The 72,089-nt window shown below is 36.7% G+C and overlaps 2 protein-coding genes and 1 long non-coding RNA gene across 3 annotated transcripts; all 3 read left to right on the plus strand.

Moving 5' to 3' along the window:
- Window positions 1-3,261: 3,261 nt before the first annotated feature.
- Window positions 3,262-12,917, plus strand: LOC140168517 (uncharacterized). The gene is made up of 3 exons (XR_011861218.1): window positions 3,262-3,470; window positions 9,944-10,005; window positions 11,707-12,917. It is a non-coding gene; the product is annotated as an uncharacterized lncRNA (long non-coding RNA).
- A 12,832-nt stretch (window positions 12,918-25,749) lies between these two features.
- On the plus strand, window positions 25,750-30,583 carry LOC140167761 (retinol dehydrogenase 12-like). Its single transcript, XM_072191052.1, has 4 exons — window positions 25,750-25,843; window positions 27,233-27,503; window positions 28,109-28,431; window positions 30,471-30,583. Exons 1-4 carry the CDS (start codon window positions 25,750-25,752, stop codon window positions 30,581-30,583), a joined length of 801 nt encoding a protein of 266 aa, XP_072047153.1.
- Window positions 30,584-48,976: 18,393 nt separating this feature from the next.
- LOC140168512 (retinol dehydrogenase 12-like) lies at window positions 48,977-59,523 on the plus strand. Its single transcript, XM_072191915.1, has 4 exons — window positions 48,977-49,288; window positions 54,711-54,953; window positions 56,742-57,150; window positions 58,742-59,523. The coding sequence occupies exons 1-4, from the start codon at window positions 49,159-49,161 to the stop codon at window positions 58,941-58,943; spliced, it is 984 nt and encodes a 327-aa protein (XP_072048016.1). The 5' UTR covers window positions 48,977-49,158; the 3' UTR covers window positions 58,944-59,523.
- The last annotated feature ends 12,566 nt before the right edge of the window (window positions 59,524-72,089 follow it).

The following is a 72,089-nucleotide window of genomic DNA, read 5'->3' on the forward strand; positions in this document are numbered from 1 at the left end:
AAAATGGAATTTTATGTAATTGATAAAAACATCGAACGTGTATACAAGAAATATGGTAGGTTCCTCTATAGTATTTTACTGACCATGGAAATGTACTGACACCGTGAGAGCACGTGTCAAAATCGATATCATGTATTGTCCATATAGACGCGCATTTATCATGTTTATGGTCGGATTAACAACAATTGAGCGCTATTAATACACATTAATGTATTTAGGCAAATAAAATTCCAAAATATGGTACGTTTTCTGCTTTTGCTTGTCACGTGGTATGCCTATATTGAAGTTGCGATTATATCTTCAAATAAGTTTCAAATGAATTCCATGAAGACAAGTGGTCGAGTGGTCTAAGGCGCTAGGCTCATAGAGTATTATAAGCGGCGCCGTGAGTTCGAACCCCGCCTCTGCCAAATTTTAAAAGAAGCAGAATTTAAATTTTACTTTTTTAAATTTCATATTGGGGAAATGTGACTGGGAGAATTTATGTATGGCGTGGAGTGGTGTGCGCGGTACCGATGCATTGAACCCTAGATGTCAAAGAAATGCTGATCACTCGCACATGTAAGACTAGTATCTTAGAAAAGAGCGGTATTGTATTCAATCTATGTTTGCTGACATACACAGGTCTATTTAAAAATTGTATTCATCTATTGCTATGGTAGTTAATCCGATTATGACGTCACTTCGAACACGAATTCGCCAGCGAAGTGGTTACGTAACTAAACTGGCCTCAAAAAGAAACGTATAATTTTTCACAAGGTCATATCTTAAAATCCTCTCCATAAAAATGAACAAAAATTGCACACAGGATTACTTCAATACTCTACTCTAAACTCATGTCAGTAACCAAGCAGTTGTCCAACTGACACAACAGCAAAATGCACTGACATGGAACAACTTCCTGGACCAAAATTCACAGCCCAATAGATTTCTTTTGTTAGGTTCCAATTATTCGCCTGTGAATGTGGTCCCGGAAGCTGTTCCGTGTCAGTGCATTTTACTGTTGTGTCAGTTTGACAACTGCTTGGTTACTGACATGTGTTTAGAGTAGAGTATTAAAGTTATCTTGTGTATAATTTTTGTTCATGTACAGGCGAATAATTGGAACCCAACAAAAGAAATCTGTTGGGCTGTTAATTTTGGTCCAGGAAGGTGTTCCATATCAGTGCATTTTGCTGTTGTGTTGGACAACTGCTTGGTTACTGACATGTGTTTAGAGTAGAGTATTGAAGTAATCCTGTGTGCAATTTTTGTTCATTTTTATATGGAGAGGATTTTAATATATGACATTATGAAAAGTTTCTATTTGAGGCCAGTTTACTTGGTAACTGGATCACACACCTTTTGGAATTGATAGTACATGTCATAGATTTTGTGTTGCGATCATTTCGATCGTGGTGCAGAACTCAAAAGTGTGCCCGGAAGCGTGATCCAGTTGGCATAGTGATAATCAGATTACACGTAACACTTCGCTGGCGAATATTGAGTCAGGGCATGAAGGTAGTAGAGAACATGGAGCTATTAAGAATGGAGAGGCAATAGATTATGTAACGCATTGTACACTTGTGCCGATTTGAAATCTGAGAAGCTATTCATCGAAAGGTACCTTTTGTTTGGGACAAAGGGCTTCCACCATTAAATCGGTAAGCTGCCCAGACAGTGTATTAACGCTTTACCTAGCAGACTACTGTCAATAAGTGATCAAACGAAAGTCGCGTGAAAGCGCTTACTATAACGAAAAGTACCTTTTGTTGTTATACCACTCAAGGGTGTAATTGAGTAGCCGTAAGCTCAAAAGGCACACATTAGCCGCTGATGCAGTTCGTTGTCACCCCACTGACTGTAGGTGCTTCATTTAAATAAATTGAATGCGCTTGCTTGCTGAATGATTACATATCAAGGCTGCCATGTCTGCATGTCTATTACTGTATAATGGTAATAGCTACGTATAGGCCTACATGTAACATATAATAAGTATACCGGTATTATAGGCCTATATTCAAGTTGTTTCACAAATTGACATTTTATTTTATTTTAAGAAGGAGAATGTCATAAACAGTGGCGTACTGAAGGGGGGGGGCATCTCTTTTGTGAGAGGTCTTGGGAGGGGATGAGGGAGGAAGAGGTGGAGGAGTGGAAATGAAGAATGAGAGGGGGCTGGAGGAAGAGAGAAAGAGGGACAAAAAGTATGAGGGGATGGAGAAGGGAAGGGAGATAAGAAGAGGGAGTGATACTTTAGCAAGGAAAGAATAAGTACAGAGAAAGGAAAAGAAAGGAATAACAAATAAATGTAGGCCTTATAATAATTATTATAGAAACTAAACACAGCCCCCCCCCTCCCACAAAGGCCTAACACTAACAGCACTATAGGCAGACATTCGATGATGTCAATGCCTTTATGCGTTACGTATTTAAAACGCCCAGTCAGATGTATTTTACACCTGCCAAGCACAAGTCACCCAATTTCGAAAATTGGACGTTGAATGTACACTCTCATGAATATTGATTGGCAACATTTTCCAATATGTCAGCGCTCAAATCGGACACAATAGAACAATAGACCATTCAGTGCGCTGGTAGAGAATGAGAAAGCTGGCACGCATTCTATTCAGTATCGAAGTTACGTAATGTTACTATGTCAACGGGATCACGCGCTAGAGTAATGAACCACGATCGAAATGATCACCACATAAAGTATATGGCACTCGAAGGCATACCAAAGTAGCGTGATCCGGTAACCAAGAGAATTACGTAACCACTTCGATGCTGAATTGTACAATCATAATTGCCGCGCCTTTGAAGTTTCCAGTCAACGTTTTGATTATGTAACACGATCATCACTTATCATCTTTTGTGTTGTGTACATGCATGGTCGCACACTTGTGTCGCTTAGGAATGTCCGATTTCATTGGGGAAAACGGCGTTGTGGAGCAAATTATCTCTTTATTTAAGATATGTAAAAACCTCAAAATTTATAACCTGCCCAAAAGTGTCTCCTTTTGACATGACGCGTCACATATTGTCAAAGGACGGGTAGACTATATTGTCAAGGGCAGTACGTGGTGTACCGTGTATTGGGGTCACTTGTCAGAGCGGGCAAAATCCTGGTGTGCGGTAGATTTACCCGGTCACAGGGTAGATTTTCTCAGGCAGAGGTGTAAAATAGGCTGATTTAGCATAATTTTTCAGGTTTTCCTTCCTGGTCAAAGCCATGGGGGGGGGGGTGCAGAGTGACCCCTGCAACAGATACGCTATTGGTCAAGGGGTGGGTTGGGATAGGGACAAGTTGTATATCAACCAATTTTTACATCACTTTTATGCAATTATGGTTCTTACAGGTACCCCGGTATGTCAATGATTTCTGCTAAGCAGTAGATGTGTTGGTTAGGCAAAATGTTACGCCCATAGTTGTTTTTGACGGGGAAGATCGAGCTACAAGCAAAGCAGCACACAAAGGAAGAAAGAAAAGGGTATGTATTAAAAAAAATCAATCTGAAAAGATATGTACCATGTACATGTATGTGAAATGCTAACATTCACATATTTTGGGTATAATCACGAATTTTAGGTTTGGCCACAAATTTTAAGATTTTTCCAAGACACCCATTTTTAAAGTATTCATTTTCCAAAAAAAACATAAGTTTTCACAAAATTGAAAGAACCCATGGTGATCTGTAATACAATCCATGCAGAAAAAAGTACCGGTATAGAAAATAGACCATAGCAGAATGGTAAACTGCATATCCGTCAATACATGCTTTTTCCATGGGAAATGAACTTTGCTGCTTGGATGATGTCACGATGAGGTTAGCATTTATTCCGTATTGAAAAGCGTGTACTGACGGATATGCAGTCGACCGCCCTCATCATGCGCATATTTTGGGGGGGCTTTGGGGGCGCCAGCCCCCCGGAGTCAAAGCAGGGGGTGGCCAAATCGAAGGGGCAGCGGAAGAAGATTCAGATTCAGATTCAGATTCAACTTTATTTAGCCACGGTGGGCCCACTTCAACCCTAGGTTGTTCTTCCTTGGGGCCGTGGATACAAACTACAGTACAAACAAATATTTAACAAAACATGTTTACAAGAGATATGTTATACAAAATATCAAATGAATTGTTAAAAGATACAAAAGATCATATAAACTTACAATGTATATAGGTTACCTTGTAAAACTGTTTACAAGTGACACTTCATAAAAATATCAAATGAATTGTTAAGCGATACAAAACATCATAAATAAACTTACATACAAGGGGGAAAAAATGAAAGAATTTATAAACTTATAAACAAAACTGAAAAGAATTAAAATGAAACATCTTTCAGCATATTTTTGAAAGTAAATAAATTAGGTGAATTTGTGACCCTATCATCAAGACTGTTCCATAAGATTGCACCTCTATATGATAAGCTACGTTTTTTGAAATCAGTTTTAGGCTGTGGGATGAAAACATTATTTTTACTTTGCCGAAAATTGTATTTATTATTAGAAAACGAGGAAACAGTTGAAAGGTAAGGTAAAATTTTATAAATCCAAATTGAGGTATTATACTGATGTCTATGAGAAAGTGGCTTCCAATTGAGCTGATCTAGGACAATAGCACTGGAGGTATCCCATGGAGCTCCACAAATAATGCGAGCAGCTCTGTTTTGGATAATTTGTAATCTCTTTGCTATAGACATACCACAATTTCCCCAAACAACATTACAATATTCAAGGTGAGGAAGTACAATTGCATTATAAACCATATTCAAAATATCTGTAGAAATAAAATTAGATTTACATTTCTTCAACATAAACATACCTTTAAGAGATTTCTTACGAACTTGATCAATTTGCTGATTCCATGTCAATGTGTCATCAATGATGACACCTAAATGTTTACATTCATTAACTTGTTTAATATTAGCACCATTTATAGTTACAGAAACATTGTGAATATCATCTTTAACAGATTGCAAACGTTGCCTAGATCCTATGAGCATGAATTCAGATTTATCAGTGTTAAGACTAAGTTTGTTGCTTTTCAGCCAATTACTTATTATATCAAGATCCTCATTTATACAATTCATGATTTCCTTAGTTGAGTTAGAAGCATAATAGATTACAGTATCATCAGCATACATATTAACCTTACAGTGTGTGACATAATTTGGCAAATCATTAATATAAATAAGAAAAGCAAGTGGGCCATCGATTGACCCTTGTGGCATTCCACATGTTATTTCACATGTATCAGATAGAGTACCATTAACAGTAGTACATTGAGAACGTCCTGTTAGATAACTTTCAAACCACTGAATACAATGTTTACCAATACCATATAATTTAAGTTTATCTAAGAAAATTTCATGGTTTACTGTATCAAAAGCCTTCTTTAGATCAAGTGAACAAAGACCAATTAGATTTCCCTTATCTATTTCATTATACCAATCTTCAGTAATGTTAATTAGGGCAGAACTGGTGGAGTGAGATGGACGGAAACCTGATTGATTAATGTTCATTAATTTGTTATCATTTAAGTAATTATATAACTGATCAAAAACAGCCCTTTCAGCAATTTTAGAAATAACAACAAGAATTGAAATTGGCCTATAGTTGCTAGGGTCACTAGGATCCCCAGCCTTAAAAACAGGAATTATTTTAGCTCTTTTCCAACAACTTGGGAATTTACATGTTGTGAAAGAGTGATTAATTAGATGAGTGATTATTGGTGTAATGACAGGAGCAGCTAATTTAAGTAGTTTAGATGGTATGTTGTCCAAGCCAGTGGCTTTGTCATCAGATAATTTTGTTAATTGATTGAATACATAATCATCATTCACATGAACTAAGTTAAAGGTAGGTTTCTTAATATTACTAGTTTTCTTATAATCACAAAAATCATTTTCATCAATATTATCAGCAAGTTTTGAACCTATTTCTGAAAAGAATTTATTTAATTCATCAGCTTTGTCTTTAGATTCAGTTACAGGACCATCTTTAGTATTAATGGAGGGAATTTTGGTATCTTTATTTTTAGATGGAACAACATGTCTAAGGTGTTCCCATGTCTTTTTAATGTTATTTTTATGTTTATTGAAACCTTGATTTAAGAATTCTTTCTTTTTAATCTTTATAATCTTATTAGTATTATTTCTAGCTTTCTTGTAATTTTCCCAACAAGAGTGATCATTACCTGATTTAATAGCTATAACCTTCAGTCTGTCTCGCTCGCGCATCATATCAAGAACCTCATTAGTCATCCATGGTGAAGTTTTCTTACGAATTCTACTCTTTTTAACGGTACATGTTTGTCAATAACATCTAAGAATATTTCCTCAAAAAGTTCAGCAGATACTTCAACATCACCAGTATTAATTACAGGATTCCAATCAGTTAGAGCTAAATCTTGCAAGAAGTCTTGCTCATTAAAATTCTTATAAGAACGAGATATTTTATAATTATGATCATGCTTATTACTACTGTCTATATTTACTTTACTACCAACACTATTTTTAATTTTACCAAGAATTGCATATGTAACTGAATGATCACTTATACCAGCATGTATAACACCTGACTTACAAACTTTGGAGGCATTAGAACAGTAAATTACATCAAGAAGTGTTTCACTAGTTTCAGTTATCCTGGTAGGTTCTGTTATAATTTGTTTGAGATTAAAACTTTCACTGATATAATTAAGTCTTTTAGTATAACAGTGGGGTGTGGTTGTCAAAAGATCGCAATTAAGGTCACCCATTAGGATATAATCCTTTCCTTCAGATTCAATAACTTGAAGAAGTTGCTGAAGATGATCAAATAAATCAATACATGAACCAGGCACTCTATACCATAATACAACAATAGTGGGTTTCCTTTTCAAAGGCATTAATTCAATAGTTAACAGCTCAAGTTTCTCAGAACTTAAATCATCTCTTACAACATGCGTACAATGCTTATTTACATAAAATGCTACACCACCTCTGTGATTAGTATTGCACTTTCTATCCTTCCTATAAACATAAAAGTTATCAACATTAATATAATTATCAGTAACATTATCAGACAGGAATGTTTCATTAAGTCCAAAAACATCAAAAGAGTTGGAACTTAAAATATGCTTCAACTCATCAAAGTGTTCAATCAAGCTACAGATATTGAGTTGTCCAATAATTAGACCAGTACTTAAATCACGAAGAACCTTGTATGCATCTTGGATATTAATGGTTGAAACAGGATTATGGGATACATTTTGAGAACTATTTGTTGTATTGTCAGCACTTATCTGTTTACCAAAGTCATGTGAGTCAACAGAAATAACAGTATCTACATGTACATCAATACTACCAGTATATTGGTTGGATACACTATCAATATCACTTGTATTGCTATCACTGTAATTATCAATATCATTATTTATTAAGTTATTAACATTAAGATTGTTTATATCATCATCATTTACATTATTTCTAACATCACTATTTACATTATAATTTAGTTTGTCATTGTTCACACTTTTCTTTACAACTAATAGTACATCACCATTTTGTATATCATCATTATTCATACCTTTGTTTACATCATCACCATTTTTTTTTTTTTTTTTTACATAATCATCGTTTATACTTATGTTTAGATTATCACCATTTTTTATTGAGTTGTTTACATTATCACTTACATTATCATTGTTTGTACCTTTGTTTACATCATCATTATTTATAAAGTTTTTTACATTATCATATACATCATCATTATTTACGAAGTTTTTTATATTATCACTATGAACATTATCGGGGTTTGCACCGTTGTTTAAATCACTACTGTTCATGTTACTGTTAGCGTCAGTATTTTCAACATTTTTCTTTGGTGAATGATGGCCTATGTTATGGGGAGGGGACTGATCCTCTCTGCAATTGTCATCATCATGATCCATATTAACTAAATCATCAGAAGCATTGTTGGAAGGTTTGGAAGAGATACTATTTGCACACTGTCCAACAAAGTTGGGCATAGAACTAATTGGATTATCACAAACAAGGGCCTCATTGTCATCATTGCAAATAAAATCACTTTCAGAGACAACACAATCATTACCACAAAGACATTCATGTAAGCAATTTTGATTTGAAGAGTCAATTTGAACATAAGAGTCATTAATGGAAGTTAGCGGAATTGTCCTGACTGTAGATATGTTAACCATGGAGGGAAGTGATTTCTTGCTGGACGTTGCTGGTATCTCTGTCTGGGAGCTTGTCGAAAAAGGGAAGGATGTGCGCACCGTAGAAAGTCTTGGAAATTCCTGGCTAAAAAACTGAGCCCCTTGTCATTTGGGTGAAGATTGTCCCTAGCTAGATCCCGAACTGCGTCATTATCAATATAAGTCCATCTGTTGGTATCACATATATTAGAAAGAATTTGGTTTACCTGTTGTACCTTGGAAGCGAGCGATGGATTGTCCCTGCGATTTATTACTGACGATAAGGCTACTTCGCATTGCCTCGGGGCATGAGCCTTTACCACCTCACAAAGCTTGTGAACCTTAGCATTGATTTCAGCTACAGTATTCTTTCCAAGATTATTTGTCCCGACATGAATAATAATGGAGTCTGCTTCTGCGATATGAGCTTTGTGTTTGACTACATCATCGCACACTTGCTCAACTTTGCGCCCTCCTTCACTTAAGTTCATGACCTGTGCTGATCTGGAAAGACGTTGTCCATTTATCCTTTTTGAAATAGAGTCTCCAAGGATGACTACCTGGGGTCTGGATCGTTTGGGTGAAGGAGGAGTTGCTGCTGGTGTTGTTTTTCTTGTCCTTTTGTGATTGGGGGCATCAGAAGCTAGTGGGGAAGAGTCAGTTGAGGAAGGGGGAGAAGATTCACTATCTTCATCAGAAAGGGCTGCAAACCTGTTTGATGTTGTAGTCACAGACTTAACACTAGAAGTAGGGGTATTTGAATGTCTCTTGGGTTTTACAGTAGCCCACTGTAAAACCTCACTGTAGGTAGGTGGTGAAGTACAGGCAGGAGATGAAGTTGTAACTTTGTTTGTAAGGTCCTGAATTTGTTGCAGAAAATGATTCCTTTCTTCAGCAAACCTAGCCTCTGTAGCCTCAAGCAATTTCAAGTTGCTAGCCGATTCAAATTCAAGCAAATCAACTTCGGCGACTCTTGCCATCATAGAATCAAGTTGGATTACTTTCTCAGTCAATTTCTGATTTAGTTTAGATTGTTCATCAGATAGTTCATGTATCCTGTCTTAAGAAGGGGCGGCAAAAAGAATTAGTAAAGAAAAAGGGGTGGAAATTTTGAAAAAATTGTACTATATATAAAAATGTGTTGCTTTTGGGGCGCTAGCGCCTAGAAATCCTTTTTTTTTGTTCTTCACTTTTTCAAACGACCGTAAAAAATTGGGGCAACCTTTTCGGGCTGCTGAGGAAGGGGCGGCAAAATTGAATTTTCTTCAGCCCCCCGGGGTAGGGGCGGCCACGGTACGCCACTGCTCATAGGACTTAATTTTAACGAATTCAACTCTGCGCCGTGTAATTTAATTTAAAAAAATGCAAATTTGAACTTTTTGCGGAAAATGCACACATTTGGGTAATATTATGGATAAATCACAAAATCAGGAATTTTGTGAAATTGATGCGCAAAATTTGCTCTCAAAAATCATACATTTTTCCGGTGCTTACCAATACAGTGTAGTTCGTAAATACAAATTAGGGCACCAAATCTGTGTGGGTACTTGTACTGTCTGTGTAATCATTGGGAATTTCAATATTTCTCTGTTTGTGTTTGCTTGTTTTTTACGTCCAAGTACTAGATTTTCCTTGGGTAAAGCTCAACCTCACTTTTGTGAAATTAATCAACTAGAGGAGTTTATGCATGCATCTAATGTATTATGTACCTCAATTTTCCTCAAATTTTGATATTTAAATTTGCATTTCTTTCTTCATGTCATCAGGAGAAAAAGACAGGAGAAGGCTAGAGCCCTGCACCACCATGCCACACAAAATGAGTTTGCAAGTAAGTCTATGATGTATGACATGTACATTGTACGAGGGGTATCCAAAAGTTTTGACATCACCCAGAAGTGAAAGAGCTATTTTGATGAAATTATGTCAGTGTAATCACTGGCCCGGATCACTGGTCCTTATGTACATTATGGTTCAGAAATGGTCTCATAAGTATAAGTTTACTTTCTATCCAGATGGCACTAGGTGGGCAGTAGCTAGGCGCATAACCTGCAAGATGGTGAAAATTGAGGAACGTATTGCACTGTTGCTTTTTGAAAAAGGAATTTCCAAACTGGCTACATGTCCCTCACAGATTAGCCAAGAAGTGGACGTCCATCACTTATGGATGGCGCGGCCACAGTGAAGAAACTCAAGAAAGTGGAGGATCTTATCATGAAAAGGTAATGCGCCTACTGCCCATCTATATAGCACCACCTGGAAAGAAAGTAAACATACTTATGAGACCATTTTTGAACCATAATGTACATAAGGACCAGTGATTACACTGACAAAATTTTATCAGTATAGCTCTTTCACTTCTGGGTGATGTCAAAACTTTTGATACCCCTCGTACATGTATCATACAGTAAAATCGATTAAGGGACCGTTCACAAACACTTGTTGGGGGCCCTGATGCAAAAAAAATCATCGTGAAAATTTTTTCGGCCCTTTTTCAGATCTCAAAAATTTCAGGGCCCCTTTTTGACATGAAAATTATGGGTCAACCCCATATACTCAATTTTCCCGGGAAAATTTGTGGTCAATTTTTTCAGAGCCCCTCTCCCCCTAGAAGGGTCAAAACTTTTAAGAGCCCCCTTTTTGCATCAGCCCCCCCCCCAAGTGTTTGTGAACAGTCCCTAATGTAGATCCATGATCATTCACCATGAATGGGCTGCAGTTTCAGCAAAGTTAGTTTTTGAATAGAAAGGAATTTGCCATGTACATTGTATTTTAGCCACTGATTTTTAGTTTACTACACATACTTAGGGACACAAACTCATTAAATAATCCAACCCAAAAAACCCTGCTGTATTGCTAACATTTCAACCCTTTTGTAGTGAGCAGCCATGTGACTGCAGGGTTAAGGATGTTGTGAAAAACCTGCATTATATTTAAATACAATTTTAAATCATCATTTTTTTATTTAAAATGCTAAATATGTAATTGTCCCATGCCAAGTAACTGTGATGTGGTAGGCAAATGTACATTGTATTTATTACGGCAAACCCTTGCTCATTCATTTGTGATTAAGCCAGTCTCCGGGAAGAGACTATAGTTTCAGTCACAGTTTTGGTCACCTTACACCTTCAAATGTGCTCAAAATTTACACTGATGTAAGAAAAAAAGATTTCTTTAATTTAACTTCATGTGAGGAAAGTAGTTGTGAATTTGTTGATAATTTATTTTTTTGTGTGACCTCTTGTGGCTGTGGTGTACACCTCACACCTTTGTGCGGAGAATGTCAGTGGAAGTTGGAGCTACATGTAAGAAAGCGTGAGTACCGGTACCTCAAACTGCTTTGAAATGAATTTGAAATGTTGTTGCTAACAGTGGCATTTTCATAATCACTTGCACCATTTTGCTAATGTTTGCCACCAGCAGTAATTTGTCTCCCAGAATATCATTGTATCCCACGTATCATTTTCAATTTGCAGTAAAAACTTGTTCGATGTGAAACAATAATTTATTCTATTTCTTTTTAAATTTATAGGTTGGTGTGTGTGGTAAGGCAAAAGATTGACCAAGCCCTGGAAACTGATAACTCAGGCAACTGGTAGTCAGGAACCATATTTGAGATCGAAAAGTTGCAATAAACATTCCTCTGCGAGTCTGTGTACTGGTGTACTACAGTGCCATTTGTGGCAACAAGCAATCGACAAGTAACTTTTAGATTTTACATTCCAATTTAGAAATTAAATCTAAGCAGTGGACTGTGACAACAAGTGTTTTAGGATTAATATTATGAAGCTCAGTTACACTACCTGATTCATATTGGGCTGCCTGCACAGGTACACCATCGCTGAATTAGTCGGAGGTACATGTACTTGGCTGGTACGGTGCAGTACCAGGTGAGTACCAGTTTAGAACCAGTGCAGTACCACTGCTGGTGGATCCTGTGCAGTGGCATAATTGGTGCTGTGTAGGTACTTTGTGTGTACCAGTCTGCAGATGGCCAAAATAGGAATCTTGTAGTGATAGATTGGATAGACAGCTGAGAACATCATGCTTGTAAGCTTTTAGGCTTTGGGTTGAGCCTTTTGTTTGAGCCTGGCCCTATCAGGGCCCGAGCTTGCGTCTGCCCGGACCGACTGGTTATTAAAATATACCTGCAGGGGGTCACTCCCATTGTGGCCTGTACACCTCCCGCAATAATCAACTTTTGAAATGCACCCTAAACAAGGATTTAACCCTTGGCTAAAACGATACCCTAAACAGATATCAAACGCCTGTTTTCACACCCTAAACATATACAGGGATTTTGTTCCTTGCATCAAATTTCATACCCTAAATTTCATTTCCACGTATTAGCAATTGCAATTTTGCTACCCTTTTTTCCAATTTTTCATGTTTTTAACACCTTAAACACGATACACACGTATCGTGCCTACCCACGAAAAACTACCCTTACGCATTTTTATTATCGCGGATGGTGTACATGCCACAATGGGAGTGACCCCCTGGGAAATAAACAAATTTGTTCTTGGTTAAAAAACACAAGAGCAGTCATATCATGATTTAACCTAAGTAGTCCTCCATCCCCCAATCAGTGCCCCACACTGAACTCTTTTGACTCAAAGGTGCAACTAACCCCATTCGCCCATACACTCAATTTATTTCTATTATGTTCTCAGAATCTTCCTTCCTATACTTTGTACAGAGTTAGAGTCCAATATAATCAACACTTGGACTCAAAACTTGGACTGTGTTGGATAGGCTCACTTTCCCCCCAAATTGTTTTCCACAATTTTTTGACCAAAACTCATTTTTGACCAAAAATCACATTTTGACCAAAAACCACATTTTTACCAAAAATCACATTTTTTACCAAAAGTCATGTTTTTGACCAAAAAAGATTCTGAAAACATAATGATAAAATTGGATATTTTTTCACCCAATGCAAAATTTATTGGTCTCGCTATGAGTTAAAAAATATTGGACTTGACTTCGTCTCCTCCAATATTTTAAAACTCATAGCTCGACCAATAAATTTGCGTATTGGGTTCAAACCATCCAATTTTATATCATTATTGTCAAGGAAATGCAAGTATTTTGAAACACTCCCAGCTAACTCAGTCATGTGGCAATATATGGCCTTGCGATCAGCAAACTGAGCTAGTTCTTCATGAAATGAAGATTTTGAATTATGATCACCATGAACACAAGCTATTGCCAAAAAAAATGGGGAAAAATGCAAATGGACATTAAAGATGAGAGAAGAATGACTACAATCTCAAGACTTAGTAGAACCATGCCATATAAAAATAACATTTTATTAAACCTCTTTACATGGTATCTGAAGATTTACTTTACATTATTGAAGGCAAATTTGGTAACTTTTAACACAATCACTGGCAGATGATGTTAACAATCATGACTTTGTATGTGTAAAATGAAAAGAATAATAAATTAAAAGCATAATCATTTGCTTTGCTTGAATTTATTTCAGTGTTGCATTTGAGTAGGAATAGAAATACATGTAAGATGGGTAAATATCATATAAACAATGGTATCAGACTCCGCATAGTTCAGTTGCAGAGAAGATGGTTTGCCATTTTTTTCTTTGCTGATTATTGCTGTATGGAAGTATGGTTGGTTGACAACCTTGCGAAATTTGAAAATTTCAGTCAAGAGATGCATAATTTGACCTACTTGGGGCTTTCATTCCAGTTTTATGTGTTTGAGCCAAAAAGGACCAAGGTTAAATGTTACGCACCATCAATGATCAAATAGAAGTAATCAGTGGCATAGCATAGGTCATCATATTGGGGGTAATTAAAGCATCTGTGTCTGATAGTGATTGAGGGGGCACAATCCATTTTCTGGCAATTTTCCAATTGGATTTTCTAAACTTTGCAATCGATGGGGGGGGGGGCATGTGCCCCCGTGCCCTATGATGCTACATGGTTGCAACATGGATTCACTGTGATCATATGCTCCAAGAGCACCATCACCATTACTGCATAGCTGGAAATTTTTACTAGGTTTTTATTTTTGCAGGTGGTTCTACACCCCTTGATAAATTTGTGACTATAAATAATAATACACTGGTAACAAAAGTTATGTATATTATAGGGGCAAGGAATCCAGATACTATACTGGAATTTCAGTGACTCAAGACAAGTGGTATGTTATTTATGATAAGAAAAGAGGTACCGGTACCGCTAGAATGTACCCCATTTATATAATGAACCACCTGTCTTGAATCACTGAAATTGCAGTGAAGTAATTGGATTCCTTGCCTCTATAATATACATAACTTTTATTACCAGTGTGTAGTTATTTTTTGAGCAAAATGCAAAATTAGTCACAAAATTTATCAGGGGGTGTAGTATGTACCACCTTAAAGAGGAAGCCCCGCCAGAGTAGTTCTTCCGGGGTGAATCAAACCTCCAGGGAGTGAAATGTCTTTGATCATGTTAAGAAAATATTGCCAAACAAATGACCCTGGCATAGTATAAATATGCATTAGTTAAGTCACTTGTAAATTGTCACTAACTAATTTGATAACCAGGCAGGTTTGGTTCATCCCAGAAGGACTGCTCTGGCTGGGTTTCCTCTTTAATTTCAGAATGGTAAATTTTATAGCTTTATAACTGCTGTGAATGCAAGAAACTATACACTATACACCTATTGAGGTGCAATTTTCAAATTGTTATCCAGACCATGTGGGTCAATTTTCAAAATTAAAAAAAAAAATTGGCAGATGCTTTAAGGGGAAACTACACCAATGTGGTAATTTGTGACTATTTTTGCATTTTTCTCCAAAATAATAACACACTGGTAACAAAAGTTATGTATATTATTGGGGCAAGGAATCAATTACTACACTGAAATTTCAGTGACTCAGGACAAGCGGTTTAGTATATGATAGGAAACGAGGTACATCCTAGTGGTACCTTATTTCTTATCATAAATAACAAACCGCTTGTCTTGGGTCACTGAAATTCCAGTGCAGTAATTGGATTCCTTGCCCTATAATATACATAACTTTTGTTATCACTGTGTTATTAGTTTGTGAGAAAAATGCAAAAATAGACACAAATTTATCGAGGGGTGTAGTACCCCTTAATACCACGCAACATCATACTCTATTCTGATCATATTTGTTGTGCCATTATATATTAAATTTTCTGACTGCACAGCTCTTTCAAAGACCCTGTATCATATCAATGTCCTGTATTATAATCTTGGCAGGCAGTTGGTGCATTATTCAGTTGTTTATGTAATTATTGGAGTAATTCTGGAGCTCTTTACCATAGTTTTGTTCTCCAGGAGCACAATCATTTCCGTAAATATTTTTGTTCACAAATAATTATTGTGCAGATCTAACCTTTAGTTTATTATTGGAGTTCATCAAACAGTGAAACAGTGCAATGTCCCCGGGCAATGTCTCATAAATTAGTCGCAAAGTTAGCCAGACTTTGACATAATGCCATTAACTACTAACAATTAAGTATTTCATTCAACTATGCTGATTTTTTCCCCAACTGCTGAATGCTGGTACTTAAATCCAAACGACTAATCATGTTATAGTGCTATGTGAGAAGTTTGCGCCAAATCCGTAGGTTGAAAAATCCATTGAGCTCCATTGAATAACCAACAAGAATAGTTCCCGCTGTTGATTCAAAAATCAATGGTTTCCTATGTCCATGGTATAGCCATCACAAGGTCCATTTTCCAAACCATCATGCATGCTTCCTGTAAAAAACAGAAGACAATAATAACAATAATTTTAAATTAAAAAGAAAAGCTTTTTACATGTACTTGCTTTAAATAGCCTCTGGATGATCAATTAAGTTGAGATAATACATTATCATCTTGACATTATTACTATTATCTCCATATATTTAACTTCAAAAATATATATTGAGATAATTTATCATAAGAGCTATTTATCATCACCATATATTTATCTTGAGATGATTTTATATAATTTATTAGTTCCAGAAAAAAGGTTTTGAGATGATGTATTCTCTTGAGATAATTTGTTATCTTGAGATTTATTAATAAAACTTATCTCAAGATAATTTCTTGAGACACTTATATATAAAAGATAACAAATTAGAGTCTTGAAATAATAAATTACTTTGAGATAAGTCATCTTATAACTTATTATTTCAAGATAATTTATCTCAAGATTATCTCAACATATTAATCTCCAGATAAAAAAGATTTAGAGATAATGTATTTTTTTGAGTGACTTATCAATTATCTCAAGATAATTTATCATCATGAGATATTTATCTCTGGACAAAAAGATATATAGAGAGAGGTTTTTTATGGAGATATTTATCTTGAGATACAGCAATTCATTATTTCCATTTATCTAAAGATAATTGTCTCAGGTTAATGGATTATCTCAGAATGATTAATTATCTCGGGATAATTGATTATCTCAGGGTAAATTAATCATCTAGAGATTATCAAGATAATTTACTAATCAAGATAATTTATGATCTCCAGATAAATAACATCTTGAGATAATGTATTTTTTCGCGATAATTTATTATCATGACAAGATTATTTATTATCTCAAGATATTTATCTTCCCGGATTTATCTCTGGACAAAAAGATTATGGAGATATTTATCTTGAGATAATTTATTATTTCCATATATTTATCTTGAGATAATTGTCTCAAGGTAATTTATTATCTCAGGGTAATTGATCATCTGAAGATAATTGATTATCTCAAGATAATGATCTCAAGATAATTTATAATTTACTATCAAGATAATTTATCATCTCCAGATAAAACATCTTGAGATAATGTATTTTCTCAAATTATCTCAACAATTATCTCAAGTCCTGTCCTGTCAATGTCCCTATTTGCAATATAAATTGAGATAATCAATTATCCTGAGGGGTGGTGCAATAATTATGTGTACTCCCGGGGGTGAATTCTCAAAATGGTCTGCCAAAATCGCTTGCCCCCCCTTCTGCCGTGCCAAAAACCTTTGCCCCCCCTTTCGACGTGCCAAAAACCTTTGCCCCCCTTTTGACGTGCCAAAAATCTTTGCCCCCCCTTACACATGCAAGATTTTGGGGAACCCGAATTTAAAACCTTAAAATGTCTTAACATATAATGCGAGCGCAGCGAGCAGGAAATTTTGCATATTTGAACGTGTTCGTAACGTTTTCCTACGCCTTTTTTTAGGGCGTAATATAGAAACGGTGCCCAAAATATCTGTGCCAAAATTGCTTGCCCCCCCCCTTTCGACCTGCCAAAATCGCTTGACCCCCCTTTCGACCTGCCAAAAATGCTTGCCCCCCTTTGGCCTGCCAAAAATCTTTGCCCCCCCTATAATTCACCCCCGGGGGTACACATAATTATTGCACCACCCCTGAGAATCTGAGATAATCAATTATTCTGAGATAATCAGTTATTCTGAGATAATTAATTATTCCGAGATAATCCATCATCCTGATGATAAATAAAAAGTTCATATTGGCAGTAGGCAGGACAGCCAGGCAATTCTGCAATTTCCTGCTAGGCACCAAGACGATCAAATGTTGGTAGTCCATGGAAAGCGATTGGGGAAATTCCATGTTGTATGGGGCCGAGACATGGTCAGGGCTCGGCATTCAAAATGCCCCCCCCCTGCCCGAAGTCGGCGAGGCATAATAGTCCATTTGACTTCCTCGAGAGAGTGATGTCTGTGCAAACTCCAGTAATGTTTATTCAAATTTAAATCGGATGAGTTGGCTCAATTAATTACTGCCGTGTTTACATACATGCATTTAAAAGCTGTAGGCCTACTACAATTACAAAAAACATTAAAGCGTCAAGTACGTCACTAGTTAGCAGGGGTAGTAGGGGATAGGCAGGGTTACGGCCGGGGGAGGGGGCACTGTTTTGTTGATGTGCCCGGGGCACATCAACAAAATTTGGTGGGTATGTTCCCTGGAATTTTGAAGTGGTGGGTCTTTGGGAGCTGCCCCGGTAAAAGGGGGTCTTTTGGAGCTGCAAACAAGCAAAATGGGCACTTTTGCAGCTGCGAACAGTCAAAATCAAGGGTCCGGCTTTCTGGCTGAAAATTGCCTGACAAAACCTTCTAGAGCTGAAATTATCAAAATCAAGGGTCTTTTGGAGCTCTAGTTTGGTCACTTATAGGGGGTCTTTCAGAGCTGCAAAATCCAAAATAGGGGGTCTTTCCGGGGGAACATACTTGTATGGTCATTTGTGTTAAGTGCCCCAGCGCCCAACCCCTGGGTTTACAGTTTGACCAAGGTGTCCATTTCATTAACTTGACTAAGCTTTACAAAGCTTTCGTAAGTCTCAAAAGTTCCATTTCACTCAACTTACTTACGAACAGTACCCTTAAGTTACATCTAGCATTGGGTATTCGTAACTTTACGAACGTGAACGCGTCGAACGGTAATGAGTTACGAAGGGTTAAAAGTTTAGTGAAATTACAATTACGGCAATTACCATGGCCAGGGTCAGCATGGTCAGGGTTACACAGTTTACAGTGACAGTTTATAAATTATAATAGATCATGAGATGGATAATTATTGTGGACTAGAGACACGTACATCATGCGGGACATCATGCACTGATCAGTGTGCTCGCTCGCAATAATTATAAGCTTTCTGCATCAGTCAGTCATTGTCAGTGCAGTGGCAGTGTCCGTGACCCTACGAAAACAGTGAGCTCGAAAAAGCGACTCAGTGAAATTACTATTCCAATTTAATACTCCGCACACTCACCATCAAGTATATTATGCTCAGGTTGTCATCACGTTTGTAAACAGAGCTATTAGTTTGTTTGTAAACAGAAGAGCTGACTTCTCCATGCTGATGCTTCGTATCACCAGGAAATAACGGAGGAAATAACCGGCGAGTGGCGACGAGCTACAATGTACTTGTCCATCTATGAAACAGTGCATCCAGTACGCTACTATAACCTCTTCCCACACAACCGACTGCTTTTGAGTCTGTTGAAGAGATTAATGTAACGGCAAATTTTAAACTAAAATCCCCAAAAACCCCGCGAAATCTCAAATTTCAAATGCTTTTATCTCAAAATTTCTTCGCTCCACCTCTGAGGTGAGCCGAAAAAAGTTGCTTAAAATAACGTTTTCTAGCTATATTCCAAAACTTGTGGAGGTGCGTTCGGTAGTTTAAATGATATTGATGACGGAAATTGGGCATCGTAATCGATCTTAGCGGATATGTCACCATTGGTTTTAACACAAAGTTTCGCGCCATTTGCAACCTCAAAATCCCAAATCTAGTATCGAAAACTCAACGTCCCACCCCCCCTGGGAAATATCGCTGTGCGCCCACTAGTGCAAGGAAAAACGAGGAAAAAGGAGGGAGAAAGAGGAAAAAGACAGGAGAGAGGAAGAGCAGGGGCAGAGAGATGGGAGAATAGCCCAATTTGCATCCACTAAAAATTTTGCTACACGCATCGGATAAAAAGAAGTAAATACTTACAATTTGAATTGCTACCAATCACCTTTCTAAACCTGAAATCGTCACTTGCCTGCATGTATTTTCAAGTCCAGATTTAAATTTCTGCGTGATTTAGAACTTTTACTCCAACAACTTATCGTAAGTTTTAGAGCGTTTGCAATTGTGTCCATCCTTGTGTCAAAAACCTGACCAGATTATTGCTTATTTGAACACAAAGTTCATCTAGGGTCGTTCATGATATGTTAAACAAACTAAATTATAAAACACTAAAGACAACACCCCCTGACCATTTAACCTGAGCAGTATTTTGTCCAATCTTTATGATTGATTATGGGCAAAGAACTTCAAGATATGAAGAATGGTGAACTTTGAATGTTTCGCATACAGGCCGCAGTCAGTATACCCATGGTACCATGAACAAGTGGCCAAACCTTTCGAAGTTGAGAAAATGGCAATACATTTCACATTTTAAAGTATAGAATTAGAAATAACTTTTTTTGTAATTCTTAAAAAACTGAACGAATTAACCTTTTTCGGCAAATCCCATAAGCCTTTGCAGTTCAGGCAGACCTGAGATGTCGTCACGCCGATGCACATATCGTTTTTGCGCACTTCACGGCTTTGAACGCTGTTCGCAGAACGATGTGCGCCAGAGGATGATTTAAGCACTCCCCAACACTCCACTGGGGTCAACTTGCGGTTAGCACAGCTGTGTGAGTGAACATGACACCACTGCTTGGCCAATGCATAGACGTGCATGGTTAAATTTGAATAAAAACACATTCAAAATTTTGGTCGATTTCACATTTTATGTTATCTACAGAAGGTGTGAATTATCCTTTGTGCATACGTCACTTTTGTTCTGAAATCGACCTAGTAATTATGACACATACAGTTCTAAAACAACATCTTTTGTACAGAATTCAATGGGATTTGAAAAGTAAAGTGGCAGTTGAAACTCTAGTGATAACACTTTTACAGTGCATGATGGGGCTTCCTTAAATCATCCTCTGGATGTGCGCATTGGCGTGACGTCAAAAGACGACATCTGAGGTGATCAGAAAAGGCTTATCATGCTAGCTGATAGGACTTACTGAAAAGGTAAATTAACACCTGAAACGTAAGAAGCGAACTCGTGATCATTGTTGTTAACAGCTGTTACTGTTGAAAGTTTCGGGGTGCGATCCCCACCCCCCCCCATGCAAATCTGAATTAAAAGGTCCACCTTTTTCTTCAAAAACTTTGAAAATCAGCCCTTTTTTAAATCAAAATTCACAAAAGGTCCATTTTGAGGCTGTCGTACCCCCCCAAAAAATAAATTCTGCCTACGGGCCTGCTGTCGAGATGAGTGTAAAATGATGTTTAACTTCAAGTCGATTTTAAAAGTATAATTTAGGGACGACTCGAATGCTTATAAATTCTGAGATTGACATGAACAATATAAAATTATAATCTGGTATAGATTTGTCCATGATGGCTTTCCATTACGAGAGTGAAAACTGAAAGTTCGTGTAGACAAATTAAGGTTGTAAGATTGCTTTCAGTACTGCAATGTATACCTTAATACGAATTTTAATGATTTTTAGTGTATTCTGGTCTGGAATAAATTAAATTGGTTAATGGGCCCAACGTTTGTTATTACCGGTAACAGTTATACAAACGATCGAATTTGGTGTTGAAACGAGCTAAATTTTGAGTTACACCTTTTCAATGTAAAATTAATTTTCTCGGCCAAATGAAATGCAATCATTTTTATTTTTTCAGTAAATGTCAGGTCAAATTGTAGTGCTTGATACTTTTTTTTTTTTTCAAATCCTAGTGTTAAACTTAGGCGTGAAATTCAGTCATTTCGTGTAAGATTTTCGATTTTGATAGGCTTAAACTCTGCCCGCGAGCCTTTTCTTGGAACAACCTTTTAGCTTTTCAAAGTAATATAGTTCGCTAATGAAGGATTTTTCACAACTTTCTAACGCACATCACCGTGAGCGATATATCATAGTTTTGTCAGAATTTACGTTTTGATTTCACCATTTTTTTCACCGGCTGAAATTTTTTCAAAATCAACGCGTGAAATATAAGGCTAATAATACTAGCATTGTGGATCGATATCCCTGGGTTTAATAGGAATACCGGCATGATACAGTGTTGCCAGAACTTCAATATAGCAACGAAATTCACAGGCCTAATAGCGCTCCTATACTGATCATGTTTATAGCACGATGAGGATATTTCATCATCACGTGAGTGATTCGGACCAATGTGTTGAAATTTGCTTCTCCTCAAAACAACTTTGCCCGAAGGCTTACATGCAATTGGGCAATATTTTAAACAAAACTTTCTTTTTTACAAAACATTATATTACGCTGTATGTTTTATGATCAAGCAAACTGTTTGGAACACACTTCCAAAGAAATAACCTTCGTAACGCCCCGGCGTAACGCCCCAGACTTTCGTTATTTAAACGCCAGAAATAGATTGTCCTTATAAGAACCATCAGAGATTGTGGCTTATAAAAACCGTTCATTATCATTGTTAACTTAAACAGGTTTTTGTTTTTAAACATCTTTATAAATTGATTGTTTTATGTTTGTTTGTAAATATCGTGCTTTATGCTCTTTGAGTTCCTTATCAGAGATTGTGCCTTATAAGAACCATTCATTTTCATTGTTAACTTAAACAGGTTTTTGTTTTTAAACAAAACCTGTTCAAGCAATTATTTAAAATTGCTTGCCTAAAAACAGAATAACTTGGATGTTAATACTTGACGTAGTGTTTCAATTGTCATGAAGGTGACTGGGTATGGTGCCTTTTGCTTGTGTTTGTTTGAAACTGCTTTTGGAAACCCACCGAAAGTCATAGGCCCGAATGAAGCAGCCAAAACAATACCAGGTTAAACATGGAAGTTTATAAAAACTTATTAAATAACCTTAAGGAAAAAAAACATTTGTGGCAACAATAAGCCTTGCATTGAAAGTCATGGTTAAAGTGTGTTGATTACCACACCAAAGTTTCCCTACATACACCCCCACTACCCACCTCACACACCTCTGCACCCACCCCACCCTACAGGCCTACATGTACATGATATTACATAATAATATATAGCATAGCTATACATTTAGGTATAGCGCTTAATTATGACAAATATGGTTAGGCCTATATAGGCCTACGTGTCAAATTAAAAACAAACCCGAACACTGATGAATCTCTACAGAAACCCGAACACAAGTCTGAAGGGTGTAATGAAAATGGCAACCCGCGATGGGGGGGGCGGTGGGTAGGTCATACAAAATTCACATGGAGATAGGAGGGACAGAAGATTAAAATCCCCTATAATAATACGCTAATTTTTCTAGGTTTGGACCGTGGATTTTCATGAACCTCAAGCGTGCGTCTCTTAATACGGACTAACCTAGGTAAACAAACACACAGACAGACAAAATGGTTTTCATAATCATGGAATCCATATAAATTGAAATTGTAGGCTATCACGGGAGCAAATTTTTAAAATTCACCTCATTTACCAGAAAACCCAATTGGGGATTTGGGCTACCAAATCGCTAGTCGGGCAATCTTCATGATCTTTGCTTTTCAATGGAAAATTGCCCTGGATGACAACAATGAAAATATCGACTATTTCTGCTGGTTGCGCACGAGATAAAAGCACCGAGTTTGACATTTTCAGAGCATGAAGGGAAAAAGGGTAAAATAAAAACGGAAATTCTGACAAAACTATAATATATAGACCCACACGATGTGCTTTACAGAGGTGGGAAATATCTTTCTTTAGCAAACTATATTAGTTTGAGACGCTAAAAATCAATTCCGTAAAAAGCTCGCAGGCGAACTCAAGGCCTATAAAAATCAAAAATATCACACTAAAAGATACAATTTGATGCTTAATTTTAACACCAGGATTTTTTAAAAATGTATATCCAAGCACCAAGTTTTTAACTGACATTACTGAAGAAAAAAAAAAATATTGCTTTATATTTGACCGAGAAAATTAATTTCATAGCAAAAAGGTGTATCTCTGAATTGTGCTGATTTTAACATGTATCGATCGACTTTTAGCGCGACTAAGCATTTCTAAAGAATCGGTTGTCCAGGTAGGTGACTGGTAAGATAATGTTGAGTTGACCATTTGTGCACATAACAAATTAGAGCACACGTCAATATAATCTTGAAAATATTGAGTAATTGAAATGATAAATGTTGACACTGATAGGACATTGATCATGAATATCAATCGTACACTCTATGAACCTGTCAATATCCAGGTACGTAAATCATTGTACCCGAAAAGTTTAACGTCATTGATATGATTGATGCTCAATGACATACGATACTGAAATCATCATATAGGCTAGTCAAATCAAGAAAAATAAGGGGTTAGCCCACCACTAATTGAAACAGAATTCATTTAATCACCATTCATTTCAGAAAAGCATATTTGATAACATATCAAAAGTCCCCAAAAATCCAAGTAGTGGAACTGTGCCTAATGTCTAAGGGTTGAAATTTCAAAGTTGGTTAAATCTTGTTAAACATATACCAATGGATTGCACGTGTCATAAGGATTCAGGAAAAGTATAGTTTGACTAGTCTTCGACATACAGTTCTTGAGTTATAGGCAAAAAGGTCAAAGGTCAAATTGTAGGGCCTTTACAATTGAAATATGCTGCAATTTTTTAAAATCCAAGTGGTCTCAAATTGTTCCTTTGGCGAAAATAAATCAAAATGATAAAAGTTGCATTGTTTTGGAGTTTGTTATATAGGTAACAGCACAAAATAGGTCAAGGTCAACACGGTTCAATGCAATTTGATCTTCTTTGCCGACGTTAAACAAATCACCTGAGATATGGCAAACTATTCTTTTTGTTAAATGCTTCTGCAAGCTGAACAATATGAGATCATTTTGAACAAAATCAGAGAATTGTTGTTGTTTTTTTGCCCCCTGTGGAGTCCAAATTTTGACATTTGACCTTTTCCCCTATAACTCAAGAAATGTACATCGGAGATAGGTCAAACTATACTTTTTCTAATTCCATATGATAAGAGAACTACTTGGTATGGTTTTTTAGCAAGCTTTGACCAAATTTGAAATTTCACACCCTGCATGAGCGGCCATTTTGGATTTATGCAAATTAGACTCTATGCACTGTTCCAATACTTGGATTTTTGGGGACTTTGATATGTTTCTGTGTGAGCTTTTGGGAGATGTACACATGCAAAATTGATTCTGTTGCAGTTAGGGTGGGTGATTTTTTAATTTGACTAGCCTATACGACCCAATCCTCATTTAATATCGTTTTTAAGGGCTCTGGTAGCAACGTTTGGACAATATTTTTGTGGGACATGAGAGCACATCAGACATATCGAATTACATTCTGAATACGAAGAATGAATGTCCTGATGATATCAAATAATTTAGATTTTTTGAAATTCGCGATATAATATACATTTTATGGCAAATGATTAAAAATTTATATTTTTGATATTTAACAGTCCCCGAAGTAAATTATATAAATCTATTGATATGTACTTAAAGTGTGTGTAGCTGGGATGAAAAGCCGACGATCAATGGAAAATGTTGACCTTTCGTATTGAAGATTGAATATTTCCCCAAAACACCAATTATTTTTAGCACAAAATTGATAATCAGCGTTATTAGATTATTTGAAAACAGACACTAGGATCCACAACATACTTATATATCTGGGCACAGTTCTTCAAGCCTAATACAATTGTACATTCATTGAATGACCTTTGAACATTTGGGTACAAAAACTCATACTCTGCAATTTGAGGTCATATTTTGCACTATGTTTGTTTAATTGAGTTAATTGAACTATGCCATTGGGATGAGGCCATTGTGGTCCATAGTGAGATGAGAATGGGCGCGTTGGGTGAGCTGTTTTAAAGCGGACTTAGTATCATCGTGGTGTCTGCTGTCCTGTTATCGGCGGCCGCCGTAGGCCTATAATTTCTTAACCTCTGTCCACTCTGCGACGCGACGTCCTCATCTGCAAGAGTTGAATTCACACATTATTCGCAAATATATAAAGGTCGTGGTAAAATGGGTTACACTTTGGTAATTTTATTCGTGCTGGGGATGCTATACGTTTATTTTTGGTATCGAGTACATGGGTATCGTAGATATTGTACAAGCAGCATTTCCTTATGTGGAAAAACTGTCATAGTTACAGGTAAGATATGTTGTGACAATTAAAACATAAATTCCTCCCAGCTACACATACTTTAAATAAATATAATTAGATTTATTAATTTTACTGCAAGGACTTCAATGTCAAAAATAATAATTTTTCAATAATTTGCCATAACATTTGTTACACTACTCAAACTGGTAGAGATATTCATTAGTTTGTGATATGGTTTATAGACTTTCGTGTGCGAATATTGTACTCGGTCTATAATAATATAATAAAGGTCCGTTCAAAATACACCGCAATTGTTTTATGATGAAGTGGGTTGCTGCACTGCATCGTACTGCAAAATACTGTGCGACGGTATCACAATGAAGTTAAATATATTTTAACTTGGAAATGCGACGAGTTACGTTGAGTTGCGGCAAAAAGTAATCGATATATCGGCAACGCAACCGCACCGCAAAGTAATTGCGACGTAGTATGAACTGAGCGCAAAGGATGTATCTACGATTAGCTTAGGTTGTGTGGGCTTAAACGCGGCGTTTTTTGTGACGGATAAAAAATCTTCGTAGTTCTAGGGTTAACGGTTTTGTTTTTTAGCCGCTGGAGTGCATCTATCGTCTCATGTAATACGAACGACATCATTATTTTAAGTAAAACAACAAGGCGAAGCCGAGTTGTTTTACGCCACAATACCTTTATTCTCATTCTTAAACACTTCAAATAAATATATAAGCACATGTATTTACAGATTTTAATCAAATTAAATCCTACATTTTACAACGAACTTACCTAGGAATTAGAATCGATCAGTCCAGTTGTTGCTATACACCTACGATTTGTTCAAATAGCGCGTACGAGTATCGCGTCGACACCCACAGACAGTCGCTAAAGTGTGTGATATCGTGTCATATTACACGGATAAGAACCAATATGGTTGCATGAACATCCTCAAGTGTTTAAGAATACTAGATAAAATAGCAATTCCTGAAAAGTGCAAATGAAGACCTGAGCACAAGAAAACCGTAAGTTCACTTGACCCCTCAACATGTATACACTAAAGTTACGTATAGTTTCCTATAGTTTGGTAATGTTTTATACATGTTCAGGGCCAAAACAAATCTTTCACAACCTTTCATGATGTTTTCACCCTGGAACATGTATTACACATGATATACGTAACTTTATTGTATACATGTTGAGGGGCCAAGTGGACTTACGGTCTTCTTGCGCTCAGGTCTTCAAATGTTATAGCTAAATCGTGAGGAAGGGTTCTAGGAATGCACAAAATGACAATATCATCCCTGTGACATACCAAAATAATTTCCCCTCAAAATGTGTGTATAATTATGTCAAGTCTCCATTTAAAACAATCTTTGAATTTGTGAAAAAAAACCTCAATATCTCTGAATTTCTCGTTCATAATAGGTGGAAATTCCGGCATAGGTAAGGAAACAGCTATCGATTTAGCTCGTCGCGGTGCTCGTGTCATTCTTGCTTGTAGGAATCCTAATCTTGCCGAGGAAGCCGTGAAAGAGGTGTCGAAACGTTCCAAGAGTACTAATGTGACGTACCGCCATCTTGATCTGAATAGTTTGGAGTCAGTGAGAAACTTTGCCACTGGGTTTCTGGAAGAAGAGGAGAGATTGGATATATTAGTAAACAATGCTGGTAAGGCAACCTTAACCAGTGGTGGCGTCAGGGTATGGGGGCAATAACTCTCATTATTATTTTTTCAGGGTTATTAGGAGTTAAGAAAACCTAATAATGATAATATTGGATGGCTTATTTCGCATGATACCATAACATATCGGATTCGTCATACAAATATCGAACTCGCCGTTGGCTCGTCCGATATTTTTATGACTCATCCGATATGTTATGGTATCATGCTCAGCCATCCAATATTATATCAATATCGGGCTTATGTCATCCCATTCTCTCTCCGTCGTGTCGCCACTGCTTACTAGCTTACCAATGTAATACTTTCTTGACGATTCATTGACGCATTTTATTCAATTAAATTCAACATAGAGAGACGAGAAAGCAATACAGGATACAATATAAATTTAAATTAACAAATACAATGGAGGATTATTTTCCATTTCATTTCATTTAAAATGTAAAAACATTTTGAGAAGAACTTGCGACCTGTTGAGTTTTACCTAACTTTGGAACTTATTATTCAAATTTGCGTGTTTCCAAAGTTGTATTTTGATCCTATAACCTTGTTTCTGATTATTCTGATTTTTATATAATAGGTATAACCAATGGATACCCTTATAATATTGGGCCTCTTACGCAAACAGTCGACGGGTTTGAGTCTGTATTTGGCATAAACCACTTTGGCCACTTTCTGCTCACCCTCCTTCTCCTGGAACGTCTTAAGAAATGTTCACCATCGCGTGTTGTAATGGTAACTTCAAACTTTTATGAGTACGTCACTGCAATTGACTTCAAGCCAAAATCACCAGATGGATTGCGGTACCCAGGACTGAATGATTATGCCTACAGCAAAGCGGCAAATGTTATGTTCACTCGTGAGCTGGCCCGTCGTTTGAAAGGCACAGAGGTTACCGCCTATAGCGTACATCCGGGTTTCGTGTACACCAATATAACAGTCAAAAGTAATCCCGGGATAAACTCTTGGGCCTTTCCGTTATATTGGGAAGTGATACATATTTGTGTCCTTACAACGATTATCTCAAAATTAGTATCTCATCTGCGGTCTAGGACCATGTTTCGATTGAGTAATCTATATTGCTTAGCATGGTACAGTCTGCCGCCTGGACAACCAATTCTTTAGAAATGCTTAGTCGCGCTAAAAGTCGATCGATACATGTAAAAATCAGCACAATTCAGAGATACACCTTTTTGCTATGAAATTAATTTTCTCGGTCAAATATAAAGCAATATTTTTTCTTCTTCAGTAATGTCAGTTAAAAACTTGGTGCTTGGATATACATTTTTTTTAAATCCTGGTGTTAAAATTAAGCATCACATTGTGTCTTTTAGTGTGATATTTTTGATTTTTATAGGCCTTGAATTCGCCTGCGAGCTTTTTACGGAATTCATGTTTTAGCGTCTCAAACTAACATAGTTTGCTAAAGAAAGATATTTCCCACCTCTGTAAAGCACATCGTGGGGGTCTATATGTTATAGTTTTGTCAGAATTTCCGTTTTTGTTTTACCCTTTTTCCATTCAGTCTCCGAAAATGTCAAACTAAGTAAAAGTAGGCAATGGTGAGTACTTTTATCTCGAGAGCAACCAGCTGAAATAGTCGATATTTCCTTTGTTGTTATCCAGGTCAATTTTTCATTGAAAGCAAATTGCCCGACCAGCGATTAAATCCCCAATTGGGTGTTCTGGTTAAACATGATCAGTAGGAGCGCTATAGGTCTGGGAATTTCTTTGCTATATTGAAGTTCTGGCAACACTATAGCCATGCCGGTATTCCTATTAAACCCAGGGATATCGATCCACAATGCTAGTCCTAGCCTTTAGATTTCACGTGTTGATTTAGAAATTTTTTCAGCCGACAGTGAAAGATGGTGAAATCAAAACGGAAATTCTGACAAAACTATGATATATAGCTCACGGTGATGTGCTTTAGAAAGTTGGGGAAAATCCTTCATTAGCGAACTATATTACTTTGAAAAGCTAAAAGGTTGATCCAAGAAAAGCTCGCGGGCCGAGCTGAAGCCTATAAAAATCGAATATCTTACACTAAATGACTGAATTTCAGGCCTAAGTTTAACACCAGGATTAAAAAAAAAATCAGTATCAAGCATTATAGTTTTTCCAGCCATTTACTGAAAAAATGAAAATTATTGCTTTTCATTTGGCTGAGAAAAAAATTTACACTGAAAAGGTGTAACTCAAAATTTTGCTCATTTCAACACCAATTTCGATCGTTTGTATTGCCTCATTAAATGACTGAGTGAGCCTTGCAGAACAAAAGAATCGGTTGTGCAGGTAGCTGACTGGGTACATTTGTAAAACAGATACAACAATTATACCGGGTTTCTACTCCAGGTAATCATACATTTCATACAGTTTCATACCAACTTGATACATCTTGACATCATATAATAAACGTAATTCAGGAATGTAAATTAATATTAAGTTAGCGTTTTGTTGTCACCAATTGTTTCTCCCATTCATGCCATTCCTGTCACCATCTTGAGTTGCCCCTCCTTTGTTCCCGTCATATTTGCGATCTCTTAATCGTGTACTTTCTGACATTAATGCTATGTCACAAGCTATTCGAAAAGAGCAGGGGATCGTCCTGGTACTGTTGACTGTACTTCAAAAATACACTCATCAACTCTAGCTTCCAGAGTAAAAATAAGTACAGCTTGTTTGTACGCAGTGCTATAATACTCGTACATATGAGGGAGGCACTAATAAGGAAGAAGAAGAAGAAGTCTCCAGTCTCAATTCCCTTTTGAGTTTCCCTGTTTGCTTCAAAATTTAGGTTATATTTTAATGTGACTCTGGTAAAGCCGGTTGTAAAATAAAAAATAAACCGCTACAGTCAGTAAATAGAAAGGAGCAGTTTATAGTTATCTGCGGTTAGTCAGTATGCGAAAAAAACAACGATTTATGCATATTCCTTCACTTGTTTTTCCCATCGCATGTTATTTCTCCTTAATGAGCGCACAGGTGCACAAGGCAACATCCACTGCGCTGTTGATGAATCCATCACCGATCTCTCAGGATCCTTGTCAACCACGCCCACTAAGGTCTTCGGTAGTAAAAGACGATGCTATGTGTAAAAAGCTATGGGAGATCAGCTGCCAAGCAGTGGGAATTGAAGATGCCGACTAAAAGAATGGAAAACTAACGGGGTGTGTGTGGGGAGGGGATGTGGGGCGGGTGTATGTAGGATTATCGGTATGTGGGGTGTGTGGGGCTTGCAGTGGTGAGGGACACACGCCCACGTCTTCCACACACCCCCACATATGATCATATTCAATAGTTCGTAGCGACATGATCAGTTAAAGGCTTAATGTACGATTTCCTTCCAATTTTAAATTTGTCATTATATACTCAAAATGCTGAAATAATACTAGTAATAATGATCGGGAATGGTTTCTGTCCATTTTGAGCTGAAATAACGAGGTAACGTGAAAGAAACACTGCTTGTTATTTTGACCGTTTAACACGCAGTTATGGGCGGACATAAAGTCATAATTTCTTGAATTATGACTTTATGTCGAACTTTGCTCTGTTTACCTACAAACACAACAAATTTGGCTGATTCCATTTAGGTGCAAGTTGTGACATGTGTAAACATCACATAAGAACTTCAGGTTTGAAAAAAATTAACCAAATTCATATTATAAGATCGTACATTATGACTTTAATGCAATAGTAAAGTAAACTATATCCACATAAAACCAAATTCTAATTCCCACTGAGTACAGCATTGTGATTTACACTGAGGTGCATGTAGTCTATAGATGGGGTGAATGTGGGGTGTATTGGCGGGGTGTACCGGATGGAGGTGTGGGGTGGGTTGAGACATCTGTGCGGGTAGGGGTATAATGTTGGTAGGGTGGGTGTATGTGCGCGACTGTGTGCCCTCTTGTCATAATCTTTGGACTGGGGTTAAAAACACTGATTTGCAAGAAAAGAGGGTTGCTGTTCAATAATATCAATCTCAGATCTGCTGTTCATACACGGATCTACAATAGATGTAAGCAATGCGTATGGTCATCAATACTCCTCGGTATATATACTGCGCCAAGAAAGTATCCTTACACTTGGAAAAATAATCACAATTTCAAAACTGAACCATATTGGAATAAATTTGTTTTTTTAATAGGTGCACTATCTAATCAGGCACATTATGACATCCCATTGAATCTAATGCGACTTCAAGAAGCAAAGTTACAAGCATTTGATTAGACAAACTAGCCTATTTAAAATTCCACAGACTAGACATCTGCTTTGAGAATGGTGAATGGCTAATTTATGCGTGCCTTTAATTTAAAACAAAAGGAACAAAAGAAAACTGACAAATAAAATGAAAGTTATGAAAAGTACAGAGAATTAAAAACTGAAATAAAAACTGCTTTTTAAAAGCTTCATTGACGAAACTGTGTTGTCTCTTTCTCACGCTTGTTGGAATCTTTTTGCGCCTTGTATAGGCTAGTTTGTCACTTTTAAAACGGGACCTTCGTCTATTAAATTGCGAATAACTTTACTTCTTGCAGTATAAGCAATGAATTACTTCATCAGCAGGTCGAATATGTATGCAAGCAATGCATTAATTGACCAATATACAATTCTACAGTAGACATGTAGATGTAAGCAATGTAAACATCTAAAAAAAAGCGCAGTGATTTATAGTGCGCTACGCACAGGCACAACACCTAGACGTTGATCCACAAGCCTCAGCACACTATACAGGTTGTCGCTGACCACTATGGCCCATATCATTCCATAAATCATTAAACAGCAATTCAGGGACTTTGCTGCTTCAAGAGCGCACACCCTGGACATTCCACAAATAACCTTCGCAACCAGGATCCGCTCCCTGAGTTTCGTAAAAGAGGAAAAGCCGACCATCATAATAGTTTTTTTGACTTTTCGTATTGACGATAGACATGAAGTTTCCCAAAAGACAAGACCTATATTTAGGTCTTTTATGAAACTTCATGTATATCGTCAATACAAAAGCTCAAAATTGGTGACCGATCCATTAAGAAATTTTGAATAAAAAAATGTAATAGCACTGCAAAGAAGCCAATTTTTCACTTGCATACACACTTTTTTGAAGGATTTTTTTCAATCCTCAAGCGCTCAAAGGTCACATAATTATAGTTATCAGGCAATGCGCCGTAGAAGTGACGTAATTAATCGGATTAACTACCATAGACTTGTAGTCGAGTCACGGAAAGTCGAGTCCGAGTCGAGTCGAGTCGTCGATCCCTCGAGTCGAGTCAAGTCGAATCATGAAGCCTTCGAGTCCGAGTCGAGTCGAGTCATTTGAAGATGTCAGTCGAGTCGAGTCGAGTCAGACCATTCTGTCGAGTCGAGTCAAGTCGGATATATTTTGTCGAGTCATTTCGAGTCACTTCACGTTTTCAGTTCAGTTCAGTTCAGTTTTATTTCATCAAATTCCATCCATTCAATAATTACAATATAAAAAAGCTTTTACAAACATCGTATAATATGGTGAAAATGATGAGGATGCCACTGAACGCAGAGCGTGTTGTTGTGGCACCCTTTACAAAGTTAGTATATTAAATAATTATGATAAACAAAATTTTAGAATAATAATAAATACAATAGCAAGACATATGCCTTGTGGGTTAGGTATATTAAACTTATTATCACAAGAGCTAAGCTTTCAATTATAAATCAATGAGTAATGATGGTGAAAATAACAACCAAACCTACACAGTAGGTGTAAAGGGGTTGTAAAATCCCAATATAATATAAAACAGTTCAGGCATGGCATAAGTATTACGGTACAATAATAACAAAAGTGTATTTAGCCCGGGTGAAAGCATAAGCACATGATTGCACGTGCACTTGCAACGAGTCTAAATAATAAGCTAAGTTATAACTTACATAGCAGGTAACTATTTAATGTAATATTTTGTGAATTAAATCTACACCAAGATATTTAATGCAATGATAAATTAACATGGTAAATGGTGTATAGTTCTGCAGAGCAAAAAACAATTAAATGCAAAAGTGATAGTCTGCATACAAGGCCAAGCGAGCTGACAAAATTTATCAAATAGCATAATTTTAATATAACAAAATAACAATAATAATAATAACTAAAGACTGGAACAATACAAACAGACAGACAAACGGGTCCGATTTGATGTGAAAAATATATACTGAATTAATTTTATAAAAATTGATCCTGACAAATGAGAAGAGGAAAAAAAACCAAAAAACAACAACTGCAGGTGTAGGCTAATCAGTGTTGTACATATGTGCTGATGAGGATTTTTTTTTAGAGTTGGATTTGAAAGATGGTACTGAACTACAAGATTTGATAGACTGGGGAAGTGAGTTCCAATAAAGGGCTCCTTGAATACTAATTATATTATCAGCCAATTTGGTGTTGGACATTTTAACGTGGAAATCATTGGCTTGTCTAGTATGGTGATGGTGAATGCTTTTGTTAGTTCTAAAAATCTCATTAATGGACAAATCTTTTGGGAGGAGATTGTGGTGGTATTGGAACATAAATGTTCCGAGTTGATGGAAATAAATATCTTGCACCTTGAGAGTATTGAGTTGTTTAAAAAGCGGGTCTGTATGGGCAAGCCAAAGAGAGTTGGTGCATGTCCGAATAATTCTTTTTTGTATAAGGAATAATGAATTTATATGGGAATTATTTTTGTCAGCCCAGATAATGTTGCAGTAGGATAAGTAGGGTAGAGCAAAGGTGTTATAAAGTGTATGTAATGATTCCTGAGGTAGATAGGGGCGGACTTTACGGATAATACCATTATATTTAGAGACCATTTTGGATACATTGGAAGTGTGAGATTTCCATGAAACATCGTCATCAATTAATATGCCTAGAAATTTAGTTGTGTGAACTTTGTCTAAAATATGATTATCTATGAGAATTTTAATATCTTTGTTATGAATATTACTGTATTTATTTTTGAAAATCATGAAATTAGTTTTTTTTTTTTTTTTTTAAAGTTTATTTAGTTTAAACCAGTTCGAAATGGTTACTAGTTCATGGTTAACTAGAGTTTCAAGGGAGTTTTGATCTTTATGTGAAAAAAGAATATTGGTGTCATCGGCAAATATGACGAAGTCCGCATTGTTGGAACAAAGAGGAAGGTCATTAATATAAATTAAAAACAAAAGTGGGCCCAATATCGATCCCTGTGGTACACCACATGTGACAGATGTCATATCAGAGGAAATCTGATTGAAAACTACATATTGTTTTCTGTTATTAAGATAGCTGCGTATCCAATTATTAGCAGTGCCTCTAATACCATAGGTGTCAAGTTTATTTAAGAGAATTTCATGGTTAAGCGTATCGAAGGCTTTGCTAAGATCTAGGAAAATACCAACTGTATGGAGCCTATTATCTAGATAATTGGTAATTTTGGTGTAGAGTTCATTGATAGCCATGTAGGTAGAACGTTTTTGTCTGAAACCAAATTGTTTGGGACTAAGGATATTGTGAAATGAAATGAAGTCATAAATTCGGTTATAGGTAACCTTTTCAAGTAGTTTAGAAATAGCTGGAAGAATTGAGATGGGTCTGTAATTTGAAAAGTCATGGGAGTCCCCTGACTTGAAAATTGGAGTTACTTTGGCAATTTTTAGTTTGTCAGAACAATGCCGTTTTTGATTGAACAGTTAAAGATATGACAGAGGACCTTGCTGATATTATTAATAATTGATTTTAATAGAATAGTGCTGATGCCGTCCACACCCGAACTATGACTAGCGTTTAATTTTGCACATAATTTAGTTAGTTCATCTGGTGTTGTTGGAGATAGAAAAATGCTGTTCATTATGGAAGGCGTGGATCGAGCCTGAAAATCCCTGTCAGGAGATGGAATTTTATCAGCAAGGTTAGTTCCAATGTCGGTGAAGAACTCATTGAATTTGGTGGCAATTTCATGTGGATTAGTGATTTTGGTACCAGAGCTATCAGTGAAAAAATCAGGGAGTTTAGAATGTTTGTTTCTTCCAAGTAGACTGTTCAAAGTAGACCACATCTTTTTCATGTTATTATTATGGAGCTCAATTTCTTTGGTGAAAAAGGATCTCTTGGCAATTCGGAGGAGGCTATTAAGGTGGTTCCTATATTTAGTATATTTAGTTTTATTATCATCAGTGGGTTTAGATATAAATTTTTTGTATAATTTATCTTTAGTTTTAATAGATTTTATCAGGCCTTTTGTGACCCATGGCTTTTTTGGATTATTACGGTTGTTAGATTTAGTGTTTCTCATAGGACAATGAATATCAAGTAAAGTAAGTAATTTATCATTAAACATATTGTAAGCTACCTCAGGGTCATCAGTATCATACACAAGATGCCAGTTAGTTAGAGAAAGGGCGTTATTGAGGCCTTTGATGTTATTAGGCTTGAGTTGCCTGACTCGTTTAACAGTTGGTTTGGGTGGCGAATTGAACCTGGCGCCCTTTGAAATAGTGAAGATTGGGAAGTGATCAGTGAGATCTGTAATAGTGATGCCAGACTTATGTTTACTTGAGACATCGTTGGTAAATATATTGTCGATTAATGAGTAAGAAATTACGCCATGCCGATTGCGAACCACACGGGTTGGACGATCAATACATGGGAAAAAATCATGCGAAAAGATCAAGTTGACAAATTGGTTGGATTTTGAGCATTGATCGTATTTTAAGAGATCGATGTTGAAATCTCCTAAAAGATAACATGTTTTCTTTTCTCTGGCGATAATGTCCAAAGTTTTAGAAAGTTGGTTCCTAAAATCGTCAAAAATCACATATTCTGGCTTGTAAATGATACCAACGATAGTGTTTTGTGACTTGTGATTTATCTCAACGAACACTGAGTCGCAATGACTACACTCAAGTTTAAGATCGTTTCTTTCGCGAAAATTTATGTTTGGGTTTATATAAAGCGACGTTCCACCACCTTGTCTTTCCGGCCTCATGCAATTTACAGATGAATAATTAGTCAAGTCGACTAAGTCGGCTTCATGTTGATCGTTAAACCATGTCTCACTAAATCCGTAAATATCAAAGTGATGATCAAAGATGGAGAGATAATTTGAAAAATCATTTGCATGTTTATTGAGGCTCCTGGTGTTAAGATGCAGGATTGAGAGGTTACTGGTGCTAAAATCGGTTGTGTCAGGCAAATCATCACCACCTAGATAATTGCAGCTATTGATTTTGTCATAGCTGAGATTCTGGGAGTCATCAAAAAAATCATTATGTGAATTAAGTGAACAATTGAATGAAAATGGATCAAATTTGATATCAGGGATGAAATCGGACATAGAACATAAAACAATTAACAACAATAGCAAAAAAAAAAGTTGTGTAAAATACAAAAATAATCACTTAGTTAAGAAGTGATCAATTCAAATTAAATAAACTTAATAAATATTGACAAGTACAGAAACCATAATAGTAGTGTTCATCAGAGCAAAACAGTTAAAGCAATTATGGAACACAAAAGAATAGTGATACATTAAAAGGCTGGTAGTCAAGTAGTCATGCATGGATCGATGGAGCGTCACAGAAGTATCGAAGGAGCAACGTAGACCAGTTCAATCGACCATGTACAACTAGTACTACTAATATAGCTGTCAGAGGAATAAGTGGTAGTAATAATGTACTTGGAGCACATCAATTAGATACTCAACCATCTAAGTACAGCAATTTGAACGCCTAAATGACATAATGTGTGAGTAACAAGATTTGTAAGCATAAGTGTTTCAAAACAAGGAAGTTACATGCAACTATTTACTAGGCAGTTTCAATAGTTGATAGAATTATGAGTAATATAGTCACGGAAGCAAGATTTGTAAGCATAAACATGGAAAAGAGTATGCCTAGTCACACTTTACGCACTGGTAATATTATCAAAGTAGAGATCAAAAGTTGGTAGAATTGAGCATCATCTAGAAATCAAGAGAGCCCAAAGCTGCACAAAAGGCAATGCATGATAACACATGTCATACATAAATTAAAAGTAATGTAATGGAACATAGCAACCACTAGATGAAAAACCATCAAATAATAACCATGATAACAACCAGTCAGTAATATTTAGTCATAACTGAGATCAGTTAACTAAATTATAAACCATGAGTTTAGTAGGTCGGGAAATGTTTGCAATGTCAAGTGCATAATTTGAAAACCATGAAGATTTGGAGATTAAATTGCCGGAGCAAAAAGTAAATCATGCATCAAACATTAGCAAACTTTGTAAGTAAGACTGATAAAATAACCCATTAGCTCGAAAAACATTTTGGATACAAATATAGAAAAATAATTTCAAAAAAATTATCAACCATAAGCTGTATAGACTGTATCGTAATGCAAGCAATGTGGAGAAGATTATTTGCAAGATTATTTGCAGGTATTAAGTGCATGATTGAAAATGAATGGAGATCAAGATACCTGAGCAAAGAGTAAATCATGCATCAAATACAGCAAATTTTAATCAAGAATAATGAAGTGACTTTAACAGACTTTAATCAGCATAACTCAATAATGTTTAGATCAATTAAAGACAACCATACAGTAAGAATCATATACTGAGATCACTTGGAATATAATATATAATGAAATTATATCAAGAAGATTATGAAAAATAATTATCAACAAATTGAGTGAAGTCAAATATAAGGTAAGATTTAAGAAAACAAACATGTGAAGTAGAACAATGTTGAAACCTTACTTGCAATGTCAAGTGCATGATTTGAAAAACCAAAGGAGCTGGAGAGCAAATTACCTGAGTAAAGAGTAGACCATGCATCAGACATTAGCAGGTATATATCAAAGAATTAATATAGCCCAATAGTTTTTAGATCAAATAATAACTACCAGTAGAAATACATGTAATCATGTACTGAGATAATTGAGATGAGACTAAGAAGATTATAACTCATAAATAACGATTGAGTAAGTCAGGTTTACTGTATAGTAATACAATCAATGTAGAGAAGATTAATTGCAAGATAATTTGCAAGTATCAAGTGCATGATTGAAAACGAAATACCCATAAGGGTTGAAGATCAAGATACCTGAGAAAAAAGCAAATCATGCATCAAACACTAGCAAGTCTTAATCAAGAACAATGGAGTGACCTTAACCGATTTTAATCAGCATGAGCCAATAATGTTTGGACCAGTTAAAAACAACCATACAGTAAGAATCATGTACTGTGATTACTTGGAATATAATATATAATGAAATAATATCAAGAAGATTATTATAAATAATCAACAACAAATTGAGTGAAGTCGAATATATGGTAAGATTTAAGAAAACATACATGTGAAGCAGAACAATGTGGAAAGCCTACTTGCAATGTCAAGTGCATGATTTAATAAGCCAATAGGAGCTGGAGAGCAAATTACATGAGCAAATTTAGAGTAGACCATGCATCAAACATTAGCAAGTATATATTCAGAACTAATATAGCCCAATCATTTTTAGATCAAATAATAACAACCAGTCAGTAATAATCATGTAATGAGATAATTGAGATGAGACTAATACAGAGCATAAAATAGTAGATCTACTATTTTCATGTACAGAGTAAATATATCAAGAAGATTATAACTCATAGATAACAAATTTACTGTATAGTAAAGCAAACAATGTGTAGAAGATTAATTGCAACATAATTTGCCACTACCAAGTGCATGATTGAAAATGAAAGACCCATAAAGGGTTGGAGATCAAGATACCTGAGAAAAAGTAAATCATGCATCAAATACTAGCAAGTTTTAATCAAGAATAATGGAGTGGATTTAGCCAATAATGTTTAGATCAATTAATAACAACCAGGCAGTAACAATCATATACTGAGATCACTTAGAATATAATAAATAATGAAATGATATTAAGAAGATTATAGTAAATAACCAGCAACAAATTGAGTGAGGTCATATGGTAAGATTTGAGGAAACAAACATGTGAAGCAGAACAATGTGGAAATCCTACTTGCAATGTCAAGTGCATGATTTGAAAAACCAAAGGAGCTGGAGAGCAAATTACCTGAGCAAAGTGTAGACCATGCATCAAACATTAGCAAGTATATATTAAAAACTAATATAGCCCAATCATTTTTAGATCAAATAATAACAACCAGTAATAATCATATACTGATATAATTAAGATGAGACTAATACAGAGTAAATATATCAAGAAGATTATAAATAATTAATAACAATTGAGTAAGTCAGGATTTATAGTAATACAATCAATGTGGAGAAGATTAATTGCAGGATAATTTGCCAGTACCAAGTGCATGATTGAAAATGAAAGACCCATAAAGGGTTGGAGATCAAGATACCTGAGAAAAGAGTAAATCATGCATCAAATACTAGCAAGTTTTAATCAAGAATAATGGAGTGGATTTAGCCAATAATGTTTAGATCAATTAATAACAACCAGACAGTAACAATCATATACTGAGATCACTTACAATATAATACATAATGAAATGATATTAAGAAGATTATAGTAAATAACCAACAACAAACTGAGTGAGGTCAGATATATGGTAAGATTTGAGGAAACAAACATGTGAAGTAGAAAAATGGGGAAAACATTACTTGCAGTGTCAAGTGCACAAATTGAAAAAAACATAAGGAGCTGGAGAGAACTCGTGCATCAAACACTAGCAAGTATTTATTCAAAACTATAGCCCAATAATAACAACCAGTCAGTAATAATCATGTACTGAAAATATATCAAGAAGATTATTAATCATAAATAGCAATTGAGTAAGTTATGTTTACTGTATGGTAATACATGCAATGTGGAGAAAATTGTTTGCAAGCATCAAATGCATGATTGAAAAAGAAAGACCCATAAAAGGGTTTGAGAGCAAGATATCTGAGCAAATAGTAAATCATGCATCAGATACTAGCAAGTTTTTAGCAAGAATAATGAAGTTACCCTAGCATACATGTTTAGATCAATTAGTAACAACCAGACATTAATTAATTAACAATTATATGCTGAGATTATTTTGGATCTTTCTCAACTTCCTGATATAGTGATATGATCAAGAAGATTATAGTAAATAATCAATAGCAAATTGAGTTAAGGCAGATGTGTGGTAAGATCTAAGAAAGCAAACATGTGAAGTAGAAAGGTGTGGAAACCTTAATTGCAATGTCAAGTGCATGATTTGGAAAAAACCCATAAGGAGTTGGAGAGCAAAATACCTGAGCAAAGAGTAGATCATGCATCAAACATTAGCAAGTATTTAATCAAAGCTACTATAGCCCAATCATATTTAGATTAAATAATAACCAGTAATAATCATGTACTGAGATAACTAAGAATGATACAGAATAAATTATATCAAGAAGGTTATGAATCTCAAATGACAATTGAGTAAGTCATGTTTACTGTATGGTACATGTATAATACATACATACAATGTGGAGAGAAATTAGTTGCAAGTACCAAGTGCATGTTTGAAAAAGAAAGACCCATGAAGGGTTCGAGAGCAATATATCTGAGTAAAGGTTAAAACATGCATTAAATACTAGCAAGTTTTAATCAAGAATAATGAAGTAACTCTAACATGCAGACTTTCATCAGCATAAGCCAATGAAAGTTTAGATCAATTAGTAACAGTAATAAAGATATACTGATATCACTTGGAATATAATACATACTGAATAATACCAAGAATATTATAATAAATGATCAACAAAAAGTTGAGTAAAGTCAAATATATGGTAAGATTTTTAAAGAAAACAAACATGTGAAGCAGACCAATATGGAAACACAACTTGCAATGGCAAGTGCATGATTTGAAAAGACATAAGGAGTTCAAGAGAAATTACCTGAACAAAGATCATGCATCAAACATTAGCAAGTATTTAAAACTAGAAAAGTAGGCTACTTGAGCAAGGAGTGAATTATGCATCAAACATTAGCAAGCTTGTGAACAAGACATATTATTAATCCAACGTTGGATCAATTAATTATAACCAGTGACCAATAGCAAATATCAGTTTGAGTGTAATACAAAGTTGATTATATATCCAGAAGATTATGAAACATAAAGAGCAAATTGCGTAAGTCAGATGTACTGCAAGATTAATATAAGCAATGTTGAAAAAATTATTTGCAAATATAAAGTACATTATTTGAAAAAGAAAGACCCATAAAGAGTCGGAGAGCATAATACCTGAGCCAAAAATTGCAAAGCATTTCTCAAAGGTACTAGTAACAGTGTTGGATATGAAGAGGAAACAAATATGGTATTTGTGAAGTGACAAATTAAAGTACAAGATCAAATGTCATTAGGTCAAGAGAACAGAATCAATATTATTAACAGTTCCGAGGTGTGAGCATACAGCATGGTCGATAAGATACAACTGATAATCACTGCGCTAATGGGGATGGTGTATGGTACATGTACCATGAGAACAAAGGCACAAAGCACAGGAATCAATGGCATGGAGCAATCCAAGGATGATCAAAAGTACAAGAAGACATGTCTCACATACTGTATACTCATAGCTCAAAAACATAAACAAACATAATATAATATAAATAAAGCTACATGGGAAACATTTTACAAGCAAACAGAGTGACAAATAATTGGTATGTTTATACGCTTATACTTTAAAAGCGCTTAATATAACAACAGTCTGTGATACGCGGAAATTCCCCGGGGAAATTCGCGAAAGTTTGGTAAACCGGTTGCTGATAATATTTAGCAAAAAGTTCACTTACATGTTATTTAAGTCGCTTTGGGAGTTGATGGTAACGCGTTTATTGCTGTTAGTGATGCAGTGAATTTTCCCATCAATAGACCAGGCAGTTTTCACATCTTCAATGGCTTTGGTAGCTTTCAACAGTGCTGCGCGTTTAGGAGTTAGATTTTCCGTTATCACGATACCTGTTTTTTTGAGCTTGCTTTTGGTTGTGAAGATCTTATTCCTGATGTTATAGCTGCAGAATTTCATGATGATCGGCCTAGGGCGCGATGGTGTGTTCTCATCGGTGTTATTAGCGCGATTTGAGCGAACAGGTCCAAGGCGATGTGTCCGGTCAAGATCTCTTTCGTCAAGCTTGATTTTGAGACGCTCACTGATGGTATCCATGACGATCTGGTCAGTAGATTCCTTTGTTTTCTCCGGGATGCCATGGAGTAACAGACAGTTTCTCCTAGAATATTGCTCCAGATTGTCGAGCTTGGTTTCTAGGCTGTCTACTTGCTTGGCTGCGTTGTTAACTTGCAGTTGCAGGTCGTCTATGGTGTCATCTTGTCTCTTGATGTCGAAAGACACCGATGCATACACATCCTGCTTCACTTCTTCAGCCATCTCATCTTTCAAGGCCTCTTTTAACTTTTCTGACACCGTTTTGAGTAGTGGCGGTGACCCAATAATGCAGGCTGCTATCGTGTCCGCAAGATTTTGAAGAAGTTCAGGGTCTGATGTTAATATTAACTTAAGTTGGCTGGCTAGCTTAGCTTGTGGAGTGGCCGCTACCGTACCGGGTTCGGTACCATGGGCGCCATCTTGGTCAGTCAGTGATGGTTTTGAAGCTGACTTTTTCTTCATTTGCCTTGTTTCCACAGCTTTATCTCCACTCATGATGTTGTCTGGTGAGAAGCTTTGATATCTAGATGTAACGATGATATCAATTTAAGCAGCCAAAGTGTAAAGTTTGAGGTTTTTAGTACTCCGTATCGGACGATCTAAAAAAACATGTCCGACACCATCAATCGATCGATATCCATCTATATCATTTATATGCTCATGATATCAGCTGTCAACCTGACAGCCCAATTTGCATAATTTGTACTTCTTTGAAGTTAAAGAAGGATTTCGTGATCCTAGTATCCTCTTTTAAAGACATTGTTCAATCGATATCCATGAAAAAAGCTTATTTCCAATTCCGATTTTGCGTTTGCGAGTTATGCATGATTATGTGTATTACACTGCTCCATAGGCCACTGTTGTAATTTCGTTCTGGATTACCAGAACGAAATTCAAATTTGACGATATTTTTGCTGAACGAATCTGCAAGAATTTTTGGTAGTCCTATACATAAACAGTATGTAGCCAGATTCCGCTACATTCCGCCGCACATTTATGACTAGTTACTAACAGCGCCATCTACGTCAGCTACCAACAGGAAGCAACAGACGAGAAAGTCAGTATGTAGCCAGATTCCGCTACATTCCGCCGCACATTTATGACTAGTTACTAACAGCGCCATCTACGTCAGCCACCAACAGGAAGCAACAGACGAGAAAGTGCAAAGCTGGTAATTCAATTTGAGAATGTGCTGTGTAACAGCACAAAACGTCATTGAGGTATCGTCGGCAGAGTGCAACACTATCGTAAGTGCAGTAGAATGCAATAGCTGCCATTAGCAACATTTCAATCAATTTACTTACTTTAATCCAATAACACTAGAAAAAACACCCAACTACATGTAAAGGTGATATCTTGAGGTTAGCTTAGTGGCCATCAGGAAAGTATACAGAACATCAACACTTTACAATGAGCATGATGAGGGGATTGTGCTGCAAACAGTAGGTGTTTTACAAAAGGCAGCAATTACATTCTACTGCACTTATGATAGTGTTGCACTCTGCCGACGGTATGTCAACATCACCTATTTTAGTGGATTTGTTTTAGAACTTTGTAAATATTTTCAATCGGACAATCCTGATGAATCTATTTGCGGATTTGAATTTATTCTCGTCGTACCCCCGATTGATAACTCAATACATCTGACTTTCCGACACTGTGGCAGTGCATATGAAAAGGTTTGGCTACAAAACGATTCTCTTATACATGCATCTACGCACATACTATTGGTAAATTTTGTTTTGCAAGTCCAATAATTTACACATTTTTAGACGTTTCACACTTCCCACTAAAAAAACTTTTTCATTTCGTCAACAGATGATGCAATTCAATGTTTATAGCAACGCGAATGTGAAAAATATGTTGAAAACGACCTATTCAAGCACAATTTTTGACCAAGATGTAGGTTTTAAAATATACTAGCTCCATTTCAACGAGCAATGGCCAATTCTCTTTCAATTGCAAATCTTGTGCAAAAGGTTACATTTTCGCCTGTTTTGTCATGCGGTTGTAAATTTAATGAACTATAACTTTGCTAAACATGCTAAAGAGCACAAACTGATATGGCATACCGTCATCCGTCAATAGAGAGCTTGCGAAATGACGTTACTTTAACTTTAACTTTAACGTCTATAGGATTATAGAGGATTATGTATTCAAAAGCACCTTGGTTTTGAATACATAATCCTCTATAATCCTCTAGACGTTAAAGTTAAAGTTAAAGTAACGTCATTTCGCAAGCTCTCTAATAATACAAACTTATCCTCGTCGTCATGGTCGTAGACCAGATTAATAACTCAATACATCTGACCATGGTATTATAGAAGGAGGTTCCACAGAAAAATCTTAATCCACTCAATAGGGTTAAGCCGATTACGCTATTCAACGCGAGTCATCACTTGAATGGATTTAATCAGTGCAGTCCCTCAAACACGGCCTTTGATGTTTATGATCGTTATGCGACAATATCGATCATCTATTTTAAAATTTAATTTAAACAGACCCCCAGGTGACCCGTACCGGAAATGGATGGTATTAGTGCCCTTTTGCATCGGTCACATGATCTTCGATTGCGTCATTGTGTTTCCGAGTTCAAGTTTATTTACTAGTGAAAACCTGATCGAATTCCCTCATTTCCTTCCAAAGTTACGGTGAATTTATGTATTTTTTCTGATCATGATTAGTAATACTGGCGGGTGTCTGCGGGACTTTTAAACCAGTGGAAATGATTTGGAAAGGTTTTCCAAGACTGGCAATGTTGTTTCTATGATCCGCCAAGCTTGGCCATAAGAAATATTGGCGTTATAAAATTACCGGAAGTAAATTGTTTTCCTTTGTTTATGGTCACGACCACAATGCTTTGTGGGTTAAAATGACGTCATTCTGCTTAGAAGTCGCGATAACGGTGGTTCATAACCGGCCAAGCTCAATAGATAAGAAGCTTAGCAAATCGATAGTGCACCATTCATACCTGATTGCTCAGTATCGACTCATATAAACGAGCATAGCAGAGTGCCCCCTGACAAAAAAATGAAAGAAAAAAGTGCCCCTCTGACAAAAAATGAAAGAGAAGATCAGGAGGGAAAAGAAAAGGGGCAATTCAGCCCGATAGTGCAAAATACAAAAGTTTTGCACATTGTGAAGATAAAGCCATTTCCATCCTGATAATGGGCGAAAATAGTGTAAAATAACAAAAATTTTGCGCGCTACACGCGCACATCGCCCCAATAAAGCCTTTTTGGAAGCTGCAAGACAAACAGTTTCTATGTATTGTATGATGCAACTGTATTGTTTTCGTCTGTGCCCCCGAAATTTTATTTTGCCCCCCCCCGACCAAAAAAAGGTGGCTACGCCACTGCATCTGACTTTCCGACACTGTGGCGGCAGTGGCATACCGGTATCCGTCAACATCACATAAGAACTTATTTACGCCGCACAGTGTCAACACCCTGTATAATAAATATTTTTTCCATACAGCTCAATACCGGGGATAAAGAGGAAGGGATAAGCATCCTAGTCTGCTGCCCTCTTTTGAAATATGTATCCTAGGTCTAGACAATAGGCGGATTAGCGGCCATTTTGTCTTCGACATGATTTTATTCACGTGTCCTTATACTTTAGTACACAAATATATAAGTTAACAGGTTTACAATATTAAAATTATATTTTGAATATACAATATATTCTGTAGTAAATCGATCAAATGACGGTGATTGTTCATGTATTATATGCTTCATAAAATTAAACTGTCTGACCAGCTAGTATTCTCCTCCGCCGTCAGTATGATTCCAGACACTCCACGTACCGTGTTGCGAAGGTGGTGGAGACTAAAGCTGTATTGCCGAACACGCATGCGTTAAAAAATATGTAGCCTAGATCTAGTCTCCACGGCAGCCAGTTTGGTTCCGCTCCCTCCACACAAACAGTCTGCCAATGGCCACTTATAACGCCGTTTCTGATTGGCTACACGTATGTAGCCGTAGAGCTGTACATACGGGAACTTGATTGACCTCAGTCAGCTGGCGAGATGGCGGGTCAAAATTGCTCATGAATAATTAAGTAGCCGTCTAGCCGATCGACCAATTGAAAGCTTTGTTTGACGTAAAGCTGGATGACGTCGTCAAAAAACCATTAGCCAATCAAAAAGGACCAGTTCGTCATCATTGGCAGACTATTTGTGTGGAGGGAGCGTAACCAAACTGGCTGCGAAGGAGACTAGCCTAGGTCGAACAATAGCGTGACGTAGTTTCCGGCATTGTTCCTATGCACTTTCACCCTCCTGTCAATACTCTGTTGAAATCAATATTCTATTATTGGCACAGATAAAGAAAGTTTTCATATGCATTGTGTTATAGGACGTGCACCTGGAACTTAACTGAATGGACGAGACGCGTTCCTTTATACAAAGTATAATTGTCATTCTCAAAATTAAATATATATCTCAATTTTTAGTTTGGATTTCAAATTTTTTACTTTAAAAATGCAGTAAAAGATACCCACAGCAAGCTGCAAGGCCCCGCTAATTAGTGTACTGCTTTTCGAGTGAGTGTACTGGAAACAAAACCCTGGTTTTACCTGAAAGCAATTTTTTTTCTTGTAATAGAAACATCATATGGGGTACTAGAGCATGCACAAATCGATGTGTAGAATATAGAAACGCTGTGGTATCTCATATGATAGTCATGGTATGCTTAGCCTGAGTCGCTCGGCCTATCTCGAACAAAATCGCGATGCGTAGCTGTTAAAAAACGAGAGGATTCGCTGTACTATCACGGCAATTTTTAACACGAAGATATAGGGATGATGACGATGTGCGCCGTGGACACGATTGATAACTCAATATATCTGACTTCTCGACATCGACCCTGTGGCAGTGACTTTCCGACACTGTGGCAGTGGCATACCGTAAATAAGGATTGGGTCGTATGATATGATTTGAACATTATTTTGAGCACAAAATTGATAATCAGCGTTATATTATTATTATTAGATTATTTAGAAACAGGCTGATAAGAATTAGAACATTAATGTTTTAACGCGGACTTTGTGTAATTGTGGTGTTTGCTGACTCAACTTCTGTCCATTCTGCGACGTCCTCATCTGCAAGAGTATTTTTTTTACAGATAAAGTAAAAAGATTTACTTCACATTGTTCGTAAATATATTATATATGTGACCGTCCACCACAAACCAACATAAAAGGGGCCAAAGTTTTAAAAAATCTTTCCTGTGTGGCTTTTCACCCTTTTTGTTCACGCAAGTTAACGTTAATGCCACTTGCACCCACATCTCATATGCACAGTTTAGTCCCTTACATAGCATGTGTCTTGAATAGCTATACAAGTCCACCAACCATGTGGTTAAGAGGCTAGGAAATAATTCCTAATATCTCATACCCTCGTTTGTATGTCTTTATCTAATCCTGCCCCACATGACAAGGACCTATTTAGCCCATCTTTAACGTTGTAATGAGACAGTAGCTGCCGGGACTATTTTTAACCGCATTTTTCTAAGCATGTTTGCGGTTGGCTACCAGCCATCACATGATTATAATAATGCTTTACTGATTGGTGAGCAAGGTTATTACAATTATTTACTTGTGATAAGGTCGCTGAGCATAGGAAAAATACACTGGATATTTCACATAGCCGGTTTACTACTCACGATGTCCCACTATGTTCATGATGAGTTTATTAATTATCTTATCAAGCAAGACTTCATCTGCAAGTTATATCTTGTTTGAACATTTGAAGGATACAAACATCTGGTTCCTTTTGCATACTTAATAGGATACTGAATGTTTCTGGCTGGCAAGTTATAAGCTTTATGGTGTAGGTATCATTATGCCTCAAATCACTATTGTCAAATCAGTGCAGAGTATATAGGTGATGATATGAAAATTTAAAGTTGAACAAATACACCTGATCCGTGAACTTTGTCTTTTTTTTAAAGACAATTCTTGTTTAAACTTGGTCCCATTTAGTAAAGTCGTAATAACATGAAGAACGGGTCATAATTTTTACATGCAACAATTTGTACTTCTAGTTTTAAGACTGTTCGAAAGCGGTGCAATATGATGACGTAGGCTATGTATTATCAAAAACATTTGAAGGTTATGTTTTATTATATTGAGTGTTCATAAAGAGTAGTAGGGTATTTTACTATAGTAATACTCTACTTTTTCAGTGCCAATTCCATATAAACGCCGCACTGCGGCAAAAAGGTCAACATCACTGGCTAAGGGCTGCGCTCTGTGAGCACAATGTCTAGTTTCTATTTAATTCTCTCTCACTTCACAATAAAAATAATTGCCATCGAGGTCGTGTCACTGAGGTCATGAAAAGTTTACGTGTTTGTATTGTTCTCAGAAAAAACAGGGTTTTCTACCTATGGCGCTCTAGCTGAAATAAAGCAAGATAATCGTAGTACGATGTAGGCCTAAACCTGTATTTTTAGGTGGTCGACTTTACAGCTAGTTTGTGGTGGACGGTCACAGATGCTTTCACTGCCTGTCAGGACGTGGTAAAATCCGGGGGCAACATGGGTTACACAATGGTGATTTTATTCGTGTTGGCTATGGTATACGCTTATTTTTGGTATCGAGTACATGGGTATCGTAGATATTGTACAAGCAACGTTTCCTTGCGCGGAAAAACTGTCATAGTTACAGGTAGGCCTATGTTATGAGCTGTTATGACAATTCTCGCGATTCACAATACAATGCGCCGCTATTAAGGGATCTAAAATAAGCGTTTACTGCGTTTCGACAGTATTTTTTGTGGGACATGAGAGCACCTCAGACCTATCGAATTGCATTCTGAATACGAAGCATGTCTTTCTAATATCAAATAATTTTGATTTTTGAAAATCACAATATACTACAAATTTTATGACAAATTATAAAATTTTGATATTTTTCAAATTTTTGATATATAACAGTCGTCGAAGTAAATTATATAAATCTAATGATATATTCTTAAAGTGTATGTAGCAGGGAGGAAAAGCCGACGGTCAATTGAAAATTTTGACCTTTCATATTGAAGATATTGATTTTTTCCCAAAAGACCTAATTTTTTTTGGTGTTTTGGTGAAAAATCTATATCTTCAATACGAAAGGTCAAATTTTCAATTGATCGTCGGCTTTTCATCCCACCTACATACACTTTAAGTATAAATCATCAGATTTATAAAGTTTACTTCAAGTACTGTTAAATATCAAAATATCAATTTTAATGATTTGTCATAAAATGTGTATTAAATTGCGAATTTCAAAAAATCAAAATTATTTGATATCAGAATGACATTCTTCGTATTCAGAATGCAATTCGATATGTCTAATGTGCTCTAATGTCCCAAAATAAATACTGTCCAAACGTTCATACCCCAGCCCTTAACGGTTGCTCTTGCTAGTACATTTTGACTACCAGGGTCGACATCGCATTCCTAGCCACCATTGGATTTTTTTACACGAGTGTGATAATAATAATGCTGAAAACAGCTCCACGAAGGATTCCGTGTGGATCTACTATAATTATTGTCAACTTCTATTTCGTGTACATATTCGCCTATACAATGACATGTTCCTGTTAAGGGGTGGTGCAATAATTATGTGTAGGCCTACCCCGGGGTGGTGAATTCTCAAAATGGTCTGCCAAAAATCGCTTGCCCCCCTTTGGCCGTGCCAAAAAACCTTTGCCCCCCCCCTTTCGACGTGCCAAAAAACCTTTGCCCCCCCTTTGACGTGCCAAAAACCCTTTGCCCCCCCCTTACACATGCAAGATTTTGGGGAACCCGAATTTAAAACCTTAAATTGTCTTATATAATGCGAGCGCAGCGAGCAGGAAATTATGCATATTTGAACGTGTTCCTAACGTTTTGCTACGCCTTTTTAGGGCGTAATATAAAATGGTACCCAAAATATCTGTGCCAAAATTGCTTCCCCCACCTTTCGACCTGCCAAAAATCGCTTGACCCCCTTTGACCTGCCAAAAATGCTTGCCCCCCCCCTTTTGGCCGGCCAAAAAGTCTTTGCCCCCCCCTATAATTCACCACCCCGGGGGTACACATAGTCCAGTCATGCCAGTGGCGTAGCGACAGGGGGTGCAAGGGGGCACGAGCACGTGCCCCCTCCAAGCGATTCACGCGCATTTCAACACAAAATCATTTAAAAGATCAATTTAAGACCGATATTCCACTTCATTATAATCAAAATTAATTAGTGGTTGGCCATATTTGTACAAACATTTTTGCACGCAATTGTTTCAAGAATGGTGAGGGGAATTATGTATCCTTAGTAGGGGGCTATAATTTTCTTCGGAAGGGGGTCCCAAATTTTCCAAAAGTCGGCGTCAATAATATCGCGACCCCCCTATTCGGCAACAACAAATTTATCCACCACCCCCACACACACCACCGTACCGATACACCCTATACCTAATACCTTACAGGCTAATATTGTTTTGAAATCAGTCATTTTGAATAAAATAAACACACTATCTGTGACTCCCTAAATATTGGTCATCATCAGTTTTATGACCCCCCCCTGTATATTTGGGACCCCCCTTCCGAAGAAAATGGCCCTTATGACTGGGCGCAACGCAACAACACCTAGCTACGCCTCTGAAGCAATCTCTGAAAAGTGCAATGTTTACAGCTACAATGTGAGCAGCGGTCTAGGAATGCACAAATCACGATTTCATCTACACTACGCAAAAAAAGTTTCTTTATGGTTAGGAAATTTACCCACTATTAAAATCTAGCGACCAATTTTGTACGTTTTCTAAATAATCGCATGCGGGAGATTGTCCTACGCATTTTGACACCTCAATCACTATTCTACGACACTCCTGAGAAAAGATATGAATGTTTAAGTAACACGAGGTCGAAAAATGAAAATTGCAAAAAGGCCTATTCAAGTTTTCAGCATAAAAGACCACAAAAAACAAAAACATGCAGATAACATTTTTGTTTAATTGCTGAGCACATTTTAGGCGTCATACTGCCGCTTCCAACTTCACTTGAGATTAATCTCTTTCTTTACCAGTCTTTCAATACTTTGTGTGTCCACCGTTGGCTTCCCGTACAGCAGCCACGGTGCGTCTCATGCTCCTAATAAGGCGTCGAATGTTACCTTGCTCAACCCCATTCCACTCGTTGATAACGATGCGACGCAATCTCACCAGAGTTGCATCTGCCTTTATCTTCTTGTTGACTCGTCTCTTGTGCTGATCCCAAAGGTTCTCCAAGGGTTTAAGATCAGGGCTTCTGGAGGACCACTCAAGTGTCTCAATTCCTTCTGCTTCCAGGAATGCAGCTGTAATCATGACCTGTTTTGAATCCCGTTTCCAAATCCATCTCTCAAAACGTAAATGTCTTAGTACCCACTCACCTTTGTCTTTGATCATTCATCTGCACAATAAGCAAAGGATTATCTAACATGCATCAATTAAAATGCTTTAAATTAAAATTGAAAAGGCGGGAATAATGAAACCGTCTTTGATCAGTGAATCAGCTCTAAAACCATTGAATAGGCTTCTTTGCAATTTTCATTTTTCGACCTCGTGTTGCTTAAACATTCATATCTTTTCTCAGGAGTGTCGTAGGGTAGTGATTGAGGTGTCAAAATGCGCAGGACAATCTTCCCACATGCGATTATTTAGCAAACGTACAAAATTGGTCGCTAGATTTTAATAGTGGGTAAATTTCCTAACCATAAAGAAACTTTTTTTGCGTAGTTTATGTAATATGTGAAAATGATTGCCACTCAAAATTAACTTTTACAGTATGTGAAAATTTGTGAAAATAAAAATATACAACTCAATATCTCATAATATACATTTCATCTTGTCAAAACCAAAAGTTATTTACTGACCTGACAGTTTCGACCATCTTGGACGATGATCATCTTCAGAGTGATGTTTTTCTCTCCACCTTCTGTTTACCAACAGAGGGCGCACCAGCGCCCAGAAGTGGGTCGTATACGTGGCTAAGATAATGGGCCCCTCGTCTCTGTTCATTGTGTTCTGTGCTCTCTTCCGTATCCAGATGGCTTCTCTTATACGGCGGGCTCCCGAATTACATTCCTTTTCAAGTACTTGAGCATCTTTCCAGTTAATCACATGATTTTGTTGAACGGCATGGTCCGCTATAGCAGATTTGGACTGTTCGCTAGCCGACTGTTTTCTTGTTTGACGAGTAAATGTTCCTTTACTATGGGCTACTTTCTCAGTTTCTTTTTTATGCTCTTTCAATCTTGTTTCAAAACGCCGCCCAGTTTCACCAACATAAGTATTATCACAATTTGCACAAGGAATTTCATATATGCAGTCCGTGGTACTCATGGGGTCTCTTTTGTCCTTTGGATGCACCAACATTTTTCTTAAAGTGGTGTGTGGACGTACTGCAGTGGCTATGCCGTGTTTTCTGAAAATGCGAGTGGCTGTTTCTGTCATTTTTTCAACATAAGGTATGATCACAAGCCCTTTGCTTCTTTCCGTGGAATTTTTGTTCTTACTTTGCTTTTTAGCCTGTTTACATTCCATCTTGCGCTTGACATGGTTAAAAGTCCACTCGGGATAGCCACAATTCTTGAGTGCGTGCTTGATTTTTCCTTCTTCTTGTTCTTTGTCCTCCTTTTCTGATACAACACTGTTCATCCTGTCCAAAAGAGTGCGGACCACGCCCAGTTTATGATGAACGGGGTGATGAGAAGCAAAATTTAAATACTGGTCTGTATGTGTAGCTTTCCTGTAGACCAGTAGCTTAACAGAACCATCAGGTTTGCGCACAATCAACGTGTCTAAAACGGTATGGATCTTTCTTGTTCTTTCTCGAATGTAAATTTGATACTGTCCGTGGGGTCCGTTTGATTGAGGTGTGTGGTGAGATTTTCAACTTGATCTTCCTTTACAATTTCTAAAATATCATCCACATAACGTTTCCAGAGGCGCGGCTTACAGTCTAAAGGTGCTGTGGCTATCGCTTGCTGCTCCAGAAATTCCAAATACAAGTTCGCGACAACTGGGGAAACCGGGCTACCCATAGCCGCACCAAATCGCTGCTTGTATATTTTTCCACGAAACAGAAAATATGTGGTGGTAAGTACAAACTTCAGAAGATCAATAATGTCATCCACCGCTAGTAGAGTCCGTTTGTGCAGAGTCTTATCCTGTTGTAATCTAGCTTTGATGACATTAAGCGATTCGTCGATAGGCGTATTGGTAAAAAGCGAGACGACGTCATGCGAGTTAAAAATTTCTCCTTCCTCTATCATGACTTCTGCTAGACTTTCCGCTAAATCCTTTGAATTGGTGACATGATGTTCAGTTCCTCCCACCAAAGGCGACAGAATGTCCGCTAAGGCTCTCGATGTTTGATAGCCTATGGTCCCTGTATAGTCTACTATCGGTCTCACTTTATTACCGGGTTTGTGTATTTTTGGCGTGCCATAGATACGCGGTATATTCTCCGCCGTAGGAAACAGAAGATCATACTGATATTTTTCAATCTTCTTTTCTTTTTTCAACTTAGTAAGTATAGCTACCAGTTCTTTTTTGTAGCGTTGAGTGGGATCAGAAGGCAACAGTTCGTATGTGCGCTCATCCGATAACATTGAATGAATTTTGTCCTCATATTCAGCTGTATCCATAAGCACCGTAGCCTTGCCTTTGTCTGCTGGCAGTATAAGTATGGATTCTTCCTTCTTAAGATCTTGGATTGCACGCCTTTCCTCTGCTGAAATGTTCGATTTCGGGGGGCGAGCATTGCGTAAAACACCAGCAATTTCGGATCTGAGAACCGTGGCTTCATTGTTGGAAAGCTTATGACACGCTTGTTCAGTCGCTACAATATATATTGGCCCATTATCTTAGCCACGTATACGACCCACTTCTGGGCGCTGGTGCGCCCTCTGTTGGTAAACAGAAGGTGGAGAGAAAAACATCACTCTGAAGATGATCATCGTCCAAGATGGTCGAAACTGTCAGGTCAGTAAATAACTTTTGGTTTTGACAAGATGAAATGTATATTATGAGTTTCTACAAACCTAATGAACCTCTTCAAGAACTCAATATCTCGTTTCCCGTTCATAATAGGTGGAAATTCTGGCATAGGTAAAGAAACAGCTATCGATTTAGCTCGTCGCGGTGCTCGTGTCATTCTTGCTTGTAGGAATCCTAATCTTGCCGAGGAAGCCGTGAAAGAGGTGTCGAAACGTTCCAAGAGTACTAATGTGACGTACCGCCATCTTGATCTGAATAGTCTGGAGTCAGTGAGAAACTTTGCCACTGGGTTTCTGGAAGAAGAGGAGAGATTGGATATATTAGTAAACAATGCTGGTAAGGCAACCTTACTACCGGTGGTGGCGTCAGGGCTAGTGGGGGCATGGGGAATAATGACTCTCAATATTGGGCTTTGTCCTGCCCAATTTGACCCCAAATTCACCCCCCCCCCCCTATGGTGCCGCAACGCCAACTTTAGACACTACAGGCTTATCAATGTAATACTTTCTTGACGATTGATTGATTGATTGATTGATTGATTGATTGATTGATTGATTGATTGATTGATTGATTTTATTCGATTAAAATTCAACATACAGAAACAAGAAAGCAATAGAGTAAATACAATATATTTATAAATTAACAAATAAAATCCCTCGTTTCAAGTTCTCAGTTTTAGTTTTTCTTTTGTTCAGAAACCAAAAATCTAGGGATTAAAAGCAGGAGCAGGTCTTGTCTGCAATCATAACACCGAAAGATGAATTTATACTTCATCACTGAACGATAGCGATTAGCCAATGAGGTAGAGCGCTTTTTGTTGCGTTGGGAAAAAGCCCCGCTATTTCATTGGTCAAAATATCAAACGTTTTTCTCTCGGCAATGGATTAATAAACTGCTGCACTAAGCAACATAAGAATTTATAAATTAGTTTCTTGTCCTCGAAAAGCAAAACATAAATACATATACATCTCACTTAGGCTCCCTTATCTTATTATTACCTCCTCTTCCCCTATTCCCTCTCCTTCTCTCCCTCACCTCTCCCCTACACTGTACTCTTTCTTCCCCTACACTCGACTCCACTTCCCTCTCGAGCTCTCCCATTCCCTTCCTTCCTTCTTCTAACCCAGTCTCCCCTCTGTTTTCTCTTTCTCTCTCCCTTAAGCCCCTCACAAACACACACCACCACGCCCCCTCTCTTCCCCCCCCCCCTTCTCATTTTTGGTGCAATTAATAACTTGAATAAAAGTCAAATATTAGCCTTTATATCGGAAGTCATATAGCTTCAATCGATTATCCCGTAGGCGATATGCATATGAATTAGATGTGTACATCACTCGAGTGTCTATTCTTATGTAATATCGGAATGAAATATTTCGATGTTTTTCACAGGAACATAATCCAAGGATTATTCGAACATCTACACTACGCTTTCAAATGTAGATTGATTTGTTCGATTTCTCTGCTTGTGAATATTGCATTGCGAAATTTAAACACTTCTTTTGTATACTTTGATCAAGGTAACTTCAAACCAATTGATTCTGCGGTCACACGATTATGTACTAACAAACTGAAACGAAAATCAAAACTGCTTTCTCACAAGGTTTAAGTTTCTAACAAAGAATATCGATATAATAAAGATATCGGTAATGACGTTAGTCAAGAGCAGGATAATAGGAAACCACGTGACCAAAACCAAAACCAATCCTAATACTTATAACTTGAAAGGACCGAATGTATCAAACAATGTTGCATTAAAATCTCGGATTACTCGAGAAAGCCTGCCGGCAAGATTTCATTTTTTTTAAAATTTGAGAAGCACTTGCGACTCGTTGACTTTTTAACCTAAATTTGGAACTTATCATTCAAATCTGCCTGTTCCTAAAGTTATATTTTGATCCTATAACCTTTAGAATGTTTCACTATGGACCACAATGGCCTCATCCTAATGGCATAGTTCAATAACCTCAATTAAACAATCGCAGTGCAAAATTTGACCTCAAGTTGCCGAGTATGAGTTTTGGAAGCCAAATTTTCACAATGAATGTATAAATGTATTGGGGTTAAAGAACTGCCCTGATAGATGAGCATATTGTGGATCCTAGTGTTTTCTAATTATTCTGACAGGTATCACCGGTGGATATCCTTATTATAATATGGTTCCTCCTAAGCGAACAGTCGACGGGTTTGAGTACGTGTGTGGCACAAACCACTTTGGTCACTTTCTGCTCACCCTCCTCCTCCTAGAACGTCTTAAGAAGTGCTCACCATCGCGTGTGGTAATGGTCTCGTCAAACTATTATGAGCACATACAGACTGCAATTGACTTCAAGCCAAAATCACCAGATGGATTACGGTACCCAGGACTGAATGATTATGCCTATAGCAAAGCGGCAAATGTTATGTTCACTCGTGAGCTGGCCCGTCGATTGAAAGGCACAGGAGTTACTGCCTATAGTGTACATCCAGGAAATGTCAACACCAATATAATAGTCGAAAATAATCCCAGGCATGTTTGGATCTCCCCGATTATTTGGTAAGTGATATTCATATTTACGTCCTTCCAATAATTATCTTAAAATTAAGGGATCTGGAATGAGCGTTTCGACAGTATTTTTTGTGGGACATGAGAGCACATCAGGCATATCGAATTGCATTCTGAATACGAAGAATGTCTTTCTGATATCAAATAATTTTCATTTTTTGAAATTTGCGATATAATACAAATTTTATGACAAATTATTAAAATTTGATATTTTTCACATTTTTGATATATAACAGTCCTCGAAGTAAATTTGAAAATCTAATGATATATTCTTAAAGTGTATGTAGGTGGGAGGAAAAGCCGACGATCAATTGAAAATTTCGACCTTTCATATTGAAGATATGGATTTTTTCCCCAAAAGACCTATTTTTTTTTGGTGTTTTGGGAAAAATCCATATCTTCAATACGAAAGGTCAAAATTTTCAATTGATCGTCGGCTTTTCATCCCACCTACATACACTGTAAGTATAAATCATTAGATTTATAAAGTTTACTTCGAGTACTGTTAAATATCAAAAATATCAATTTTAATCATTTGCCATAAAATGTGTATTACATTGCGAATTTCAAAAATCAAAATTATTTTATATCAGAAGGACATTCTTCGTATTCAGAATGCAATTCGATATGACTGATGTGCTCTAATGTCCCACAATAAATACTGTTCAAATGTTCATACCCCATCTCTTAATGTATTTTTAAAGTTTGATAACTTTAATTAATACGTCCGGGAAAATTTTAACACAAGATGCATTACCCTTTGCAGATTTTAACAAATTATGCCCATGGCGAGTTAGTGTAGTGGTTTTCTCACTCGCTTCTCCCCGCGTTGCCACATGTGAGTTTGGTTGCCTATCCATGTTCATCCTAGCAGGTTTTTCTCCGGGTGCTCCGGTTTTCCTCCTGCATTTAAAAGCGGACCTCTTCTCATATCCCTGTCCCGTCATCCGGTTGGCATCCCTTGAAAATAGTAGCCTCTGAGTACCATTGGGCTTAGCCTGGCTTCGGCCGAATGTTATAAATAAAAACAAAATCTATCAGGGCACAGTTCTTTAAAGGCTTAATGTACGATTTCCTTCAAATTTAAAATTTGTCATTATATACTCAAAATGCTGAAATAATACTAGTAATAATGATCGGGAATGGTTTCTGTCCATTTTGAGCTGAAATAACGAGGTAACGTGAAATAAACACTGCTTGTTATTTTGGCCGTTTAACACGCAGTTCTATGGGTGGACATAAAGTAATAATTTCTTGAATTATGACTTTATGTCGAACTTTGCTCTGTTTACCTACAAACACAACAAATTTGGCTGATTCCATTTAGGTGCAAGTTTTGACAGGTGTAAACATTACAAATATGCCAAAATATCAGGTTTGAAAAAAATTAACCAAATTCATATTATAAGATCGTACATATGACTTTAACCCCAATACATTTGTACATTAATTGAATGAATTTTGAAAATTTAGGTACAAAAAACTCATACTCTGCAAATTGAGGTTACTGAACTATGCCATTGGGATGAGGCCATTGTAGTCCATATTGCGCCATAACTGCACCTTGTTTCTCCCCTTGCAGGTTACTTCTTTTAAGTGAGCGGACAGGTGCACAGGGCAGCATCCATTGCGCTGTTGATGAATCCATCACCGATCTCTCAGGATCCTACTTTGAGAATTGTCAACCACGCCCACTAAGGTCTTCAGTAGTAAAGGACGATGCTATGTGTAAGAAGCTATGGGAAGTCAGCTGCCAAGCAGTCGGAATTGAAGATGCCGACTGAAAGAAAGGATAAACTTGAATTGAGTGTGTGAGGGGTTGGCGTGGGGTAGGGTGTGTGTGGGGTACCCTCTTGGCGTTGGCCCTAATCATACATGGACTGGGGTTAATATTTTGCATATGTTTTGGTTTTTTACGCTGTGATCTTTTGAAATGGCGTGTAACAAAAGCTCTCATGTATGTATGTATGTTAACAACTTGCCTGAATCCTTCAGGCCTCTAATGGCGGCTCCTTTTTTACCCACAATCCTTCACCCCTACCCGGTCCCCCATACAAAGCGAGATTTACAAAAAATTACACACATTGCAAAGCAAGGATAAAAAAGAAACATGCATAAAGACCGAGGAAATTTGCATTGCACATTAGAAGTGAGGAGTATGCTTATATACCCCCTATACCCCCCCCTCGCTACGTCAGAGCATTATAAACGGGATCCTCGCTTTGTTGCCTCGCTTGGTAGCCTCGGTTTTACGCAAATCCTCGGTTTGTATGTGTTTTGCTAAATACACAGCCTCACTTTGATGGTGGATTCGAACTCACGTTGCCTTATTCACCAACAGCACAACCCGATGACCGTGGGTATTGTTGAAAGACTAAAGGATTTAGTGTAGTTAAAACACTGATTTGCAAAATGATAATAATGATTTAATAAAATAACCGTACTTCATCAATGCACAGATCTATAATAGATGTAAAACAAATGCACAACAGATCTACAGTAGATGTAAGCAATGTACTACTTCATCAACTGTAGAAGCAATGCATTACTTCATCAACAGGTCTACAGTATATAGATGCAAGTAATGCACAGACTACTTCATCAATACTCAGATCTACAGTAGATGTAAGCAATGCACTACTTCATCAACACAGAGATCTGACTTACGATTTCAATGAGAGAAGACGTGTTTTCACGACTCTGCTAAAACATGTAGCGGATAATAGCAAATCGATGAGCTGATGGGGCTTGCCACTGCGGCTGTAGTTTATCATTAATATTGCATACTACTATACTGTACTACTGTCGTTGACAGTTTATATTATCAATTATTGTACACTGTTCTTACTAATTTGAACGAATTGACATTGGAATTTACTAAGTAACTTGACAGTAAGTAAAATGGAAACTAATAACGAACTTGCCAAGAGTGTTGTTGATGCACTTGTTGTAAGCGACCAATTTCGAACAATGTTGAAGTCACTGTTATCAGAATCCTTAGACGAGAAACTCAAAATCTTAAGTGACAAAATGGATGTAATAAAGGCTGAAACCAATGAAAAGATGGAAGCGATGAAAGCGATGAAAGCAGGCTACAATGAGAAGATTGAGGAGTTGAAAGGAGAATTGCACGATGCGCGTGTAGAGCACGAGAAGCTTGAAAAATCACATGAAAGGCTGCGAGAGAACTCTAATAAGAACTGTAGCACATCTATAAACAATACTCTACTCAACCACCAAGGTATGAACTATTTAGAACAACAGTCCTTTCTTAATTCCATTCGGATAACGGGCGTGCCCGAGTCACCTGTCAAGAAAGACCCAGAGACGGACAAGATCATACCAGAGGACGTGGTGGAAGTAGTCAAAAACATAGCCCAAAAACTGGAGTAGAAGTACGTGAAGAAGATATAGACTATGCCAGGAGATTGCAAAAACCTAAACAACAGCAAAACACAGCAGCCCGAGACCAATTATCTCATCACGAAAATCACTGAACATGCTGAAGGGCACAGGAATTGGAATACATGAAATCCTCACAAAAACAAACCAAACAATATACAATGAGGCCAGAGACATGGCAAAACACGTTGAAAAAGCTAAATCAGTGTGGACATGGAAATGGGGTATGCACAAAGAAAAATACAAAGTTTCAACTGTCGAGGAGATCAGGAAGATTGCTGACAAGCACTTATAATTATGTCTGAATTAGAAATGAAACTTTAACAGAAAAATATCTTATGTATATATAGATACTCTTGTTGATGTATATATTAAATTGTTCAGTAAAAATCCATTCGTGATTTATGAGGTCTAATTGAGGTCTATACGTATATACAGAGGTTTCATGTAAAAACTTAAACTATGCTTATGTTAATGTATTTATAATGAGAGAGTGACTTATTATCGTCGCAGAAAAGTTGTACATAGTTCATTTTTTTCAATTGAACTCTGTACATCATATTATTTTCAGATTGGAAAACTGGCAAGCACGCCATTTTGTTTTCATATTTGAAAAGCAATACAAGCATCATGCATGTAGAAGTGTATACTAAAATATGTCTCACAAATGTAATTGTTAACTTGATTATATATCGATACATGTTCGATTCGTTAATAATTTGTTGACAAGCTTTGCCAGGAGGGTGAAAGCCGGGGGGGGCACTTCAATTTGAAATGGATATAGGTGTAGGGCTGGCGCTTTCGCACTAAGGGGCATTCGGTGAGAGCAATTACATGTAAAAATATGGGGTCATTGGGTGAGAGCATGATTTTGGCATTCGGTGAGAGCAAAATATAAAAAATATGGGGTCATTGGGTGAGAATATGACCTTTTTCTTAAATGGAATCTTTGGGTGAGAACCAAAACAGCGTCACAAAAACCTCGAAAATCGAATTTCTAGTTCTAAATGGCTTCAAATTTCTTTATTTTTTCAAAATAAGTAACAAAATCGGTGATAAATGAAAGTTGCTCTTCAAATTGAACTTGTAAGGGTCTTTGGGTGACAGATCAAATGGAAAAATAGGGGGTCTTCGGGTGACAGAACACGGAGCGAGCATGTGTTAGTAAAAAATATGGGGTCTTTGGGTGACAGCGATGCTGAAAAAGGGGTCTTAACAGCCCTACATACGCGTCACCTCTAAAGTTGAGTGCCCCCGGGGGTGAAAGTGCATAGGAACAATGCCGGAAACTACGTCACGCTATTGTTCGACCTAGGCTACATATTTTTTTAACGCATGCGTGTTCGTCAATACAGCTTTAGTCTCCTCCACCTTCGCAACACGGTATACGTGGAGTGTCTGGAATAACACTGACGGCGGAGGAGAATACTAGCTGGTCAGACAGTTTAATTTTATCAAGCATATAATACCTGAACAACCTTCATTTGATCGATTTACTACAGAATATATTGTATATTCAAAAGATATGGATTTTTTTCCCCAAAAGACCTATTTTTTTTGGTGTTTTGGGAAAAAATCCATATCTTCAATACGAAAGGTCAAAATTTTCAATTGATCGTCGGCTTTTCATCCCACCTACATACACTGTAAGTATAAATCATTAGATTTATAAAGTTTACTTCGAGTACTGTTAAATATCAATTTTTTTAATGATTTGCCATAAAATGTGTATTACATTGCGAATTTCAAAAAATCAAAATTATTTTATATCAGAAGGACATTCTTCGTATTCAGAATGCAATTCGATATGACTGATGTGCTCTAATGTCCCACAATAAATACTGTTCAAATGTTCATACCCCATCTCTTAATGTATTTTTAAAGTTTGATAACTTTAATTAATACGTCCGGGAAAATTTTAACACAAGATGCATTACCCTTTGCAGATTTTAACAAATTATGCCCATGGCGAGTTAGTGTAGTGGTTTTCTCACTCGCTTCTCCCCGCGTTGCCACATGTGAGTTTGGTTGCCTATCCATGTTCATCCTAGCAGGTTTTTCTCCTGCATTTAAAAGCGGACCTCTTCTCATATCCCTGTCCCGTCATCCGGTTGGCATCCCTTGAAAATAGTAGCCTCTGAGTACCATTGGGCTTAGCCTGGCTTCGGCCGAATGTTATAAATAAAAACAAAATCTATCAGGGCACAGTTCTTTAAAGGCTTAATGTACGATTTCCTTCAAATTTAAAATTTGTCATTATATACTCAAAATGCTGAAATAATACTAGTAATAATGATCGGGAATGGTTTCTGTCCATTTTGAGCTGAAATAACGAGGTAACGTGAAATAAACACTGCTTGTTATTTTGGCCGTTTAACACGCAGTTCTATGGGTGGACATAAAGTAATAATTTCTTGAATTATGACTTTATGTCGAACTTTGCTCTGTTTACCTACAAACACAACAAATTTGGCTGATTCCATTTAGGTGCAAGTTTTGACAGGTGTAAACATTACAAATATGCCAAAATATCAGGTTTGAAAAAAATTAACCAAATTCATATTATAAGATCGTACATATGACTTTAACCCCAATACATTTGTACATTAATTGAATGAATTTTGAAAATTTAGGTACAAAAAACTCATACTCTGCAAATTGAGGTTACTGAACTATGCCATTGGGATGAGGCCATTGTAGTCCATATTGCGCCATAACTGCACCTTGTTTCCCCCCTTGCAGGTTACTTCTTTTAAGTGAGCGGACAGGTGCACAGGGCAGCATCCATTGCGCTGTTGATGAATCCATCACCGATCTCTCAGGATCCTACTTTGAGAATTGTCAACCACGCCCACTAAGGTCTTCAGTAGTAAAGGACGATGCTATGTGTAAGAAGCTATGGGAAGTCAGCTGCCAAGCAGTCGGAATTGAAGATGCCGACTGAAAGAAAGGATAAACTTGAATTGAGTGTGTGAGGGGTTGGCGTGGGGTAGGGTGTGTGTGGGGTACCCTCTTGGCGTTGGCCCTAATCATACATGGACTGGGGTTAATATTTTGCATATGTTTTGGTTTTTACGCTGTGATCTTTTGAAATGGCGTGTAACAAAAGCTCTCATGTATGTATGTATGTTAACAACTTGCCTGAATCCTTCAGGCCTCTAATGGCGACTCCTAATTTACCCACAATCCTTCACCCCTACCCGGTCCCCCATACAAAGCGAGATTTACAAAAAAATACACACATTGCAAAGCAAGGATAAAAAAGAAACATGCATAAAGACCGAGGAAATTTGCATTGCACATTAGAAGTGAGGAGTATGCTTATATACCCCTATACCCCCCCCCTCGCTACGTCAGAGCATTATAAACGGGATCCTCGCTTTGTTGCCTCGCTTGGTAGCCTCGGTTTTACGCAAATCCTCGGTTTGTATGTGTTTTGCTAAATACACAGCCTCACTTTGATGGTGGATTCGAACTCACGTTGCCTTATTCACCAACAGCACAACCCGATGACCGTGGGTATTGTTGAAAGACTGAAGGATTTAGTGTAGTTAAAACACTGATTTGCAAAATGATAATAATGATTTAATAAAATAACCGTACTTCATCAATGCACAGATCTATAATAGATGTAAAACAAATGCACAACAGATCTACAGTAGATGTAAGCAATGTACTACTTCATCAACTGTAGAAGCAATGCATTACTTCATCAACAGGTCTACAGTATATAGATGCAAGTAATGCACAGACTACTTCATCAATACTCAGATCTACAGTAGATGTAAGCAATGCACTACTTCATCAACACAGAGATCTGACTTACGATTTCAATGAGAGAAGACGTGTTTTCACGACTCTGCTAAAACATGTAGCGGATAATAGCAAATCGATGAGCTGATGGGGCTTGCCACTGCGGCTGTAGTTTATCATTAATATTGCATACTACTATACTGTACTACTGTCGTTGACAGTTTATATTATCAATTATTGTACACTGTTCTTACTAATTTGAAGGAATTGACATTGGAATTTACTAAGTAACTTGACAGTAAGTAAAATGGAAACTAATAACGAACTTGCCAAGAGTGTTGTTGATGCACTTGTTGTAAGCGACCAATTTCGAACAATGTTGAAGTCACTGTTATCAGAATCCTTAGACGAGAAACTCAAAATCTTAAGTGACAAAATGGATGTAATAAAGGCTGAAACCAATGAAAAGATGGAAGCGATGAAAGCGATGAAAGCAGGCTACAATGAGAAGATTGAGGAGTTGAAAGGAGAATTGCACGATGCGCGTGTAGAGCACGAGAAGCTTGAAAAATCACATGAAAGGCTGCGAGAGAACTCTAATAAGAACTGTAGCACATCTATAAACAATGCTCTACTCAACCACCAAGGTATGAACTATTTAGAACAACAGTCCTTTCTTAATTCCATTCGGATAACGGGCGTGCCCGAGTCACCTGTCAAGAAAGACCCAGAGACAGACAAGATCATACCAGAGGACGTGGTGGAAGTAGTCAAAAACATAGCCCAAAAACTGGAGTAGAAGTACGTGAAGAAGATATAGACTATGCCAGGAGATTGCAAAAACCTAAACAACAGCAAAACACAGCAGCCCGAGACCAATTGAGGTCAAGTTCACAAGAAATATCATTAGGCAAAAGGTTATCTCATCACGAAAATCACTGAACATGCTGAAGGGCACAGGAATTGGAATACATGAAATCCTCACAAAAACAAACCAAACAATATACAATGAGGCCAGAGACATGGCAAAACACGTTGAAAAAGCTAAATCAGTGTGGACATGGAAATGGGGTATGCACAAAGAAAAATACAAAGTTTCAACTGTCGAGGAGATCAGGAAGATTGCTGACAAGCACTTATAATTATGTCTGAATTAGAAATGAAACTTTAACAGAAAAATATCTTATGTATATATAGATACTCTTGTTGATGTATATATTAAATTGTTCAGTAAAAAATCCATTCGTGATTTATGAGGTCTAATTGAGGTCTATACGTATATACAGAGGTTTCATGTAAAAACTTAAACTATGCTTATGTTAATGTATTTATAATGAGAGAGTGACTTATTATCGTCGCAGAAAAGTTGTACATAGTTCATTTGTTTCAATTGAACTCTGTACATCATATTATTTTCAGATTGGAAAACTGGCAAGCACGCCATTTTGTTTTCATATTTGAAAAGCAATACAAGCATCATGCATGTAGAACTGTATACTAAAATATGTCTCACAAATGTAATTGTTAACTTGATTATATATCGATACATGTTCGATTCGTTAATAATTTGTTGACAAGCTTTGCCAGGAGGGTGAAAGCCGGGGGGCACTTCAATTTGAAATGGATATAGGTGTAGGGCTGGCGCTTTCGCACTAAGGGGCATTCGGTGAGAGCAATTACATGTAAAAAATATAGGGTCATTGGGTGAGAGCATGATTTTTGGCATTCGGTGAGAGCAAAATATAAAAAATATGGGGTCATTGGGTGAGAATATGACCTTTTTTTTAAATGGAATCTTTGGGTGAGAACCAAAACAGCGTCACAAAAACCTCGAAAATCGAATTTCTAGTTCTAAATGGCTTCAAATTTCTTTATTTTTTCAAAATAAGTAACAAAATCGGTGATAAATGAAAGTTGCTCTTCAAATTGAACTTGTAAGGGTCTTTGGGTGACAGATCAAATGGAAAAATAGGGGTCTTCGGGTGACAGAACACGGAGCGAGCATGTGTTAGTAAAAAATATGGGGTCTTTGGGTGACAGCGATGCTGAAAAAGGGGTCTTAACAGCCCTACATACGCGTCACCTCTAAAGTTGAGTGCCCCCCCCGGGGTGAAAGTGCATAGGAACAATGCCGGAAACTACGTCACGCTATTGTTCGACCTAGGCTACATATTTTTTTAACGCATGCGTATTCGTCAATACAGCTTTAGTCTCCTCCACCTTCGCAACACGGTATACGTGGAGTGTCTGGAATAACACTGACGGCGGAGGAGAATACTAGCTGGTCAGACAGTTTAATTTTATCAAGCATATAATACCTGAACAACCTTCATTTGATCGATTTACTACAGAATATATTGTATATTCAAAATATAATTTTAATATTGTAAACCTGTTAACTTATATATTCGTGTACTAAAGTATAAGGACACGTGAATAAAATCATGTCGAAGACAAAATGGCCGCTAATCCGCCTATTGTCTAGACCTAGGATACATATTCCGAATGAGGGCAGCAGTCTAGGATGCTTATCCCTTCGTATCTATCCCTGGCTTTGCGCTTATTTCAATAAAAGTGATCTACAACTTCGTGAAGCAAAATCGATAGTAAAAGAAGCTCAAGTAACCCGTTAAAAACTTCATACAATTTACTACTTGAATATGTTAAATATAATGGCTGCGGTGGCAACGCCTCAAAATCAGCTTAACCTTGTCCGCACACTAGCAATCCTCATTATTTCACTTTATATAAACCTTTGATTTTTTAATCTATTTATATTTGTGTATATTTATATATTTTTCTATGTCTGTTTCTAATTTAAATACTCGTGCTGTCTGTGTTGTGTGCTCGAAAATTGTAAAAAAATGCCACAAGGATTTAGTAGCATGTACATGAGACCAATTGTGGAAATGGATATTATAAAAATTATTGATAAATTTAACCAAAATAAAAGTGCTGGTAATGATAACATAGGAAATTTCATTATAAAAAGAGTAGCTAAGGAAATCGTAAAACCTCTTACAAGCATATTTAATATGTCAATCTCAACAAGTATTGTTCCTGAAAAACTAAAAATAGCTAAGGTTATACCAATATACAAAAAAGAAGAAGCTGAAGTCTTCTCCAATTATAGACTTTAGATTTTAGAAAGACTTGTATTTGATAAATGTGTTAACTACATAGATACTCACGAAATCCTAAATGACAAACAATTTCGATTTCGATCCAACCACTCTACCTATATGGCTATATTACAGCTGGTGGATAAGATTAATACAGCAGTGGACAAAAATAAAGCAACTATTGGAATTTTCTTAGATTTATCGAAAGCGTTTGATACAATTGACCACAAAATACTTCTTCATAAATTAGAGCATTATGGATTTCGTGGTGTGGTATTGGAATGGTTTACAAATTATCTAAGTAATAGAAAGCAATATGTATCCTACAACACGTGTGACTCACAACTTAAAGATATTGTATGTGGTGTTCCGCAAGGATCAATATTAGGTCCACTATTTTTTATATTATATGTTAATGATATCACTAGTACCTCTAATATTCTGGATTTTATACTATTTGCTGATGATACCACTATCCTTTACTCGCATGAAAATATTAAGAATCAAACAAATGTCGTGAATGCTGAATTGAAAGAAGTAAGCAATTGGTTTAGAGCAAACAAGTTATCAGTAAATGCAAGCAAAACAAATTATATGTTATTAGGAACGCCTCATATGACATCAGTCAAAGTGCAGCAAGATTTAAACATCGTCCTAGACAACACACTATTGGACCGAGTGCTACATACCACATTTTTAGGTGTCTTAATAGATGAAAACCTCACCTGGAAATGTCATATTGACTGCGTTTCCAAAACTTTGTCGAGAAATATTGGTATCATGAACAAATTAAAACACTTTATTCCTGATCGAATATTATATACCTTATATTGTACTTTTATTTTGCCGTACCTCAATTATGGAATTCTAATCTGGGAGAATACATGTAAACTTTATTTAGATAAACTGACCAAACTCCAAAAAATGGGCAATAAGAACAATTTCTAATAGTCATTATAGAAGTCATACCAGACCTTTATTTGCCAAATACAACATTTTAAATATAGAAGATATGTATTCTCTTGAACTCGGTGTATTTATGTACAAGAATTCCATACATGAGTTACCCAATTCATTTAATGAGTATTTTACAAAACGTTCTGACATCCATGACTACCAGACAAGACGAAATAATGATCTCCAGTTAAAAAAATAAAAGAGTTTTTTCCGACCATTCCATTCGAACGAGCGGGCCCATACTTTGGAACTCTCTAGATAAAAAAATTAAAGACTCAAAGTCCATAAAACATTTCCACAAACAGCTTAAACAAAAACGTATCTCTAAGTACAATTAGGCCATTCTCGAGCACTGTAATTTGTCATGTCTGTTAGTCATTACACAGCCGTGACGTTAGTCAACGGCTGTGTCTTTTTTCTTACAGGTTCTTCTTTCTTTCTTTCTGCCGACCATTACATTTGCTCTAGCACTCACATGCTTACACCGATTTGAACCTAACTTGGTCACAGCCATCATTGACCATGCCCCTACATGTCTCATGAAACGTATGGGGTCAAAGGTCATGCAGGGGTCATAGGGGTCAAAAACGTGATTTCAACTCAAAATGCTTCTTCTCTCACGGATTACGTAGGACAGTGATGCCACTTGCACATATGCATTTTTATTACCCAGTGTCTATGGGCTCCTCACAGATTTGGGGTCAAAGGTTATTAAGGGGTCACTTCCGGTATAAAATGAAAAACCTTCAAAAAATGTTATGTTCACACATAAATTGTAGTTACCCTGTGTATGTGGTATTTTTTTAAATTTAGGGTCAAAGGTCATTAAAGGGCCACTTCCGGTATAAAACGAGATACCTTTAAAATGCTTCTTCCACAAATTACGTAGGACAATGCCACCATTACCCAGTGTCTATGGGGTCCTCACAGATTTGGGGTCAAAGGTCATTAAGGGGTCACTTTCGGTATAAAACGAAAAACCTTCAAAATTGTTTATTTGCTAAAAAAACATAGGACAGTAACGGTATGTTCACACATAAATTGTGGTTACCCAGTTCATATGTGGTATTTTTTTATTTGGGGTCAAATGTCATTAAGGGGTCACTTCCGGTCTGAGACGAAAAACCTTCAAAATGCCCCTTCTGCCCAAGTAACATAGCAAAGTGGTGCCACGTGCACCCATGCATTGACATTAGCCAATGTCTATGGGCGTTTTCATATATTTTGGGGTCAAAGGTCATTAGGGGTCACAACACGGCTGTGTTCGTGGGTTAGACCACAGCTAAGTCTAGTTTTCATTTATTTTTGTTGATTTCATAATCTTTGTTTTGTTTTTTCGTCAGGGAAAGGCAATTCTGAGGCCTTATTGGCTTTCCTGCCTTTTCCGCCATATTGTGTTTCTTTATTTTTGATGTAGTTGTATATTTTTATATATGGAAATAAATGAATGAATGAAAGATGTAAGCAATGCACTACTTCATCAATACACAGATCTACAGTAGATGTAAGCAATGGATTACTTCATCTATACACAGATCTACAGTAGATGTAAGCAATGCACTACTTCATCAATACACAGATCTACAGTAGATGTAAGCAATGCACTACTTCATCAATACACAGATCTACAGTAGATGTAAGCAATGGATTACTTCATCTATACACAGATCTACAGTAGATGTAAGCAATGCATTACTTCATCTATACACAGATCTACAGTATATGTAGCAATGCATTACTTCATCAATACACAGATCTACAGTAGATGTAAGCAATGCACTACTTCATCTATACACATATCTACAGTAGATGTAAGCAATGCACTACTTCATCTATACACAGATCTACAGTATATGTAGCAATGCACTACTTCATCAAAACACAGGTCTACAGTAGATGTAAGCAATGCACTACTTCATCTGTACACAGATCTACAGTAGATGAAGTAACCCAGCAAACACAAAACGTTTTCGACATCATTCGCAAAAGGTTATAAAAGGTTGTCAGAAAACGTTTAAATGTCGGGTTATAGGTATATTAATGGTATAAAACGTTTTTGTAACATTAAATAACATTTGTTGGTAATTTACTGCACAGCAAACACAAATGTTTTACAGAAAACATTTAAATGTCGGGTTATATAAAGGGTATAAAAACGTTTTAATAACATTCCAAAAACATTTTTGAAAACTTGGTACAAATCATTCTAAACAGAATGTTATTTTGGGGTTGAAAAAATATTTTGCAAAAAATTTAAGAACATTTCTGTGTTTGCTGGGTGCAAATATTTTAACATAATGTTATTTAAGTGTTGACAAAATATTTGGCCAAAAATGTTTGCAAAAATAGTTTACAATGACATTTCGAAAACATTTTAAAAATATTGTTGTAATGTGTTTTCATGCAAAACGTTTTAAAACGATTTCATGACCTTTATATAACCCGACATTTTAATGTTATAAAAATGTTTTTACCTGAACCCAAACCCAAAATATAACTTATTTAAAACCTTTTAAAAACGTTTTTGTGTTTGCTGGGAATGCACTGCTTCATCGATACACATATCTACAGTAGATGTAAGCAATGCACTACTTCATCTATACACAGATCTACAGTATATGTAGCAATGCACTACTTCATTAATACACAGGTCTACAGTAGATGTAAGCAATGCACTACTCCACCAATACCCAGATATACAGTATATGTAAGCAATGCACTACTTCATCAATACACATATCTACAGTAGATGAAGTAATGCACTGCTTCATCAATGCACATATCTACTGTAGATGTAAACAATGCACTACTTCATCAATACATAGATCTACAGTAGATGAAGTAATGCACTGCTTCATCAATGCACAGATCCAGCTATGGCACGATTTAGGGTGTAATTTCTGTGTGAGGATTTTGTGCCGCACTCACATTACCGCCCTCTACAGTCTCTCCACATTTTTATGTATTCTATTATTTTGTGATTGGATTTCTTTTGTTTTATATTGTTTTGTGAGGCGATCATTTGCAGGAAAGTTAATAAACACTATTTTAAGTTTTGTATTATTTTGTGATTGGATTTCTTTTGTTTTATATTGTTTTTGAGGCGACCATTTGCAGGAGAGATAAAAAAAACCCACTATTTTATGTTTTCTATTATTTTGTGATTGGATTTCGTTTGTTTCATATTGTTTTGTGATGCGATCATTTGCAGGAGAGATACAAAAAACCACTATGTTATGTTTTATATTATTTTGTGATTGGATTTCTTTAGTTTTATATTGTTTTGTGAGGCGGGCACTTGCAGGAGAGATAAAAATAACAATATGTTATGTTTTATATTATTTTGTGATTGGATTTCTTTTTTATATTGTTTTGTGAGGCGATCATTTGCAGGAGAGGTAAAAAACCACTATGTTATGTTTTGTATTATTTTGTGATTACAAAATAAAACAAAACATAACATAGTTATGTTTCGTATAATTTTGTGATTGGATTTCTTTTGTTTTATATTGTTTTGTGAGGCGATCACTTGCAGGAGAGATAAAAATAACAATATGTTATGTTTTGTATTATTTTGTTATTTGATTTCTTTTTGTTTTATATTGTTTTGTGAGGCGATCATTTGCAGGAGAGGTAAAAAAACCACTGTTATGTTTTGTATTATTTTGTGATTACAAAATATCACAAAACAATATA

Source organism: Amphiura filiformis, chromosome 13, assembly GCF_039555335.1.
Source record: "Amphiura filiformis chromosome 13, Afil_fr2py, whole genome shotgun sequence".
In the NCBI taxonomy this organism is placed as follows: Eukaryota; Metazoa; Echinodermata; class Ophiuroidea; order Amphilepidida; family Amphiuridae; genus Amphiura; species Amphiura filiformis.

Bases quoted from the DNA above. Each gene is read 5' to 3' on its own strand.
- LOC140168512 (XM_072191915.1), top strand. From the start codon at position 49,159: ATGGGTTACACAATGGTGATTTTATTCGTGTTGGCTATGGTATACGCT. The intron at 49,289-54,710 runs GTAGGCCTATGT...CGTTCATAATAG, and splicing joins AAAAACTGTCATAGTTACAG to GTGGAAATTCTGGCATAGGT. The intron at 57,151-58,741 runs GTAAGTGATATT...CTCCCCTTGCAG, and splicing joins TGGATCTCCCCGATTATTTG to GTTACTTCTTTTAAGTGAGC.
- LOC140167761 (XM_072191052.1), top strand. From the start codon at position 25,750: ATGCTATACGTTTATTTTTGGTATCGAGTACATGGGTATCGTAGATAT. The intron at 27,504-28,108 runs CAGGGTATGGGG...GCCTCTTACGCA, and splicing joins ACCTTAACCAGTGGTGGCGT to AACAGTCGACGGGTTTGAGT. The intron at 28,432-30,470 runs GTAATCCCGGGA...ATGAGCGCACAG, and splicing joins CACCAATATAACAGTCAAAA to GTGCACAAGGCAACATCCAC.